This window comes from Neophocaena asiaeorientalis, unplaced genomic scaffold (assembly GCF_003031525.2).
Source record: "Neophocaena asiaeorientalis asiaeorientalis breed wild unplaced genomic scaffold, Neophocaena_asiaeorientalis_V1.1 scaffold689, whole genome shotgun sequence".
NCBI classification, from domain to species: domain Eukaryota; kingdom Metazoa; phylum Chordata; class Mammalia; order Artiodactyla; family Phocoenidae; genus Neophocaena; species Neophocaena asiaeorientalis.
Genome location: NW_020175666.1, coordinates 1337265 through 1409353, shown reverse-complemented (window position 1 = coordinate 1409353; position 72089 = coordinate 1337265). Strand labels below are relative to the sequence as shown.

Sequence of the window (72089 nt, the reverse complement as noted above, 5' to 3'; positions counted from 1 at the left end):
GAAGGGTGGTTGGAATCACCCACCTGGAGTTGGCTCTAGCTCCCAGAGGTTTCTTTCAAATGATTTGAAGAGCCACAGACCTGTGGGGAGTCTTGACCCCCTCCAAGGAAGCAGGGTTAGATCAAGGCCCACATGTCACCATGTGGGATCTCCCTTCTGAACGCAGACTCCAGGGTCAGACAGTTTTACATGCACTGTGGTTTGTCCCTGATGAGAGCAGCACCCTGTTTACAAGCACTTAAATATTTTTTTGTTGCCCCTTACACCCCTGAAAGCTGGAAAGGACAGTAACATTCTCCCCAAGATATGGAAGAGAACACTGAGAGTCAAAGAGGAGGGCAACTTGCCATTGGTCCCACAGCTGGACAGGAAGGAGTCAGACCGGCCTCACATCGGGAGCCCCACAGCTGCCAGAAGGGAGCTTTGAGCCAAATGGAGAGCTGGTCAAAGCTATGGCAGGCACTTACCCCAGGTCATTATCTTTGAACATGACTGGGCTGGGCTGGCTGCCCTAGGTGTTTCCTCCCACAGGGAGGGGTCTGCTAAGGAGCTGCCACCCTGTAGAGGTCATACACCTGGGTGTGGGCACACAGTACTGTCATGAGGCTTGGTTGCTGCCCCGGCTGCAACAGCACCTCCTGCTCTAGCCCTGTGGTCACCGCCACTCCTCCATTCTCTTAATTAATTCATTCAACACACAGTGAGCACTGACACACTAAGAATACAGAGGCAAAATAGGCCCCTACCATGGCCTTTTAGCATGGGGGAAGGAGGCAGTGCCTAAGCAGACGAGGGCAACGAAATCTTGACTCTCTTTTCAAGAGCGGGAGGATTGTGAAGTGGTTGGTATCACAGACTTTGGAGCCAGAATGGGAAAATGAATTAAGGCAGGAGGATATATTTGAAGGTATCGTAATTGAGAATGTTGTAGAAATAAAGAAAATATAAAACTTCTGTTTAAAGGATTCAGTGTTAAACAAGATAGATAAAAAATGGAACTCACACCTAGAAATATTGTAGTAAAAGTTAAGAACATTAACAACAAGGAAAATTCTCAAAATATTTATAAAGAAAAAGTAGATCAATGAAAAAGGAAAAAGAATCAGAATGATATGAAACCTCAATAACAAAAATGCATACAAGAAACCAATGAAGTAATATTTTTAGTGTTGGTGGAAAAGGACTTCAAGCCTAGAATTTTATATCCAGCCAAAATATCATTTAAATGCAAGTAAAATAAAAGTAGTATCAAGTATATAAGGCTTCAGAGGGCTTACTCCAAACCCCTTTTGAAACATTCTTAGAGCCAATTTTTCAGTGCAGGAAGCTAGAAAAAAGCTCCAGAATAAACCTAGAAGGAGGAAGAGGAGAAGGAGGAGGGAGGAGGAGGAGGAGAAGGAGGAGGAGCAGAAGGAGGGGAGGAAAGGAAAACATAACATAATGTCAGAAATCAGAGAGACAGAGTGCAGAAACAAGACATTAAGCTGGTTTCTTGAAAAGGTTGTAAAATATACAAATAGTATATGACAAAGTTAGAAGAAAAAAAAAGATATGTAAACATGCAATTAATATTGAAAGAAGCACCAGCACAAAAAGTTTTAGACTAACAATATTATGAAAAATTGAAATTTGGAGACATTAAAATTGGTACAATTCTGGAAAAATATGAAATTCCAAAGTTGCAACAGTAATAAACAGCAAACTGAATTGTCAAGTATTCAATAAAGAATTACAGTGTAATCAAAGACCTCCCCTCTTCCTGAAAAGCCCTAGGCTCAGATGGTTTTACAGATAAGTTCCACCTAATCATAAGGATGAGATAATACCCTGACATATACAAACTGTTCCAGAAAATAGAAATCAGTTTCGCCTTTGTTATAAGACTGGTCTAACCTTCATTACAAAGTCAGATAAGGATAGTAAAAAAAAAGAAACAAAAAACTATAAGGCTATTTCATGTTTGAATATTGATATGAAATTCTACATAAAATATTACCTAACTGTATCCAACAGTGTATTTAAAAAGTTATGACCAAGTAAGGTTTATTTTTAGAATACACGAAAGTTTAATGTGAGAAAAAACTATTAAAGTAATTTTTACCATTAATGAACAGAAGAAGAAAAATTTCATGATTATCTCAAGAAATGTTTTAAAAAACATTTGAACTTTTATTGTGAAAACCATTTGTATCAAATAAACACTTTTGAATTTTTTTAAAAAGTCTCCAAAAAAACTAGAATAAATGTTTATTTTCTCAACTTGATGAAGGCTATATATTTTTTTGTTTGTTTGTTTGTTTTTTGTTTTTGTTTTTTTTTTTTTTGCTGTACGCGGGCCTCTCACTGTTGTGGCCTCTCCCGTTGCGGAGCACTGGCTCCGGACGCACAGGCTCAGCGGCCATGGCTCACGGGCCCAGCCGCTCCGCGGCATGTGGGATCTTCCCGGACCGGGGCACGAACCCATGGTCCCTGCATCGGCAGGCAGGCTCTCAACCACTGCGCCACCAGGGAAGCCCAGATGAAGGCTATATATTAAGTGTCTACAACATATATATTACATGGAGAAAGTTTAGATTCATCCCCACAATCAAGGGTGCCTGTTATCACTGCTATGGCTCAGCATAGTACTAGAGACTTAGCTAAAGCAATAAAAATCAGAAAAATAAATAAGAGCTATAGGAAGGAAAGAGAGAGAACTCTGACCGACCACACTGACAACTCAACATAATAAAAAAATTATTAGCACTGATAAGAAAGCTCAGCGTTTGCTCAATGAAGATATCACAAATGTCTTTCTTCTATTGATATATCACCTATAAAAAGTATATTAAAATAGAAAATATATGAAAAACATACAGTTTTTTTCAAAATAGCAAAAACAAAACAAGCCATGATGTATTTGAGTATCATTCTTACAAAAGGAGCATAATACCTTTAAAGAGAAAAAAATTAAACAAAAAAAATCAAACCTACAGAATGGGAGAAAATATTTGCAAATCATATATCTGATAAGGGGCTAAAATCCAAAAAATATAAAGAGCTCATATAACTCAATAGCAAACAAACAAATGCTCTGATTTTTTTTTTAAAGAGACATCTTTCTAGAGAAGACATACAAATGGCCAACAGGTAAAAAGGCACTCAGCATCACTAATCATCAGGAAAATTCAAATCGAAAGCACAATGATATATTACCTCACACCTGTTAGAATGACTGTCCTCCAAAAGGCAAGAGATAACAAATGCTGGCAAGGATGTAAAGAAAAGGGAACCCTTCTGCACTGTGGGTGGGAACGTTAACTGGTGCAGCCACTATGGAAAACAGTATGGAAGTTCCTCAAAAAAATTAAAAATAGAACTACCATATGGTCCAGCAACCCCACTTCTAGATATATATCCAAAGGAAATGGAAACAGGATTTCTAAAAGAAATCTGGACTCCCATGTTCTTTGCAGCATTTTATTCAGGATAGCCAAGATTGAAAACAACCTAAGTGTCTGCCAATGGATGAATGGGTAAAGAAGATGTGAGATACAGATATAGATATAGACATAATCTCACATCTTCTCTATCCATTCATATGTTTTATATATATATGAATGTTATTCAGCCATGAGAAAGAGGGACATCCTGCCATTTGTGACAACATGGATGGACCCTGAGGGCATTATGCTAAGTGAAACAAGTCAGACAGAGAAAGACAAATACTGTATGATATCACTTATACGTGAAATCTAAAAAGCTGGACTCATGGAAATAGACTATAATGGTGATTGCCAGGGGCTGGAGGTGGGGGAAATGGGGAAATATTTGTCAAAGGGTACAGAATTCCAGTTATAAGATGAAATAGTTCTGGGAATCTAATATACAGTATGGTGATTATAGTTAATAATACTGTATTTATACTTGAAAGTTGCCGAGAGTAGAACTTAAATGTTCTCACCACAGAAAAAGAGATGGTAATTATGTGATGTTATGCAGGTGTTAGCTAGCACTGCGGTGGTAATCATTTCACAATATACAAGTATATCAAATCAACATCATTGTACACCTTAAACTTACACGATTATATGTCAATTATATCTCAGTAAATCTGGGGAGGAGGGCAGAAACTTCAGTGTTTATAGAAATCATATGGGGAATCTTGTGAAAATGCAGATCTAATTCAGTAGAAGTTGGTGTACCTGAAATTCTGCATCTCTAACAAGCTCCCAGCTTCCAGATGGCAATGCTGCTGGTCTAGGGACTACATTTTGAGTAGTAATGCAATATATCTGTGCTTTCCAATAGGTAGCCATATGAAGCTATTTAAATTTTAATTTAAATTAATTAAAATTAAATTTTAGCTCCCCAGTCACACAAGCCACATTGCAGCTGCTCAAATAGCCACATGTTGCTAGCGGCTACCATACTGGACAGTACAAAAGTATAGAACATTTCCATTATCGTGGAAAGTTCTATTGGACACTGCTGCTTCAGCATCCAACTATTAAAGAGTACGTAAAACTTGTAAAAGATCAAAGCAAGAGTTCAGTGATTTACTGTCAGCCTTATAAGGAGCTTACTCGGACTTTAGGTGACGGTGAGGACTGACTAATGTGTTGATTGTGTACATCACTGTCACCAACCTGGATGAAGGACTCAGAAGCATGTACAGTAAATAAACAAATAATACAAAACGAGGAGGGAAACACTTCCAAGATGATAAAAAGTCTAGAATAATATAAAACAAATCAGAAGCCAATAAGAATAAAACAAATTAAGTAGGCACAAGTAGCAGGTAATATACTTAGGGATGCAGGAGTAGGGGATGAGTAAAGCATATAAATATAAATGGGAAATGACTAGAAGTGTAGAAAAAAAGGAATCAAAATTAGGGTCCATGAGTTGTGAATGACAATAACAAAAAAATGCTTGTTAATAGCATCATAAACACATTATTGGTCAGAAATGTATCTGGCTCAAGCCTACAAATGAATAAATGAATGAATGAATCAATCAGTGAAAGAACCAACCAACCAAATCAGAGGGGGTGCCCATTTAGGGGGTAAGAAGAGGTGTTGAGTGGGAACACAAGTTGGGGATGATAGGAAAAGGAAATAAAATTAAATCAAACAAAACAAGAGAAGGTCTTCGCTTAGCTTGACGATGATAATGTACATAAGTTGAGAATGATGACCTTGTATGTCTATACCGGGAGTTTAAAAAGAGAGAAAGCAGATGGAGAGAGATAGAAGATCTCTCTTGATAGAAACATTAGTACAAGGTGGTATCTTTAAGGCCATAAGACCAGGTTCTGAATTGGTTGGGGTTTTGTCAGTGTTGTTCTTGTTTTTTAACTACTGCTTGACTTTGGACAAATTGTTAAGCTGGCTGAGAGTCTCTTTCTCTTAAAAAATTGGAGTTAAAACTGTATCTGTCCTACCTCCCTCTCAGGACTGTTGGCCTGGTGAACAAAATCACAAATGAGATGGGAAGTTGCGCTCCTGGGAAGAACTGTAAAGTGTTGTTACTGTGACGAGTGCCGGGTTGGGGGTGAGCAGCAACGGGGTCCTTGGTCTCTCGCACTTAGCCTCACCAGCAGCATTTCAGTTCTGAGCTGTCTGGCTGGGAAGGGACTCTGCCCACCATCCCTGGGGCTGAGGGAGCTGGGCCACATCACTGAAACTCAGGCCTCTGAGGTGCTGCCGGGGAGGTTCGGGGCTCTCTTCTGAGGACACAGGACCCCGGAGGACAGGCAGCCCATGTGAAGCATGTCAACTGGAGTGGAGTGTCCTGAGGTCAGAGTGACCCTGACCAGAGAATGGGGGCAGTGGCATCCCCTCCTCTGCCTACCACCTCCACATCCCCAGCTCCACACCCCCTCCCCTGGCCTCCCAGCACAGGTGTCAACCTGGCCTCCTTGTCAACAGCTCACGTGCTAGTGAGAGACACTAGAGCAGCCTTCATTCAAACCCCGCTCCGCTAACCTGCCAGCACATTTTATAATTTGCAGAGTACTTTAGCTGATCATCCTACGAGGCGGTTGTTATTACCTTCTTTCCATGGATGCAGACGCAGGCACAAACAGGGAGAGTGACAGAAGATAGACACTGGGGGATTGAGGACCCAAATCTTGGATTGTTTGTATTCGAATCCGTGCACGTTTCAGTGTCTTGTGCTGCTGTAGGCCTCTTGCCTTCTGGGTGCAGGGGACCCAGAAGAGGAGAATGCTTTTCTTTCCATGCCCCTGGCTCCCAGATGCATGCCACCTGAAACCACAGCGGTCCACACCGGCGCTTTCCTACTCTTTCTTTGGGTTCCCTCTCCGTGAAAAATTCTTACTACACTTACTCCCAGACCTCCGTGGGCTTTAAAGGATGTAAGCACCTATATAGAATGGCAGGCTTCTGCCCTCTGCTGGCAACTCACGAGATTGCCCTGAGCTAACCCATCCATTCAATTCCACCAAATCCATTTCTTCTTTGAGATCACTTTCTTTCTTGAATAAATACTCTGGGATTTTTCCAGCTCTTACTGTGTCTGAACAGAATACAAATCATAATATCATACAATGAGCATCAGACTAAAAGTTAGGAAACCTGGGCTCAAAACTGCTTGTTTTTTGTGGGATATTGGGCAAATCTTTCAGCTTCTTTGAGCCTCAGTTTCCTTATTTGTAAAATGGGTATAATATCTACCCCTTGGAATGACCGTGAGGATTGAGTGATAGGAAATACTTGAGGGTCACAGAGTGGGGTCTGAGGATAGTCCCAGTTAATATTTGTTCATACTCATGGCTTTGCAGGATTTCCAGGACTCCTCCACTTGCAGGAGACCTCCTAAATTCAGTTCAAATATTTCAAAGAATCATAGAGCTGGAAGGCAGCTAAAGGCAGGTCACAAAGTGGTTTTTAGAGGCTCCCTGTAACGCACATTAAAAGTAGCCAACACCCTATTCATTGTTCAAATAGTCCTGCCCCCAAACCTCACCCCATATCCTCACAAAATACGGAAGCTGAGCGTCTTAAGAAGCAGCCCATTTCCCCTTTGGCCAACTTGGCCTGGGAGCAAGTTCTCTCTCCCTTGTGGGAGAGCATCCCACTTGACCCAGAAGTGAGGCCCAGAAGTAAGGTCAAGGGGAATGCTTGGGGCATATGGTACTTTCTGCCAAAATGCATTTGCTCTGCTCTTTGGTGGATTAGTGTAAGCTGGGGGCTGCCTGGTTCTGCCTTTATTAAAACATCTCATTCTTGAATTCTCCCACGTTGGAGTGACATTTGGAAGAACAGAGTCTCTACCTTACAATGCAAGTGTTTTTGAGTGGGTCTTTTGGCCATTCGTAGCTCCATGTGGAAGCCAGCCCCACTCACTGATGCCTGCAGCACAGGGGTCAGAACTACCATTGGTGAGAGGTTATTTGGGGACAGGTAAGCCTGGATGAGGTGAGGGACCTAGAGCAGTGAGGGGACCAGGGAAGGCCATCTGGGGAGAACAGCACCCAAACCGGGAGGCTGGGGACATGTTCGGAAAAGGAGGTGGAGAAGGCAACTTGAATTTCTTGACAGTTTTGGCAGAGGAGCTGCTGAGAATCATCTCATACTCTTTGCCACTTGCGGGCAGGTTTTGCATTCCTGCATTAAGAAATCACCCAGTCTGGGGACTTCCCTGGTGGCGCAGTGGTTAAGAATCCACCTGCCAATGCAGGGGACATGGGTTCGAGCTCTGGTCCGGGAAGATCCCACATACCTCAGAGCAACCAAGCCTGTGCGCCACAGCTACTGAGCCTGCGCTCTAGAGCCCGTGAGCCACAACTACTGAGCCGCATGCCACAACTACTGAAGCCAGTGTGCCTAGAGCCCATGCTCCTCAACAAGAGAAGCCACCGCAATGAGAAGCCCACGCACCACAACGAAGAGTAGCCCCTGCTCGCCGCAACTAGAGAAAGCCCACGCGCAGCAACGAACACCCATGCAGCCAAAAAATTAAAAAAAAAAAAAGAAATCATTCAGTCTGGATGGCTACACACCTCAGCCTCCCAGAGCCCTCCCATTCTCCCCAGAACCCAAATCTGATTGCCAAGCGTCTGCCCTGCAGCTCATTGTTCTCCTACTTAATCCATCTTCTATTCCCTTTGGAGGGAAGGGAGAGGGATAGTGATGATGTGGAGGAGATACCGGCAGGTTTGCCCATTCCTTCCTTGCCTTTTATTTGTACATTACAGACACCGTTTCCCTGATTCACTATTTGTGGGGTCTCCAGAAAAAATTAATTCTGTATGCTTTATCTCCCCTGCTAGTCTGTGGGAGCCTTGAATGTAGGAACCAGGACTTCATGTGTCTGAAGCCTCACATAGTGCCTGGCACACGACAGGTGTACAAAAATGTGTGTTGAATTTAAATGAACAGCAAGTCATCTGAACAGTTTAAAGTTGGAAGCTTGACATCATTTAGTCTAGTAGCTCTCAAACCTGGATGTGCATTAGAATCACCCTGGGAGCTTTAAAAAAAAAAATTAGAGCCCTAGTCCCTTCCTAGACCAGTTAAATCAGAATCTCTGAGAGCAAGATTTTCATAGTTAAATGACCAGAAAAGAGCTCATCACCTGAAGGCATGCTGCAGTGAATCCTTTTATGAAACTGAGGTCACTTTCTAATGCACCCTAATTATCCACTGATTATGTTTCAGTCATATAATACATTTTCTTAAAGTTGAGCCTATGTGCTCTAAATACATAGAACATGAATTTTTAAATAAGTAACTAGCAAATATAGAAGGAAAAAAGGTAATTTTCACTGGGTATTCAGAGACTTGCCCATTTGTGGAGTGGCAAAAGGTTCAGCATGATATCATAATGGCTGAGCTGAATTTCATTTGAAAAAATGACAAATAACCCAAAGGATGGAAAGGAGTGAGAGAAGGAAGACCCCCACCCCCAATAAGAGTCTTTGTGTGACCTATTGGGACAGATTCTGGTCCAAAGATACCTTCTTTGGGGACTTCCCTGGCGGTCCAATGGTTAGGACTCCGCACTTCCATTGCAGGGGACGAAGGTTCGATCCCTGGTCAGGGAACTAAGATTCCATATGCCTCACGGTGTGGCAAAAAAAAAACAACCCAAAAAACAAGGACACCTCTGGAAATGTGTATATATCTGAATATCCTCTGTTTAAACAGAGCAGAAGTGATAAGAATCTAGTGTGGGTTTCAATTATATTAAAGTGTCTGCTGAGAGAAGCTTGGCCAGCACTACCTACACAGCCCCAGCTGCATGGAGATGGCAGGGAGGTTTTATAGATCACAGCACTCCAGGACTGGAGCAGGGTAGAGACAGGCAGAACCTCAATGTCTTTCTCTGAGTATGGTCCGGAACCAGCAGTGTGGACCTCCCTCATCCAGGAGCTCGTTAGAGCTACTGAATCTGAATCTGCACCATAACGAGATCCCTGGATGGTGTACAAATACACGGAAGGTTAAAAACATTGCCTTTAAAGGTGCCCCACTCAGCCCCCTTCTGATGATTGCCACTGGCTTTACGTGGAGAGGGCTAGATCTTTTCTTTCTCACCCCAGTAGCTAGTGTGTAATAAACTCTTACAATATTTTAACAGCCTTTCTGAGCCCTCATGACATTTTCTCTTTATACGGAAAAGAAAAAAAAATTAAAAAGAAATGAAATAGTTGTCATTACTGATTTGAGGCCCAGAGGGAGAGAGGAAGAGATCAAAAGTCAACATCTGTGATTCTGCAAATAGAAAATGAAATGTTTCCCAGGCGGGCTGGGAAGCAGCCATCGAGTGCTTGGCTGGTCCTTCGTGGTCCTGTTGGAGGTGGCTGAGTTCAGCCCAGAGCCTTTAAAGGGCTGAGGTGGGAGCGCTTAGCCAAACTCCCAGGAAAACTTGAGGTGGGTCTGCAAAGGCCTAGGCACCAAGAGCGTAGGCCACTAACAGTCCTCTGCTCACTGGAGACCCTCACAAGGAGCAGGATAAAATATAACCTGGACATTGGACACTTCGTACAGGTAATGCTCCAGTTACCTCCTCCCCACCCCCACCCCCAGCTCTGAACCTTGTCCTTCCTCTATCTGGGGACCAGGTCTATCTGGGGAGCATGAAAGTGATGTAGGGTCCGGAGCCTTCTTTCTGCTCTGAGAGAAAAGCCAGAGTGTTGCAAAGTAATCAAGCTGCCAGCATTCTGGGCTGGGGTCGAACATGATGGGGGCCGGTGGGGTGGTCAGGGAGTGAGGGGATTTGTTACAGAGACTTAAGTCTCCCAGAAATCCCTGTGATCCATCCATACCTGGATGGGCTTCCCCATCAGGGCTCCCAGAATAGGTGGGACAGAAGCAAAAGTAGTGAATGTTACAACTGGCTTAAGTGAGCTCCTCCTGTGGGCCAAGCATGATACCAGGTCCTTTTCAAGCATCATCCCTGTTACTCTGAACAGGAACCCTACAAAGCAAGCAGTCCCCCTTTTTACAGAAGAGGAAAGCTGAAGCTCAGAAGGCATGAGTACCATCCCTATGTTCAAAGAATTAATACACAGCAGAGCTTGGATGAGTACCCAAGCTCAGTGGTCTTCTCCCTACTGTACCTACCTCTGTACCCAGGGATTGAAAAGCACCCAGTTCTGGCTCTAGCCCTTAATTAATTGGCCCCATAACCTTAAGCAAGGCCTTTTGTTTCTCTTGGCCTTGGTGTGCTCATTTGTAACAATGGGGATTAATAGGCCTCCCTTGCACTCGGCAAATCCCCAGTGGGTACTAGTTTTCTTCCTTCTTCCTTTTAAAATGAAGGGATGGCCTTGGCACTAAGATGTAAGTCGTGGAGGTTTAAGACTGTGTGGCTGACCACCCGCAGGGAGGGCTACTATCTCAGATGGAAGGGCTCCTCTGGCGGGGTTCCTGTGTGAACCAGCATCTTTGCTCTCCTTCATTGCCATACCTGGCTCAATGCTCTGATCACTCTTGTCCTCTGTGTAGCCTTGGGACCTCCAACCAGACAGGCTCACCTTGACCCAGATGCAGTTTTCTTTTCCCTACTCTGAATTCTGGCCAAGAGCAAACCTCAGATACACTGGCCTCAGGACCATCGATTCTTGGGCCTCCTGCTGGCACTCCCAGCCTGAAGGGCTCCAGTGAGGGAGGGTGCTGGGGGGCCAGGGCTAGAATGGTTCCTCTGCTCCGCATCCCCTCTCCACCCTGCGTCCCCTCTCCACCCTGCATCCCCTCTCCACCCTGCATCTCCTCTCCACGGTGGGGAGAACACGTCAGTCCAGCGATTCAGTACTGAGGGGCCCCGAGCCAGAGTCCCCTGGCACCCTGAACAGGGTGCTCATTGCTGCCTGGGCTCATGCCTTAATCACTCAAGAATCAGAGCTGGGTATCACTGAACCACTCTTCATTCCTGACTGAGTACTAGGCAAACGGTCAAAATTGGATGCATTCCTGGCTTGAGGGTTGAGAGTAGGAAGAAACACCTTCTTTGTATATTTTTTCTATATGTTTGGGTTATGGTTTCTTTGGGGGGTAAAGCATTAAATGTTGGTGCTCTTTAACCAGTAATTCCATCTTCCTGAGGACATATTCTGGGATAGGAACTAAGGTGTATATAGATATTCATGACATTGCCACTAAAGATATGGAAAATAGCATAAATGTTCAACAATAGGGAAATTGTTGAACAATTATGCTACAGCTTTATGATGGACAATGATATCCATTAAAAGTGATGTTTTCAGGGGACTTCCCTGGCGGTCCAGTGGTTAAGACTTCGCCTTCCAATGCAGGGAGTGCAGGTTCGATCCCTGGTCCGGGAGCTAAAATCCCACATGCCTCGTGGCCAAAAAACCAAAACATAAAGCAGAAGCAATATTGTGACAAATTCAATAAAAGTTTAAAAATGGTCCACATCAAAAAAAAAATCTTAAAAAAAATAAATAAAAGTGATGTTTTCCAAGAACTTTAATCACTGGGCAAATACAAGAATCATGTTAAGAGAAAAAAGAGGGATTCAGAACTGTATACACAAATTAATTATAATTGTGAAACTATATGCAATACAGATGTGTGTGTGTGTATAATATATAATAGAAAATATGTAAAAGACAAAACCCTACATGTTAACAATAGCTGTGGATTATTTAATTATGGGTTTATTTATTTATTTCCTTGTTTAATCCTTTCTATATTTTCAGGTTTTCTTGTCAAATTTTAAAAATATACTTTAGGGGAGGGAAATCTGTTTGTATAAAGGGCACTCCTTAAACCCCATCCAACCAGTACCTGCCACGCAGGCTGATGCTGGGCTCCTGGCTCACCTCGTTGGTGTGTGGCAGCTGTGAGTCCACTGTCCCTCTTGCTCCAGCCCAGTCTTCTCCATCTGCTTCTCCAAATCCTGGGCCAGCTGTGTGTGTGGCTCTGTGGGTCACCAACTAATCCTGTAAGTCACCTGCGTCACTGAAAGGAAGCAAGACAAATGCAAGTTGCAGTTTCTCCCTGAGGGGCCCAGTTCATTTTTGTGGGTTCCAGTTTGTCCTTTTCTCCCCTACTTCACATCTATCTTTCCTTCCCAACTGCTGGCCCGGGGGACTTCAGGCCCAACACTGGATGCAGAAACAATGACTTTATGTAGCCTGCTTAACCAGATCCACAACTGTGTGATGCCCAATTCTCCCCCAAATGTCTTGAGTTGATATCACTCATCGTGGCTCTGCCTCTCTGATCAAACTCCAGTGGATAAAGTGAGGGGTGCAGGGACACCAAGATAAAGCCCAGAGCTGGGCTTTGATCCCAAGACTCTCCAAAGCCCACCTTCTTCCATGACAGTATACAAATGCAGATTCCAGGGCCCACCCCAGACCTACTGAGTCAGACTCTCTCATGTGTGAGGTTGGGAATCTGAATTTTAAATACTCTGTCCAAGTGTTTCCTCTGCACTCTAAAGTTTGAGAAGTCCGAGGGAGCAGAGTTGGTCTTCCTTTCCCCACCCTATGTGTTCAAATCTGTACTATATCTCTGACATCGATGCCCTTTGGAGGAGGTGGCTTTCTCTTGCTTTTTTTCCCATCACCTGTGCTCCTCCCCATGGAATGGGCTGACATCTGAAGGCTGGACTCCCAGGCCAGCTGCCTGCCTTCAAGCTATCGTCCCCCTTAGTCTCTGGCCAAGTGGCTGTCAGTTGGCTGCCAGGGGCAAAGGGCAGCTGACTCTCAGGCTGGGGCGAAAGGTCAAGGGTGCACCCTGCTTGAGTAGACAGTTACCAGCCCATCAGGGAAGCTCACACAGGGCACCCACGTTGGGGCAGCAGTGGCCTCTGCTGGACACACAGCCAGGAAAGGCCACCTCTAGGTTGACCCAGGCTTTGCACTATGATGGCCTCAGCACACTGGGAGCAGCTGGATGGACATGAGATGGATCTGAAAGCCTGAAGCCACACCAGGTCACATGCCTGAAGAGATCCCTTTGCAGGAGAGTCTGAAAGGCCTGCTGTGCCTTTGTTCCAAGGAACTGAGTGTTTTACAGACTTTCACAATCCAGTTCAAAGCACATTTGTCAGGTGTTTGCGATGTGCTGAGCACAGGGGTGGGAACTGAGGCACAGACAAGGGGAAGAGTAGGTCTCATTCTGCATGTTGCTCACACTCCTGCTGGGGGTCGAGACCCACACGTGTGGAATCACGGACTGGAAGGGGCCTCCAAGAGCTCGCCAACCCTCCCTCCCCCATTATAAAGAGGAAACTGAGGTCCAAAGAGGTCAAGAGTACAAGGACTAGAGCCAGAGTTGATGGCAGAGGCTGCACTGGGTGCCACAGGCAGAGAAAGGAAAGCGACACCAACGAGGGCTGGGAATGGCGGGGCGGGGGGGCCCGCCGAGATGGCATCTAAATTGAGTTCTGAAAGAACGGGAGGAAACAGGTGAAGGACAGTGGGGAGGAGGAATCCAGGAGGCAGGAAAAGAATGAAACAAGACCTGGGACCTTGGTGCCCACTGAAGTACTGGAAGAGAGACCCCCGAGGAAGGGTCAGCTGCATAATTTGGGGACCCCATGCAAAATAAAAGTTCAGTGTCCCTGCTGGGTTAGGAAAGTCATTCTCCCCTCCCAGAGCTGAAGGGCTACCACCTCAAGCCACAGAGGCCAGGTGACCTCAAGGGATTGCAATCCTCACACCCAGACGCACTTGTACCTCCATCAGGGGTCGGCAGGAGGTTCTAGCCAGGCCACCTATGCCAGCCCTGAAGGAGGACAGCTGCTGGCAACCCCACCCTGAGATGTGGCGGGGTGGGAGCGGGGCATGTGCCTGACCATGACCTTCCCCATACCTGTAATCAGGTCCATGGGTCTGTCCCTCCAGTGAGACCTGGTCACCCCCTGGGCAGAGAATGGCAGTGGCTGCAGGAGAGGAGTGGGGAGGGGCAGGCAGGGCCTGGAGCCCCAGAGGGCAGGGAAGAGGGTCCCTGGGAGGCAGCAAGGGGAGGGACCATGAATGAGACCAGGCTCCACTGTCCCATCAGTCTTCACTCAAAAACACAAATTCAAAGACAGAATTATTAAGAATTTCAAGACAGCAACTGCAGAGCATTAAACCAAGAGTGGAGGGACCCTTTAGGAGTGCGGGGCCTTGTGTGACTGCACTGGCCACATGTCTATAAATCTGGCCCTGCCCAGGGGACCTCGCCTGCAGCCCTCACGTCCATCCTAGGGAGCTCCGTCCGCAGCACAACTAGTCACTAACAGCAGTCGACACCCAGTGAAGAGAGAACAGAAGAAATGAAACCCAGAGCCAGCGCAGAAGCTCAGAGGAGGCAAAGTTGAGGGAATGCAGTACAGACAGAGAGAGAGGAAGGGAGAGAGAGAAAGACTATGTGACAGCCACCAGGGAAAAAAAGTGTATTTTAAAATTTTTTACTGAGTATCTTCCACTTGGGCTAAATGATGTCCTATTTTTTTTTTTTTAACAAAAAGCCCTATTTTGATTTTCCATCCCAGCAGACTGTCATTTGACATTCAAAACTACATCAGTACCATAAAAACAAACCTGTGGATGCTTGTTAGTAAACAGTTTGGGGGAGCTGTAAAAATATTTTCAGTTGGTGAACACTTTTTGTAATTTTAGTCTAAATAAGACTATCCACAAGATTATAACATTTGTGATGTTCTCCAAGTTTTAAATGTCAAGTTAAAAAATAGAAGTACTTTTTTGTTTTAAGCTGCCTATATTTACAAAGCACTGTTTTCATTGCGTTGTTTACAAATGCCTTGTTATTTGATTCCTACGTCAGCCCTGTGAGCTAAGGGTCAGTGCCTGCTCTACAGACACTTATCTTAGAAAGTGCACCCCAGGCCTGGCTTTAGGTCCGAGCTATGAGACATAACCTCTCTGCCCTCGTTGTCCTCATCTGTGAAATGGGAACAGCTTAATCTCGCATATGCTATCATCAGGTGTCATGCTAAATGAGTGTGTGTTGGAGCCCTGGTGTAACGGCTGGTACAGGGCAGACATTCAAGCGGTAGGTTTTCATTAAGTCCCTTAAATTCTCCCCTAAATCCTATGCAGGGGGTATGATCATCTCTGTTTGTTAGTGCAAGGAGAAGAAGGGACCTGGTGAGCAGAACTTCAGGAACTGCCCCCGGACCGCCTGACTCAAAGCCTGGGTTGTCTCCACTACCCCACACCCTCAGTAACCCCCGCAGGTGCTAATGTCCCCACTTCAAACGTGGGAACTGAGCTTCAGAGAGTTAAGTGATAGGCTCAGGGGCCCACAGCTCATAAAAGGAGAGGGGTCACCTTTAGACACTAAATCAGAGACAAAGAAATGCATGTGAAGCAGAAATAGAGAACAGACTGGAGATTGCCAAGGAGGAGGGGGGTGGGGGAGGGATGGATTGGGAGTTTGGGATTAGCAAGTGCAAACTATTATATACAGAATGGATTAAAAAACAAGGTCCTACTGTATAGCACAGGGAACTATATTCAGTATCCTGTGATAAACCATAATGGGAAAGAATATGAAAAAGAATAAAAGAATGCATACATAAATGTATATGTGTAACTGACTTTGCTGTACAGTAGAAATTAACATAGAATTGTAAATCAACTATACTTCAATAAAATAAATTTTAAAGAAAGAAAATAGCAAGACAAAAAAAAAAGAAAGAAATAAAGAAATGCATGTGAAGTGCTTAGCACAGCTCCAAAATGATAAGGAGGAGGGAAAGGAGGGGGGAGGCAACCCCCTCTCTGCCACAGCTGCCTCCCTCCTCCTGGTTTCACCACCTTCAAGACACAGGCTATTGTGGGGGCAGGGGATGGAACGCACTGTGAAACATTTCCCCTCCCTCAACTCTGGGTCATACTTTGTCATCCAGTCCCACAGCCACAGCCCTGGAATTACTGACCCCTTAGCCCCCAGCATGATGTCCTGCCACCATCCACGCACTTTCATTTCAGGGTGACATTGACACACAGATCTGCTAAAAATAAGATCACGCTCCTATTTCAACGGGAGAACTGCAGTGGTGTATGAGCCTGCTAAGGAGCGCCCCCTCCTGGCCCCTGGTCAAACAAGGAGGGAAAGCTCTTTGTTTGCAAGCTAACAAGTGCTGAAGGCAGCCAGCATGTTTCTTTTCCTATACCCGGCCTCACTGTAATCCCACCCACTGGCCACTGCTACCAGGAAACGGTGGTGACCAGAGGCAGGAGATCTGTGAGAGGCATTTTTCAATCTATCAAGAGATGAGCACTGGTGTCTCTTTTTTTTTTTCTTAAATAGACAATACGTTTTAGAACAGTTTTAGGTTCACTATATATTTTAGAGCAGTTTTAGCAAAATTAAGTGGAAAGTACAGTGGGTTCCTGTATACCCTATGGCTCCCCACATACACAAAATTCCCCCATATCAACATACCCCACCAGTGTGATATATTTGTTACAATCAACGAACCTGCACTGACACCTCATGTTCACCCAGAGTCCACAGTTTACATTAGGGTTCACTCTTGGTGTTGTACACTCTGTGTTTTTTTTTGTTTGTTTTTTGGGGGTCTTTTTGGCTGCACCATGCAGCATGCAGGATCTTAGTTCCCCGACCAGGGATCGAACCCGCACTCCCTGCAGTAGAAGCACAGAGTCTTAATCACTGGACCACCAGGGAAGTCCCAGTGTTGTACACTCTGTGGGTTCGGAAAAACTGTATAGACATGTAACCATCATTATGATATCACACAGAGTATTTTCACTGCCCTAAAATCCTCTGTGCTCTGACTATTCATCCCTCCCCTCTAACCCTTGGCAACCACTGATCTTTTCACTGTCTCCATCATTTTGCCTTTTCCAGAATCTCATACAGTATGTAGGCTTTCCAGATTGACTTCTTTCACTCTGTAATAGGTATTTAAACTTCCTTTATGTCTTTTCCCTCTACTTATAAGGATACCAGTCACTTTGGACTTAGGGACCACCCTAATCCTGTATGACCTCATCAGATGTAACTTGATTACATCTGAAGACCCTATTTCCAAATAAGGTCATGTTTGCAGGTTTCAGAGGTTAAGACTTGAACATATCTTTTGGGGGGACAGAATTCAACCTATAGCACAATGTTTTCCCCATTATATCAGCTGCCTCATCTGAAACACGACTAAAATGTCAAATGCTTCGTTCAGGCATTATTTGTTCTCAGTTCTGCTTGAAGACTTCACACTATGGCAGAAAGAAATGAGTGGTCCTTGAGCTGTGGGTTGGCATCCCAGCTCTGCTGTACATTACAAGTGACTATTCTCATCTACTTGCCTCGGTTTCCACATATGTAATTATAAGGAAGTCAGACTGGATAGGTAGTAAGGTCCCTTTAGATCTTGATTTGACTATAATGACAAAAATCTTATATAGCACCTATGTCCAAATTAGAGTTATTTTAACCCAATGCAATAAATATTTACTCAGCGCCTCTATGTATCCATCTCTAATTATATTGCATTTTCCACAACTAGATATGTTCCCTAGGGCAGTGACCATGACTAGCGCCTAGTGTGGGCTCAGGAAATGCTTGTTAAATAAACAAGAACACAGGAGACAGAGATTAGAGTGTCAGATTATGTTGACACCAAGTGCTGCAAGTGTTTATGCCTTGTTTCCCCAAAGGGAGTGTAAGCTTCTAGTGGACAGAGCCTTCCTCTGTTATTTACCATGCCCAGGGCAGGGCTAGAGGCAGTAGAGATGCACCACATAGTTTAACACCCTCCCCCTTATTCATTTTTACATAAACACATAAATGTGATCACATCAGACTTGTTGGCTCTTTTTTGTTATGGTTCCCTTTTGTTTGGTTCCAACTTTCCTCTCTCCCCCACCCTCTTCAGCACCTACCACAAACCCAAATCCTGCCAGGGGTAACTGATATTAACAATCTTGTATGTTTCTTTCCGTATTTTTCTCCATATATGTAGACTCATATAGAGGCACATATTCATGTACATAAGTACTCATGTCATAAATGGGGAGGTTGTTTGTCATGGTTTTATATGATAGGATCATATTTTAGGTGCTTTAAAAGCTAAAATATTTTGCTTTTCTCATTTAATAATAATACCTGGTGGAACTCTATCCAAGTCCATTGGTATAACTCTAATTTGAAATTTTAAGTGAATGCACATTATTTCATGGTACAGGTGTACTGTAATTCATTCAGCAGATGGCAGATGGGCCATATTTGATTTGTTGATCACTTGTTCTTGAGGAAGAGAGTTGCCGAGAATTCTCTGATCTTACTGACAAATTATGTTATCCTCATTTCCCACCCTCCTCCCTCTGCCCCAGAGGTGTCCACACGGGCCTGCTGGTACTTGGAGTTCTGACTTGTCCCATCGAATCGGAATCCACACGGTTCTCAATATTTCATCTTAATGGGATCCAAGGCTTTTAAAAATGGAATCCAAACTTCCTGGGCTGTTTCCAAAGGAGATGACTTTTTACTTAATGCCATCAACCCTGCTAATCCTGTCTGAAATCTAATCAACACATCAGACACGGGAAGAAAATGCTGTTTCTTAAGTGAAACAGAACAAATTTTCCACAATGAGATGTGTCTCCTCTTGATCAGGAGCCCTGAAATGCGGGAGGGGCAATTTCCAGGAGCCCTAAATGGTCTGAGAGACAGGTGAAGGAGGTGGTCCTTGCAGGGAGGGGCAGCAGAGCCTGACCCAGGAGCTGGCCCTCCAAGCTGAAGCACTCTGCCTGGTGGTGGTGGTGGGGTCCTTCCCAGCATCTCCAGTCTTCAGTTGCATCAAGAGAGCAACAACTGGGGCTTCCCTGGTGGTGCAATGTTTAAGAATCTGCCTGCCAATGCAGGGGACACGGGTTCAAGCCCTGGTCCAGGAAGATCCCACACGCCGTGGAGCAACTAAGCCCGTGCGCCACAACTGCTGAGCCCACGTTCTAGAGCCTGCAAGCCACAACTACTGAGCCCACGTGCCACAACTACTGAAGCCTGCGTGCCTAGAGCCCATGCTCTGCAACAAGAGAAGCCACCGCAATGAGAAGCCCGCGCAATGCAACGAAGAGCAGCCCCCGCTCGCTGCAACTAGAGAAAGCTCGTGCGCAGCAACGAAGACCCAACGCAGCCAAAATTAAATTAAATAAATAAATAAATAAATAAAAGAGAGCAACAACTAAGTTGATTGTTGAAAACTTTTTTAAAGTTGTAAAGCATAGCCATGTACATAAGAGTATATGAAACAAAAATGTTATGAAGACTTTCATGAATAAATGACCATCTGTGTGACCACCTCTAGGTCAAGAAACAATATTACCTGCACTTCAGAATATTACCCCCTCCTGTCCTTTCTGGTAACAATTCTTCACTCCTTCCTAAAGGCAGCAGTGTCCCAACTCTCGTGAGAATCACCTCCTTGCTTTTGTTTTAAAAAAAAAGTGAATTTTGCTCAATATTGTTTTTCCTTTTCTTGAGTTATAACATACATACAGTAAAATATAAAAATCTTAGTGAATTTTTGCTTATGAATATACCTGTGTTATCACTACTTAACTTAATATAAACATATCATCCAATTAGTTGAAGGCCTCAAGTGCAAAGACTGAGGTTTCCAGAAGAAATTATCCCCAAAACTGCAACATAGAAACCCTGCCTGAGTTTCCATTCTGCTGCCCTGCTGAATTCAGACTCAAGATTGCAGCATGAACTCTTACCCACGCTGACAGGCTGCTGGCCTGCCCTATGGACTTTGGACTTGCCAGCCCCACAATCATGTGAGCCAAAAATTCTCTCTCTCTGGCTCTCTCTCTCTCTCTATATATACATATACGTGTGTGTGTGTGTGTGTGTGTGTGTATCTCCTAACTAAAACATTCATTTCATCTTTCAAGCTTTAATTTTCTCATCTATAAAACAGGAAATAATGGAATCAATCTTGTAAAGTTGTTATGAAGATCAGATATAACACATATAAAATTTCTAACACAGATATTTAATGGGTATTTAATAAATGGTTATTTATAAAAACAAAAACAAACACCTAATTTGTGTCAAGTAGATCCAGAAAGTGATATCTGCCCATGTTAAAGAAAAAGTTAGTAGAACCAAAGAGTACAAAATAAGTAATAGTCTCTCTCTCAGCCCAAAGAAAACTACTGTTAATGGTGGCTTGTATTTCTTCCAGAAGTTTTCTATGCAAAAGCATACACAAATAGAATCAAGCTATATCTATAGTTCTGAGCCTTAGTTTTAGTTCAAAGTGTGTAACAAACACCTACAAAACTGTCTCCACACGGTCTAGATTCTGAGCAATGTCCTGATCAAAGAAATAGCCGCAACAACCAAAAGGTAATTAAAAACGAACTCAAGTTCATATTCATATTTTTTGAACCACATGAAGGATTTGTCTTAGAAAACCTGTTTTTTTTTCTCTCTCCTATTCTCTTGGCTCACACCCCTGAACTATCCTGCATTTCATTCTTCAAAATTCCATGAAAAACTTGTCCCTCAGCGTTGAGTCCCGGTTCCTCTTCCCTTCCTCATGGTCCTTCCCTCCTCTCACATAGGAAAAGCTCACAGAAACTTCCCTGGCAAGACAAGACCCCTCAGCTTCAGAAAGAGGAAGAAACTGAGTCTTCTTTAGAGGTGGGAGGGGAAAGGCTGGAGACAGGACAACAACAACATGACAGTGATGTGCCAGGTGCCAGGCACTGTAGGTTACCTGTATTTAATTCTCACGCAAACCCTACGAGATGGGTGCTGCTCTCATTCACATTTTACAGCTGAGGAAACCAAAGCTCATACAAGCTAAGTAGCTAGGTTAAGGCAGTTGTAATTTAAATAGCTAGCGTGTTGCAGAGGCCAGGGTCAAACCCACGACATTAGAGAGATTCCTACTCACATGCTAATAGGTTTTGTCCAGTTCCCCTTCCCCTCTGCTGATTTCTTTTGTGGACCTTCCCAAGGGGATGTCCAATGTCTAATAATACCTCCTATTAACGCCCCCCTCCCCATGTCCTCAAGTCCATTCTATACATCGGCATGTTTATTCCCGTCCTGCCCCTAGGTTTTTCAGAACTTTTTTTTTTTTTTTAGATTCCATATATATATGCTAGCATACGGTATTTGTTTTTCTCTTTCTGACTTACTTCACTCTGTATGACAGACTCTAGGTCCATCCACCTCACTGCAAATAACTCAATTTCATTTCTTTTTATGGCTGAGTAATATTCCATTGTATCTATGTGCCACATCTTCTTTATCCATTCATCTGTCAATGGACACTTAGGTTGCTTCCATGTCCAGGCTATTGTAAATAGAGCTACAGTGAATATTGTGGTACATGATTCTTTTTGAATTACGGTTTTCTCAGGGTATATGCCCAGTAGTGGGATTGGACAGCAAAAGTCTTAATGATACCTTTCAATTCCTAGTCCCCTCAAGCTTCAACACCTTAGTTATGGTAAGGAAAAGGAACTGTGGGGAGCAAGCAGCCTTTCAATCCCTACTCGTCATAATCTATGTAACTACGAGGCCTATGTGGGTTTTTAAATAGGTCCACAAATTCTTTGAAACTCCTCTCTCCAAAAGAGGGAATTTAAACCTCCCCTTAAGTACAGGTTAGACTTAGTGACTCAATTCTAACAACAACAATGACAAATGTGACACAAGTGATACTATGTGATTTCCAAGGTTAGGGCATGAGGAGGATACAGCATCTGCCTGGCTCTCTTGGAACCCTTGTTCTTGGACCCGGACACCATATTCTGAGGAAGCCCAAAATACATGAAGAGGCTACATGTTGGTTTTCTGGCCAACAGCCCAGCTAGGCCTTCAGCCTGTGGTCAGCCTCAACAGTCACCTGTGTGAGTGGATGAGCCTTCCCATCATTCCAGCCCCAGCCTTCACTCCTTCCAGCTAAAGCCCCAGAGTTGGTGGAGCAGAGACAAGCCCTCCTCACAGTGCTTGGCCTGAATATCTGAGCCCTGGTACCCACAAGAGATAATAAATCATTATTGTCTTAAGCTACTAAGTATTGGTCCACATTGTTACACAGCGATAGACAACTAATGCAAAGCCATTTCCAAACTCATGGTGAAATGTCTGAAGGTGAATGATGGGAGTACATTGTTCTCACTCCTTATCTTGCCACGTGGAAAGCAAATTAGAGACTTATACTCAGTACTTGAGAGCCCTGGGCAGGGGAACCTGCTTATCCACACCCGCTGAGACCTGGAACATCAGGGATCTGTCCTCAAAGGGTGGAGCCACACCAGCCTGGACATCAGACCTGAGCACCACTTTTCAGTCCTGCTTCTCGCTGGCTGCTGGAGTGTCTTTTCTTTCTTCCTCAGCTCACGGGCACTCACATTCAGTGGTACCTCAGAGTAACATTGAGGGCCAATACCCTGTGGTTTACTCGTTTTTGGCTGCATATCATTGGCCCAGGAACTCAGGGAGGGTGTACATGAGCCCTTGTGCCTTGCTCTTTGGGTCCCAGACAGAAAGTATACTGCAATCATTTGGGGAGATGTCAATGTTCCCCAAGTCCCAGCTGTAAGGTTATGAATTTGATGTACCCAACCCAGTTGCTATCTACCCTGCCATATGCTTATTTCAGAGAAGTGAAGGTGACCCGTCCGCCCAGAAATGCTCTCTTGCCAACACTGCTCTGGGTGGGGCCTTGGAAACGCTCACTTGGGTGGGTGGTGGCATCTTCCTGCTCTGGTGTCTGTTTATCCTCGTCCTCTTTCTGTAGCACGTTCCAACCCCTTCTTAAACATTTCCTCTTCCCCCCAGCATAGGGCTCCCTGTGCATCTTCCCAGTGGAAAGCAGTTCAACCCTGTGCTTCCCAGATATTTGGTCCCCAAGGCAGTGGCTGGTGGGCAAGCAGGTTGCTGGCCCTGAACTAGCCTGACCAGCCAATTCCGATTCCGCAAGGGAGTCTCAGAGATTTCCTCCATTTAGTGACTCACACAATCATTCTCTACTTGGAACAGCCAGTTCTGAACCATGCTGTCTCCCAGAAATTGTAATTCCAGTCTCATCCTCATCTTTACAACGTCCCTTTTGCTTTCCAGTGGTGTTCCAGGAAACTTGTTCATGCCGGGTTCTTCTCTCTCTCCCCCTTTCAGGAGGCCAGGATACAAATGCAATTTCGGCTCACATCCAGGGATCTGATTTTAATTTAAGATGCAGCTGGCCTGCTCCTTAATTCCAAAATTCTTAACAGCAATCTCCACCCGAAGTTGTAACACTCACAAAGCCACCCACATGGTACAGTTTTAGAGCTGTGTAACCATTAATGAAATACAGTGTATTGTTCTACTTCATTTAATTTAATGGCTGCATCATGTACCATGGATGTACCATAATTTGTTTAACTAATCCCCTATTGAAGAACATTAAGGTAATTATTATTGTTATTAAATGAGCAGCTGAACCTTGGAAACACACTCTTAAATGCTTTCCCTCTGAGGAAAATGAAGAAACTGACTGTTTCTTATCAAGCTAACCAAGCCCTTGGAGATTATTATACCCCAGCCTGAGATTCACTGGCAGCCTTAGAGGTTGTTACCGATAGGAGTGGGCCACTCAGGGTGTTGGAGCCAGAAAAGGTTGACAACCAGCACAGCCTTTGAAGACTAAATATTCAAATCAAGGACAAACCTCTGAAAGATCCACTGATGAAAAAGTAACCAAACTTCCTTGTATTTTCTTCTGATTATAATCCTCAGGACCTTCTTTTACCCAGCCACAGAATATGTCTTCTTGAATATGCTTATGGGTGATGTCTCTTCCTCTTAGATGTTCAGAAAGGCCTGCTTGCTATATAGGAGAGAAGCCAAGAGACTCAGGGTGTCTGCACAGCCACAGCCCCCCTCAGATGACGGGAGGCTCCTCACCAGCAATGTGCCCTGTTTTGTGTCTTGTGAAAGTGCTTCGTAGCCAATGGCAGCCACATTTAGGCAGACAAGAGAGAAGGCCTGTGAGAGCTCTCCATCCATGAGAAACACTACACTGGACTGTGGCAAAGAGACCTAATCAGAGCCCAGGCTTGATGGGGAGACCACAGGTAGATGGTGTAGAAGCAGGAAGTCTGTCAGCAAGGACTGATGCGCCAGACACTCCTCTAAACGCTTTACATGTTCTGACTCGTTCAATGTCATGCTAGCCCTATGAGGTGGGCGCTACGATCGCCACTCTGCCGATGAAGATGAGACTATGCAACTCAGATCGGGAACTGAACCCATGCGCTGGGACTCGAACCCAGCCAAAACCCAGATTGGGACTTGAACCCATGGTCTTTACACGGGCCTCTCACCGCTGTGGCCTCTCCCGTTGCGGAGCACAGGCTCCGGACGCGCAGGCTCAGCGGCCATGGCTCACGGGCCCAGCCGCTCCGCGGCCTGTGGGATCTTCCCGGACTGGGGCACGAACCCATGACCCCTGCATCGGCAGGCGGACTCCCAACCACTGTGCCACCAGGAACCCATGGTCTTTTAATTTAGATCAGACACATAGTCTCAGGACTTAATGAAGCTCGGGTTCTTGATTGCTCGTCACAGAAAGAATTCAGTGAAAGACAAAGTGATAGGTATTAGAGCTGTGTAACCATTAATGAAATACAGTGTATTGTTCTACTTCATTTAATTTAATGGCTGCATCATGTACCATGGATGTACCATAATTTGTTTAACTAATCCCCTATTGAAGAACATTAAGGTAATTATTATTGTTATTAAATGAGCAGCTGAACCTTGGAAACACACTCTTAAATGCTTTCCCTCTGAGGAAAATGAAGAAACTGACTGTTTCTTATCAAGCTAACCAAGCCCTTGGAGATTATTATACCCCAGCCTGAGATTCACTGGCAGCCTTAGAGGTTGTTACCGATAGGAGTGGGCCACTCAGGGTGTTGGAGCCAGAAAAGGTTGACAACCAGCACAGCCTTTGAAGACTAAATATTCAAATCAAGGACAAACCTCTGAAAGATCCACTGATGAAAAAGTAACCAAACTTCCTTGTATTTTCTTCTGATTATAATCCTCAGGACCTTCTTTTACCCAGCCACAGAATATGTCTTCTTGAATATGCTTATGGGTGATGTCTCTTCCTCTTAGATGTTCAGAAAGGCCTGCTTGCTATATAGGAGAGAAGCCAAGAGACTCAGGGTGTCTGCACAGCCACAGCCCCCCTCAGATGACGGGAGGCTCCTCACCAGCAATGTGCCCTGTTTTGTGTCTTGTGAAAGTGCTTCGTAGCCAATGGCAGCCACATTTAGGCAGACAAGAGAGAAGGCCTGTGAGAGCTCTCCATCCATGAGAAACACTACACTGGACTGTGGCAAAGAGACCTAATCAGAGCCCAGGCTTGATGGGGAGACCACAGGTAGATGGTGTAGAAGCAGGAAGTCTGTCAGCAAGGACTGATGCGCCAGACACTCCTCTAAACGCTTTACATGTTCTGACTCGTTCAATGTCATGCTAGCCCTATGAGGTGGGCGCTACGATCGCCACTCTGCCGATGAAGATGAGACTATGCAACTCAGATCGGGAACTGAACCCATGCGCTGGGACTCGAACCCAGCCAAAACCCAGATTGGGACTTGAACCCATGGTCTTTACACGGGCCTCTCACCGCTGTGGCCTCTCCCGTTGCGGAGCACAGGCTCCGGACGCGCAGGCTCAGCGGCCATGGCTCACGGGCCCAGCCGCTCCGCGGCCTGTGGGATCTTCCCGGACTGGGGCACGAACCCATGACCCCTGCATCGGCAGGCGGACTCCCAACCACTGTGCCACCAGGAACCCATGGTCTTTTAATTTAGATCAGACACATAGTCTCAGGACTTAATGAAGCTCGGGTTCTTGATTGCTCGTCACAGAAAGAATTCAGTGAAAGACAAAGTGATAGGTAAGAAGTGGATTTATTTAGAGAGAAACACACTCCACAGACTGTGGGCCATCTCAGAAGGTGAGAGCGCACCAGGATATGGGGTTGTCAGTTTTTATAGGGGTGGGTAATTTCATAGGCTAATGAGTGGGAGGAGTATTCTAGCTATTTTGGGAAGGGACGGGACTTCCAGGAATTGGGCCACTGCCTAATTTTTGATTCTTATGGTCAGACTTGGAAATATCATGGCACCTGTGGGTGTGTCATTTAGCTTGATGATGTGTTACAGTGAGTGTATACTCAGGCTCAAGGTCTAGTAAAAGTCAACCATCTGCCATCTTGGGCCTAATCAGTTTATGTCATGTCCTCGGGCTATGTCATTCTTTTAAAGGTTGTGCCCTGCCCCCTTCCCTCCTGTTTCAAAGAGAATGAAGCTCAGAAATGTTACACAACCAGCTCAACGGAAGTCCCCAGTGACACTGAGATCTGGGCCCCGCAGCCTGACTCATGCTCCTACCATGACACTCACTGATTTTCAGTGATGAAGAGTAGATAAAAAGAGTAGATAAAACAGAGAGAGAGGTTTTTTAAAAGATATTATTTTATAAATTTACTTATTTATTTTTGGCTGCATTGGGTTTTCGTTGCTGCCCATGGGCTTTCTCTACTTGGGGCAAGCGGGGGCTACTCTTCGTTGCAGTGCACAGGATTCTCATTGTGGTGGCTTCTTTTGTTGTGGAGCACGGGCTCTAGGCGTGCAGGCTTCAGTAGTTGTGGCGCACTGGCTTAGCTGCTCTGTGTCATGTGGGATCTTCGCAGACCAGGGCTCGAACCCGTGTCCCCCGCATTGGCAGGCGGATTCTTAACCACTGCGCCACCAGGAAAGTCCGAGAGAGAATTTCTTGACTGTCAGGGGGACTAGAGTGGGGAACTAAGGGGAAAACAAGGTGATCAGGTCACCAGGACAGCCATTGGTCCTGAAGGACAAGGAACCCTTGTTCCTGAGCTCCAAGGGTGGGTGGGGCACGCTTTGCTGTTTCTCAATCTCCTTCTCAGATCACATTAGGCCTCAAGAAACTGGAGCCAGTCTTTGTTCCCTAAGGCTTGAAAGAGCCTATCTAACTTGCTTTATTATGTTAATTGTGCAGGTAACCATTATAAGCTAAATGGTCAGAGAGAAGGAAAAAAAGAAAGATTAAGGTAAATAAACCAGGAGCTCGAGTGCCCAGCTGAGCAGCAGATCAAAAGACAAAGGAATTGCCGGTCTTTGGGACCTTAAAATCAGACAAAGCTCCCTCTGTAATTACAGGAGTCTGTGCATCAACACTACTGCCAATTTACTCTCCACTGTTTCACAGGTTCAATAGTTTTTCATGTCCTTTATTTCATTGTCACATCCACCCTATGAGGCATGCCAGATAGGTACTACTACAGATGAAGAAGCTGAGGCCCAGGGATGGTGGGAATTGCCCAGGGTCATGCAATTTGATTGCTGCAGAGCCAGAACTGGAACCCATGGTTTCCCAGTCGGCGTGGAACCAGGTCACAACAGTTCTTGAGAAGTGAGTGCATGCATCCCTTCCCAGCTCCATGTTCAGCAGCAACGCTTTGGTAGCTCGATGGAGTATTTACACCATGGAAACAGGAAGCACTAGAAATCCGGGCTCCCTGACTCTCCCTGCCACCTACCAACACACCACTGAGTTATCGCACTAATGTTTCAAGTTATTGCTGTAGAAATTGTTATGGCCCTTAAGATTTCAGTTGATGCAAAATAACTGAGGTAGGAAAGGGCTGTACTCCCAAACCCTTCAATCCCCCCTTTGTGGCAGCAGAAATCATAAGAACTAGCATTTATTTTAGGGCTTGCTGAGTGCTTTGTGCTCTGTGCTTTATGCGTTATCTAATTTATTCCTCATTACAACCCTTTTCTATAGATGAAGACATTTGAGAATTTATGTAAATTGTTCAAGGTCACACAGTTAGAAAGTGGTGAAACCGGGATTCAAATCTAGGTTTGTCTGAACTTCTTAATCATGGTGCCACTGTCTTAGTTCCTATTATTTCATAAGTAGAACAGACTTTTCTTCTCAGTTCTACAGCACCCCTCCTTCTCCCATGCTGTAAACATATAATTGAATTATAACTAAAATCAATCAAGACAACTAATTTCTAACACATAATGAATATTTTAAGGACCATCTCAAACCTCAATAAAACTCCATAGCCTATTAGACCATTCTAGCAATTTATAACAATGGCCTATAGAGAATGTCAGAATTGATATTCTGCTCTCATATTATTTCAACCAACAGAGATATTTTACATGATAATTGGCTCTTAGAAACCACAATCCAATTTAATTTATTTATGAATACCTTGTATTTATATTTCATGGATATTGTTTTAATTATTAAATCACTACATCTTGGAAAGAAATGTAATTTTGTTATAGAGCAAGTGTTCTTCATGTTGACATCTGTAATGCCATTTTAAAAGTGTATGAGGATAGGGCTTCCCTGGTGGAGCAGTGGTTGAGAGTCTGCCTGCCGATGCAGGGGACACGGGTTTGTGCCCCGGTCTGGGAAGATCCCACATGCTGTGGAGCGGCTGGGCCCGTGAGCCATGGCCGCTGAGCCTGCGCGTCCAGAGCCTGTGCTCTGCAACGGGAGAGGCCACAAGAGTGAGAGGCCCACGTACCGCAAAAACAAAAACAAAACAAAACAAAACAAAAAAGTGTATGAGGATAAAAAGATTGCCTAGGTTTCAAAAACAAAATTTGGCAGATTTAGCTGGAAAACATTTTGTCGGAAAATAAATACTACACATTCAGAACTATTTAGAGTTCTAAAGTAATTATCTTGATGATTACGGGGAAAAACCCACCTGCTAATGCACTTTAACCTGTAGTGTCCAGAATTAATATCCTAATTCAGAGAGATGGGCTGACTTGAATTAGACAACCAAGTCAGGAGGGCAGCACCACTGAATCAACAGAGCATGGATTTGGGGTTGGCAGCAGGGACCTGGTTTCAAATCCCAGCTCTGCCACTTTCCATCTGTATGAACTTGGGTGAGGTTCTGAACCCACTCTGAACATTGGTTTCCCTAGGATCAACAATACCTACCAAACAACAGAGTTATGGTGAGGATAGAACTGGGTATATAATTTGCAGGGTACAGTGCAAAACAAAAATTCCTTGCTCAGAAGACATTAAGAATCTCAAGATGACAACAACAGCAGAGCAGTAAGCCAAGTGCAGGGGCCCTCCTAAGAGTGGGCCCCTGTGAACTATGTGGGTCATGTACCCATGCAGCTGGCCGAGGGTAGGATTATATTAAATGCCGCATGTAAACTGCATCCCACTTGGGAGGTGCCTGAAGAATGTCAGCTATTTGTGTTTTGGCTCAGTTCGTCACTTTATTTTTATACAGCGTGGAAAAGAAATCTAATAGTCCCTCTTTTTTTTTTTTTTAAGATAGGTGCCAGTCAAGCTTCACAGAATAGGCTGATAGATATCTAGCCCTGAAAGGGCTCAGAGCATAGCAGTTCAGGGTGCAGGGGGCACAGAACTCAGGAGAGCTGTGCTGACCCCCAGCCCACTCCACCGCCCCGTGCCACCTTTCCGTCAATTTTTGGAAGAGGAATAGAGATCGCAGGATTCTGTTTCCTAGCAGAAGTCTTGAAACCATAAAGCCAATCTCATGGGCTTTGTACTACATTGAATTAAACTCCTAACTCTAATTTCACCAAATAGGGTTACTGGGAGACCAGGAAGTAAAGCTTGATAACTGAGTTCCACTGTCCAGAAGGAGTCAGGAGAGAACAGAAAATCAATTTCCTGACTGCGCAGAAGCTCATGAAGCTATTAAGATACGTTGGGACTAGTTTTTTTCTTTGTAAGGAGGCAGACATTTCTGACAGACTGTTCACATAGAGGGGGCCCATATGGTTTTCTAAACATTTTTCTTTGGGGGTCCTCTTCATCGTGGGCTGATGGAGCCTCCGCTGATTGCCTTTGCTCTTACCTACTGCAGGTAAGAGCACCCTGACGAGACTAGGGATTGGAAAGGTGAGTGTCCCTGGGGTGGAGGCATTCATCAACCTCACGTGGATAAGCTTGGGGGCTCCTTTTTGGGTCATTTTCCTAAAAACATGTGTCCAGCTTCTCCTCAAAGCCTACCACTATGATTCTCACAGCTCCCCACTTTCTTCCATAGGACAGAATGAAGCACCCCAACGTCTCCATGGTTTCAGAACACTCTCCATTTTGCATGCTGCTGTGCATTTCTACCTGAATAACAACCTAGAATTGTATTGAGCTTCAGTTTCTATATGCCTCGTCCAGCTGGTCGACGCAGGTCTCTACTTCATTCTGTGTGCCTTGAAAGTGGAGATAAAGACAAGGGTTGTTTTATAAAGTACTTTACATTTGATACCCGGGGAGGGTATCTGTTGCTCATTTACTTTAGGATCTTCCACAGCACTTAGCACAATGCCTTACATGTAGCAGGTGCTCAGTCATTATTTGTTGAATGAATATATTCCTATAGCACCATTTGTTTTTATCTATTTAGTTTTATCATGCCACCAAGACCATAACACCCTTGAAGCATTCATTTATAAAAATATTCACATTGGGGCTTCCCTGGTGGCACAGTAGTTAAGAACCTGCCTGCCAACGCAGGGGACATGGGTTCGAGCCCTGGTCCGGGAAGATCCCACATGCCGCGGAGCAAATAAACCTGTGCACCACAACTACTGAGCCTGCGCTCTAGACCCCGCGAGCCACAACTACTGAAGCCCGCGTGCCTAGAGCCCGTGCTCTGCAACAAGAGAAGCCACCTCAATGAGAAGCCCGCGCACAAAAACGAAGAGTAGCCCCCGCTCACCGCAACTAGAGAAAGCCCGCACGCAGCAATGAAGACCCAATGCAGCAAAAATAAATAAATTGAAAAAATATATATTCACATGAAAAGATGCTCAACATCGCTAATTATTAGAGAAATGCAAATCAAAACTACAATGAGGGACTTCCTTGGTGGCGCAGTGGTTAAGAATCTGCCTGCCAATGCAGGGGACACGGGTTCGAGCCCTGATCCAGGAAGATCCCACATGCCGCGGAGCAACTAAGCCCGTGTGCCACAACTACTGAGCCTGCGCTCTAGAGCCCACAAGCCACAACTACTGAGCCCAAGTGCCACAACTACTGAAGCCTGCATGCCTAGAACCCGTGCTCCGCAACAAGAGAAGCCACTGCAATGAGAAACCCTCGCACTGCAACGAAGAGTAGCCTTCACTCGCCGCAACTAGAGAAAGCCTGTGCACAGCAATGAAGACCCAACACAGCCAAAAATAAATAAATATATATATATTTATTAAAAAAAAAAAACTACAATGATTTATCACCTCATACTGGTCAGAATGGCCATCAACAAAAAGTCTATAAACAGGGCTTCCCTGGTGGCACAGTAGTTGAGATGCCAATGAAGGGGACGCGGGTTCGTGCCCCGGTCCAGGAGGATCCCACATGCCGCGGAGCGGCTGGGCCCGTGAGCCATGGCCGCTGAGCCTGCGCGTCCGGAGCCTGTGCTCTGTGACAGGAGAGGCCGCAGCGGTGAGAGACCCGCATACCGCAAAAAAAAGGGGGAAAAAAGTCTATAAACAATAAACGCTGGAGAGTGTGTGGAGAAAAGGGAACCCTTCTACACTGTTGGTGGGAATGTAAACTGGTACAGCCACTATGGAGAACAGTATGGAGGTTCCTTAAAAAAGTGAAAATAGAACTACCATATGATCCAGCAATCCCACTCCTCGGCATATACCCGGAGAAGACCATAATTCGAAAAGAGACATGCACCCCTATGCTCACTGTAGCACTATTTACAATGGCCAAGACATGGAAGCAACCTAAATGTCCACTGACAGAAGATGTGGTACATATATACAATGGAATATTACTCAGCCATAAAAAAGGAATGAAATAGTACCATTTGCAGCAACATGGATGGGCCTAGAGCTTATCATACTAAGTGAAGTCAGAGGAAGACAAATATCATATGATATTGCTTATATATGGAATCTAAAAAGTGTTACAAATGAACTTATTTACAAAACAGAAACAGACTCACAGACTTAGAAAACAAACTTATGGTTATCAAAGGGGAAAGGTGCGGGGGAGGGATAAATTAGGAGGTTGGGATTAACATATACACACCACTATATATAAAATAGATAACTAATAAGGACCTACTATATAGCACAGGGAATTCTTCTCAATACTCTGCAATAATCTACAGAGGAAAATAATCTGAAAAAGAATAGATATACAATATGTATATGTGTAACTGAATCACTTTGCTGTACAATTGAAACTAACACATTGTAAATCAACTATACTTAAATATAAAATAATTTTTTTAATTTATTGAGTGCCTGCTGTGCAACAGGAAAATTCTGAAAACGAAAGGAACGAACATGATTAACTCTATCAAATATTACAACATATGCTCTTGTACAATAACAATGTGGCATATCTAGAGAGGGAAAGCAACTTACTGGGCGAGAGCGGGTTCAGTCATCTAACCACAGATCTTCGCAGGGACTGGAGTTTCTCTCACTGCTGGGACTGAGATCTGGTGAGGGTGAGGGTCCCAGTGCAACATCCAGGATGGAGAAGATCAGCTTTGGGATGGTTTGTGACAATAACTACGGAACCACACTTCTTGTCAACTGGGGGCTTCCCCAAACAAGTTGGAACCTGGTGTCTTCTTAGTCCATTTGGGCTCCTATAACAAGAATACCACAGAGTGGGTAGCTTAAATAATAAAATTTTATTTCTCACACTTCTGGAAGCTGGAAAGTCCAAGATCAAGGAGCCGGCAGGTCTGGGGTCTGGCGAGAGCCTGCTTCTGGCTCATAGATGGCTGTCTTCTTGCTGTGTCCTCACAAGGTGGAAGGGGCAAAGGAGCTCTCTGGGATCTCTTTTATAAGGCACTAATCCCATTTGTGTGGACTCCACCCTCATGACCTATGCTCATCCCAAAGGCCTTACCTCCTAATACCATCATATTGGGGATTAGGTTTCATATACGAATTTTGGAGGGGTACAAATATGCAACCTATAGCACCTGTCAAGTGCAAGTTTGTTCTCAGAAGCACCAGGGCTTGGTGTGATAAACACAGCCTTCAGATCAAGCAGGATGATCTCCTCCATTACTTGCTAGCTGAGCTTCCTAGGGCAAGCTGTTTCACCTCTCTGAGCTGTAGCTATTTCACCTGCAGAATGAAGGCACCTAAACCTAGTAGACACCTAATAAGGAATAGCTATCACAGTGTCTTGACAATGGGGCTGATACAAGGATAGGCTCAAAATGTGTATCTGGCTAAAGGTTAAAGTACTATCTCTACCTTTTCTAATCAGAGCTGCATAAGGTTAACTGATAGCATAATTCTGGAGCCTAAGAAATGAGTGCCTCTTATAGAACTGAATTGTCAAGGGACGAGCTGAGGCAATAATCAATCCCTCTACAGCAGTGCTTCTCAACACAATCAAACCCAATGCCTCTCTTTTATAACCATTTTAATGCTTTGTATTAGTCAAGGTTCTCCAGAGAAACAGAAACAATAGGATATATGTAGATATACAAGAGATTTGTTATGGGAATTGGATCATGTGATTATGGAGGCTGAGATATGCCATCTGCAAGCTGGAGAGCCAGGGCAGCTGGTGGGATCATTCAGTCCAAGTCTAAAGGTCTGAGAACCAGGAGCTCTGATGTCTGAGGACAGAAGATGGATGTTCCAGCTCAAGGAGAGAAAGGGAATTGCCCTTCCTTCGCCTTTTTTGTTCTATTCAGGCCCGCAAGGGATTGGATGATGCCCACCCACACCGGCGAAGGATCTTCTTTACTGAGTCTACTACTGGTCTACTGAGTCAAATGCTAATCTCTTCCAGAAACACCCTCACAGACACAACCAGAAACCAGCTATCTAGGCATCCCTTAGCCCTGTCAAGTTGACACATAAAATTAACCATCATGTGCCCCTTTACAGTGTTGAAGCTCATAATTATTAACACCTATGTGCATAATTTCAAAGATTTAAAAATAACACCCTACAATAAAAGGGAGAAATAAAAGCAATGTATAATATTACTTATATGTATGTAGCTCAATGTGTAAATGCTTAAGCACACTACATCAGAAGAAAAAAGGTGCCTTCCTGACATTTTCACAAGCCCCCTGGAGCCCACGTGGTTCTGCCTCCTACCCAGTTCTAAGGGCAGGGGGAGTAGGTATCAGGGATCAGTCAACTCCTGGTACATTAATCTTCACCCTCTCACCCCCGGCCCCTACCTTGACCCCATCACCAACAAGGAATGAGGCAAAGCATCCAGGATATGTTCTAGCCCTTTCTACCCTCCCCCACAAAGCTCTGCCTCTCCAGGGCAAGGAAGATGTAAGCAAAAGAACCAGGAAGGCCTTTGATACCCCGAGTCTCAGCCTCAGAGGAGATGAGGGCCATCAGGGCTCTCTGTTCTTTCTGAAGGATGAGGAGAGCAAGGAGGGGTGCTTAGCTGTCCGACCCATCTCACCTCCCAGCAGGAACTAGGGTGCTGCATTCTGACCCCAGCTGTCTCCAGCTTGCGGGCCCTCTCTCAGGCTGGCTGGCTAGCTAGCTGGTCCCTGGTTTCCAACTCTTCTACAGCTGGGGCAGACCCAGCTGACAGGCCTGCACTCCTTGAGGCTGGGCCTGGGTCTGCAAATATGTGATGAGGGGTCCCAAAACCTTGGGCACAAGAAGGACAGTGTCAACTGCCCTCCTGCAGCAGAACTTTCTCATAGGCTGACCATGAGGTGTGCTCACTGGCAGGGTGGGGGGCTCCGGTGCACCAGCACAGCAGAGGGAGCAAGGCCTGTCACTCGGGCTAGGCTCTCTTTGGCCCTTTCTTCTCAGGGGCGAATGAGTCACTTGGACAAGACATACAAACCCTCCCCCAGTGGTGCCTCATGGCCACAGCACCCGTGATCAGGGTCTTTGCTCAAGCCCAAGAATGGGAGCTTCTCTGGCCACTGGGGAGTTGTATTCAAGCCTGCCCAGAACTTGTTTTAAAGCTGTGAAGCGGGAGAAGCAGGGTTCTGAGCCGTTCTCTGGGCTTCCTAGCTACATGGGCAAGGGATCTACTCTGAGCCGATTCTTGGGCCTGGTTGTTCCCCAGGGACTGCCATCAGCTCTGTCCACGGGGAGCAGGGGCCTGAAGTGGCTGGCCTATTTCCTGGGAGGTCTGGCATTTCCTCTGGCCAGACCCAGGTGCGCCCACTGCTTGAGGGAAAAAAAATGCCAGATAAGAAAATGGTCCAATGGCGCTCCCTGCTGGTCATATGCTAGACTGCGTGGCTTTGCAGACAGACATGCCAACCTGTTGTTTCTCACTTGGGAGAGGAGACTGACTTTTTTAAAAGCACTATATTAGGTAACTATTGCTGCAGAAAAAATGAGTGGCTTAAAAAAACAATACTGTTTGTATGGGTCAGGAATTTGGTGTGGCTGGGCAGTTTTGGCTCCAGGTCTCCCATCACGTGGCCATGAGACGTCAGCCAGGCCTGCAGCCATCTCAGGGACTCACTTCAGAGGTGGTGCATTAAAATGGCTGGCAAGTTTGTGCTGGCTGTTCGCAAGGGGCCTCAGGGCCTCTCCATGGGGGCCTCTCCACAGCTGCTTGCCTGATCTCATGGCATTGGAGACTGACATCCCCTGGAGCAAGTGATTCAAGAAGGTGAAGTGGAAGCTCAGATGGTTTTTACCACTTGGCCCTGGAAGTCACACACTGTCACTTGCACGATATTCACACGAAGTAGCTGTGATTCAGTGTGGGAGTAAACTACACGAGGATATGAATTCCAGAAGGTGAGGATCCCTGGTGCCATCTTGGAGGCTGGCTACAGCAAGCACCTACCATGTACTAGGTAGTGTGCGAATAATATATAACATCAAACAGAGCATACAATTTGCAATTATTGCATGTTTACTATGTGTCCAGGTGCTAAGTACTTTCCCTGAGTTATCTCGTTTATCTTCACAACCCTACCAGTTTGGTCCTGTTATCACCCATGGAAGAGGTTAGGAAACTGGGACTTAGGGAGGTTAGATAGTGAGGTCACACGGCTGATAAGTGGTTGAGTCAACATTCAAGACTTTGTTCTGTGTTCACTATGCTGAATGCCTTTCTAGGCATTTAGAGCTAACAACCAAGGAGGTGGGCACAGATGAGGAAACTGAAGCTCAGAGAGGTCAAATAACATAGTCAAGTTTACAGAACCAGTCAACGGCAGAGCCAGGATTTGAACAGAGGTGACACCACAGCCCATGCTCTGTCCACCCCACTGCACTGCTCCAGAACAGAGGAGAAAGATACAGAAAGAATACAAAGAACTTTGAGGTAGCCAGCCCATCCAGTGCCTTTGTATCTATCAGAAGACACACCCTCTGGGAGGCTGTAGTTCTGCAGGCGCTGGGCTTAGCAAGCTCAGTCCTTACTTTCCTCCTGGGCTAGGTGCTCCTGCCCAGGGCAAAATCTGAGTGTGGTATCCCTGGGGTAGGAAGCTAACAGGTAGACAAATGGGAGAGAAGTGGTCATAAGCTTAAGAGGGTAGTGGCAGGGGAAAAGGAAAGGGGATGGGAGGAATAATAAACAAAAAAGGAGAAGGGAGAGAGAAAATTTTATGAGGAGGGGAAGAACAGGGAAAAAAGATAAAAAACAGACCAGGTGCATGGGGCCTGATTACTCCTCCAGGTGAATGCTTGGGACCTTCTCGACGTGTGGCTGGGAAAGCAGAAGACCAAGTGTGTGAAGTCCTTCGACTCCAGTTCACACATTCCTCCCCACCTCCATCACTAGTCTGGGGAATGGGGAGAAGGAAAGACACTGGCCAGAGGACAACCTGGTTTCAGGTAAAATGGGGTGCAGCAGGGTGGGCAGCCTCCTGGGGTACCCAGGGAAACCCAATGCAGAGGATAACCACTAGAGTATCAGAGAGCTGATGGATGGATCGATTAACTAGAAGATAAAACTGGAGAGTATAATTGATGGCTTCATCATTGCTTTTCTTTGCAGTTTGATCTCCAGAGCTAATTGTTTAACTGGCAGGTTCAGCTTTATTAGTGGCCGCGGATGATCTAATGTCTGCTCGCTTTTGCATTTGAGTTTGTCAAGTTTTACTTTCACAGCAGGTTATGGAGTCAGAAGCCACCTGGAGGGGCTGATACTCTGAAGTATAAAGAGTTATGAGACTCAGAAGCAGAAAAACCTGGATTTGAGTCCTAGTTTCACAGCAGCTGGAGATGACAAGCCGCCACCCCCACCCCAGTAGCCACGAGTGCTCCCACAATCAAGCTTCACTTGAGCTGCCTCTCTGGAAAGTTCAGCAGCCTCCCAGAGGCCAGTCTCTAGAAGGAGGATGAAGCAGAAAACTCTTTTTTTCTGTCTCCCCTACTCCAATAAGATCTCACAGTTGCCAACTGGCCTAAAAAACGTATCTGTTTGTTTCACCCTTCCACTTACAATCTTGCAATGATTTCCATCTACCTATGGCATAAAATTCAAATTCCTCAACTTTTGCTTATGCTGTTACTTTTTATTGAAAATCTTCTACCTCTCTCTGCCTGGTACTCTCCTATTCAAACTTCAACTTGATTATCCACCCATTCATCCATCCATCCATCCATCCATCCATCCATCCATCCTGCATCCTGAAACTCTACTTCAGTGCTTCCTAAGCTTGTCTGCACGTTGGAATCACCTGGGGAGAGTTGAAAAAAATGCTGATATCCTATCTCATCTTCAGAGACTGTGATTTAATTGGTCTGGAGTGTGGCCTGGGCTTCAGAATTTTAAAAAGATCCCCAGGTGATTCCAATGTGCAGCTCAGTTTTGGGACCACTGCCCCACCACTCTGTACCATATACTGTAATAGCCCCTGAGGACTTAGAGATAAAAGTTGGTTTAGACTAGAAATTTAGTGTAAAAGGAGAAATAGATTGGTAAATATATAATTACCCAACAATGTACACAAGTGCTATGAAAGAGGTAAGCCAGGTATTCTCGGGAAGGTACAGGAGGAGCACATAACCCACAGTGGTGGGACTGAGGGATGGTGGTCAGGGCTGCCGAGTCTTCCAGGACAAGAAGTGGGTGGGCATCCCAGTCAGATGGAAACCTGAACACAGCACAGCAAGCTGGAGAAAGCATGTCACTTTTGGGGGTGGACAAGAATTTAAGGTGACTGAAGCTTTGCGGGCAGTGAGCTTGTGGAGGCTGATGGGGCCTTACAGGGAGCAGGAACTGGAGAGCTAATGAAGGCAGTGTCAGTGTCAGGGATGTGACCTAGTCAGACTCAGTGGCAGGGCAGGTAGGGCACTTGGTGAACTTCTCCAGGGAAGTCTCCCTCACATCTTCTCCACCTGCACACTCCAGCCCACGACAGAGCCCTAACCTTCCTTATGCCTCTGGCCCGTAGCTCTGTGCCTGGCAGAGAATAACTGCCCACACCTCATGTCACATGGTGAGGTAGAGAAAGCATAGACTTCGGTGTCAGACCAACTTGATTCAAGACCCAGCTCCAGCGGTATGATACTGGGTGACTCAGCCATGTTCTCTGATCTTGGTTTTCTCCACTATAAAATGGAGAAAATGCCAAGCTCATGAGATGACACTGAGGATCAGAAGAAATTCATCAGTGTTTTTCACAGTATGGTCCTTGGACCATCAGCCTCAGCATCGCTGAGAACTTGTTAGAAATGCAAATTCTTGGGCCCCATCCCAGACCTGCTGACTCAGAAACCCTGTGCAAGATGCCAGCACTCTGTGTTTTCACACACCCTGCAGTTAGTTCTAATACATGCTGAAGTTTGAGAAACACTGATGTAACTGCCTCATCCCTGTGCTTGCTTTTCTGGAAACCTACATTACTCCTAAAAAGTAGAACAATCGAACCGGCCACAGAGCTCCGGCCTCTGCTCTGGCCCCCCCTTTCCTTCTTATTGGTCACTGCAGATGTGAGGCTCAGGAGGTCAGGCTTTGAAGTCAGTATGCCTGAGAGGGAGTTCCATGCCAGCTGTGTGTATGTGTGTGCCTATGCAGATTTTTGACCTCTAGTAAAGCTGTGTGACCTTGACCTCTAAGTATGTGTTTCCTCATCTGGAAACGGAATTGATAATACCTATGGGCCAGTCACAGGTCTAAGTACTTTCCACATATTGATGCATTTTATCCTCACCACAGCCCTATGGAGTTAGTACAATTATTATCCCCATTTTAGAGACAAGGAAGCCAAGGCACAGAAAGGTTAAGAAACTTGCTCGAGGGCACACAGTTCTTAAGCGTTACGGCTGAGATTCAGGCACAGGCCCTCTGGCCACAGAGTCCATGCTCTTAGGCAGTCTGCCTCCAAAGTCTCCTCTGAAATATGAATAACGCATCCGACCTCTAGCATACTCTGTGGTGCTCTCTGTTGTGTTGAAGTGCCTGACCTAAAAGTCTTCTCTCTGCTACTTACAGAGAACGTGCCTTAGTCACTTCACCTCTCCTGGTCTTAGTTTCCAAATGTTTAAAATGAGAGGTTGGACTAGGTGAGGGATGTAAGCAGGAGCCCCTAAGGTGTAAAGAATAAGCTGTTTTGTTTATTTGACTTAAACCAAGCATCTGTCTTTAATTGGTATATGCTCCCCCTCTTCACTCTATAACCACCCCTTTCAGTAGTCTTACACCAGGCCCATTTTCCTTATTTTAATGAACTGTCTGACATCCAAAGGCATCTGAGTTTGAGATCACTAATCCGACAATGCCTAAATCTACAAGTTTACAATTCTTTCACCTTCACCTTTCTTCTCCCCCAATCCAACTTAAAGAACACTTTACCTGGGCCGTTTCTTGTGCAAAGGCTCTGAGCCTTGGCCCCTGCCTTTCACTGTTACGGAAGTCCTCTACTTGGCATGTCTGTTGGAGGTGAGCTGGTGTTCCTTCTTTTCTCCATGTGCCCTGAAAATGCTGATTTACATTTGCTTCTGGAAGGGAGACAGAGGAAGCTCATTTTAGAATGGAAGGTTAATCCAATTTCAGAGTCCATTGCATATGGAAAGATGATTTCTGTTATTTCCATTTAAACTGGTAGGTTTCCTCTTTTCAAACTTAGAACTTAATTGCTAGAAGAACAAAGGCCTTTTATTCTGCTTTATGAGCTTGTGTACCCCTGTGTTGAATGTCTTCATTTCCTGTAGCAGGAATACAGTCAGTATTGATACAGTGGCTTTGAGGATTTGTACTGGGCTTTGCAAACATCCTTCGTAAGGCTGCTGGGAAGTAGGTGCCAGGTGTTGCTGACTAATGACTAGCATATTGCCTGACACACGTAATAGGCACTCAAATATTGCTGAATATGGATAAATGAATGAGCAAATACTTTCTAGCAACTGGAGCCTAAGCTGAGTAAATAACTCATTGAACCTCACTCAATTTATAGAAATGTTTTATTTTTAGAATACTGTATGGCTTATAGTTTTCACACATGTTCTCTAGAAATTAGTTTCCATATTTTTTAAAAGTTCAGGAAATGAGGCTTCAAGAGGTTAACTTCAAAGTCACACTGTGATGTTCCTGTGACCTCAGGCTGTCATTGTCAAAAGACAATATCAAAAAATAGTTGTTGAAAAAAAATTTTGAAGTTGTGCAAGCTAAAGCTTTAGATACTAAAACAAACATGGCGGAAAAAAATCACTTACCATAAAAATCTGGAAATAGTACTATTACTTGTATAGTAATTCAGAGTTTCTAGGGCGTTTTCTCACGGATGATTTCATCTGACCCCCTGCAATTCTACTCCAGTGGGGTGAAATCTCCTCTCGCTTCAGGTTAGCTGACCATTAACAACAGTAACAGACTGCCCCAGATATTAACTCTTTTCCAAGGCAGGCCAGACTGGCACTTAAGAACTGAATATCCTGCATACTCCTGCCACCTACTGGTGCTTTTCTGGTAGCATGGGTTTCAGCTAATTTTATATTAACAAACAATTTTTCTTCAGTGGGACCACTCGACTCTTTTACTCCTTATTACTCAAGTCCTTAAAAAGACCCCGCTGCCCCCCATCTTTGAAACTCAATTTCTAAGGAGGCTACTCTGAAACAGGACCTAAGACTTTCTTAGGAAAGGGGTGGAAATACTTCTGACTCCTTTTGGCATACTGGCAGGTTTCAGAAATGTCTTATGAGCACCTTCCAGTTGGCTTAGAGGCTGGAGGAAGAAGGGAGGTGGCTTAGCTAGGGACAGAGAATACTCACGGATTTCACGCTTTCGTAGTATTGCCTCCACTTTGCCCAGTATTCTCTGGGATGGCTACAGTTAGAGAGCGGGTCAGCTGAGAAGGTAGTGTGCCAGATGCTGACAGCTTACTCCATGGCACCCCAACAGTTAGTGGAAGAGGAATGAAATTCTGGGGGACAACTGAAGCCAACGTCCTGACTCAGGGGCACACCAGTGAAGTTTCTCAAACTGCACCAATCCCTGAAAACCTCTGGTCAATACCTTTTTTCAAAGCTGGGCTTTGCTCTGGATACAAGTTTTTAAAATTATTACACAAAATCTGTCTATGTACTTTACTAGAAATCCAGGGCTGAGAGATGACTTGTTCATCTTTAGGGCAAATTACCAGAGTAGGATTAAAATAAGATGATCTGGTATATAAATGGTTTCTCATAATTTTAGGGTTCTTTAAAAACTGAACTAACACTATTATAGCAGTAGTGTGAAATAGGCTGAGGCAAACACGGGAGAAAGAAAATTGGATGTGAAAAGTAGTGGAATTTTAGTGGAAATTCTTGCAGGATTCCTTTCAAAAAGTAAATTTGTCTGACTGGGGAGAAAACTTGTATGCTTTTTTCTTTATCACTGAGGTTGTATTTAATGAACTTTTAACCTTCCCTTCCTTCTGCTCCATGTTAGAACAAAAATAGACGCTCTGACAATTTCTGAAAGCAAAGTAAAATGTCTACTGTAGCAGATGATGAAAGTTTTCTTATGGTCAAAGGTCAAGACAGTAACATTCGATAAACAGCAGATTTCATGCCCTAATTCCCTTAAAGATTTAGCAGTACATATCAAGAACAGGAAGGATTTATAAAACTTTTAAAGCATTCTGGTCATTCTTTAATTTAGAGCAAAATTAAGTTGTGAAGTGTTGTTCAGGATTATTGAAAAAAAAACAGTAGTTATTTCAAACATTTGCATGATACTTAACAGGTTTTTAGGCCATATATTTCACTACATTCTAACCAGAATCATTTAAGATAGGGCTTGTTTTCATAATTCATACTTGAGAAAACTAAGGTTCAGAGGTTAAGTCACGTACTTCCCAGTCACACAGCTGATAAATCACAGCATTGAAGACAGGTCTTTATAAAGTCTAGTGATCTTTCTAGAAACTCTTCCCGAAACTTCTCCTCTCTTTAAACATCAGTTTATCTGACTATTGTACTTAACTGTTTAAAAGAGCCACTGTTTTTAAAAAGCAGGTGGAAATTAATCTGCTTTTTCTTAGTCATACTTCTAAGCCTGTGGACCTCCTGTGATAAACACCTGCGTTTACCAGGTGGTAACACACCAAAACTATACATAATTTTGTTTGAACAACCCTTTGAATAGTGATTCTCACATCTTAGCGATAGGTTATCTTTGCAGTTTTGTAAAAAATCTGATTTCTTTGCTCCACCTCAGGGACCAATCCAGTATAGTGGGAGGGAATGGAGACATAATTCACTGTTAAAAAGCCTCCCAAAATGGTCAAATTGCAGATGATTTTAAAGAACATAAATATGGGCCTTCCCTGGTGGCGCAGTGGTTAAGAATCCACCTGCCAATGCTGGGGACACGGGTTCGAGCCCTGGTCCAGGAAGATCCCACACGCCGCAGAGCAACTAAGCCCGTGCGCCACAACTACTGAGCCTGCGAGCCACAACTACTGAACCCGTGTGCCAGAACTACTGAAGCCTGCATGCCTAGAGCCCGTGCTCCACAACAGAAGCCACCGCAATGAGAAGCCCGTGCACCACGATGAAGAGCAGCCCCCGCTCGTCGCCAACTAGAGAAAGCCTGCGTGCAGCAACGAAGACGCAATGCAGCCAAAAATAAATTAATTAAAATAAATAATAAATAAGTAAAGCAATGCCCAGGATCACAAAACCCTTAATGGTGCTTTGAAATGTATATATTTTTGCCTTAATGTAGAAAAGTTTCAATTTGGGAAGTACCAATATTTTAAAATAAAGAAGCCATACAATTCATATCCAATTTAGGATGAGTATCCATGCTAATTTCTCCTCTTAGTTGTGCTTTATTTCTATAACAGATATCTTATCATTGCAATGCGCTACCTTAAAAGGAGTTTTTCAGTTTAATCTTGCTCTATTCCCAATTCACACCTTTCCTAGATTAAGTTTTGGTTTTATATGGCTCCTGGTGGGAAACTAGTGTTAAAAAGAGACATGCAATTAATTAGTGGATCTGTTTGAACTGTGACGTATTTTTAACTGTTGTAAAAATGAAACCCATAAACCTGTCTCTGAATATTGTACAGTTGGTAGTTTCCAAATCTTGCCTGATCAAAAATTACCTGTGGGGCTTCCCTGGTGGTGCAGAGGTTGAGGGTCCGCCTGCCGATGCAGGGGACACGGGTTCAAGCCCCAGTCCAGGAAGATCCCACATGCCGCGGAGTGGCTAGGCCCGTGAGCCATGGTTGCTGAGCCTGCGCATCCGGAGCCTGTACTCCGCAACGGGAGAGGCCACAACAGTGAGAGGCCCGCGTACCGCAAAAAAAAAAAAAAAATTACCTGTGGACTGATTTAGGCCTGGGCTAGGGCCCAGATTCTACATTTAAACACCCCATATATGACTTTTATGAATAGATATTGAAAACTGAAAATAGAAAACAGTTATGGTATTGCTATTTTTCTCCTCCAATCCCAAAGTAGCCACTCACAATTGTAACTTAAATCATTACATAATTACTAACAGATATTTAACTCAGAATATTCACTTTAGGACAGTCTCTGTACACATTTCAGTAAGCCACTCATTATACAGTATATTCACCTGTATTTGGTTAACTTTTCCTTCCCACAGCAAAATCATTCCCACTAGTGGTTTCCCATCTCAAGTGCACAGTGTGTTTGCTTTTCTGTAAACAATCCGATCTGACTGGATCCTCCATATTGCTATTTGTTTTTTTTTTTGCAAATGGAAGTTTTTAAAAGGAGGGGTGTAGAGGAACTTGCTGCTATGGTACTTGGTGCAGCCACCTAAAAGTTAACCTAGTGCTATGACATTTTATTTGTTCATATATACTGAATTATAGGTGTCAGTGTCTGAGGCAAAAGTCATCTCAGAGAAGTTAATATTTGTAAATTCAGTATCTCCATGTGGAAATTAGGTAGAGTTACCTAAACCAGAATGTCACTTTATCACTGCCAACTGAAAAAGCTATAGCTACTCAAAGGTAAGACGTATGTGTTCATAGATAAAAACTAAGATGATTACTAGACAAGGATAGTGGAAAATAAGTAGCAGTTTTGCACCAATGCAAGACAAAATATACTTTATTGTGACAGCAAATGCACATAGTGCTATAGGTAAGGCATGCTACTAGGAATCTGCATATAATCAAAGGCTGGTATGGAAATGAATGGGAATCAGTGTTGTGTCTTAATGCATGAAGATTTAGTCCATGGTGAAAGAAAGAGAAGAATTTGTGTCCACATATCTCAAATGCAATATTATACACCTACCAAATCAGAGGCCTATGCCTCTAACCAAGAGCCCAAAGGCAAATAAGAGAAACTTAATCCTAACTGTACTCAGAAATCACATGTAGTATCAATAACAGAAAGATTTTGCTAATTTGAGGCAAATTTCATCTCTAGACAAAGACCTAGAAATTGAGCAAACATCCATTCATTCATTTAAGTATTTAGCCAATTTTAACACCATTTATTCCACCAGAAATACTCGAATATCTAAAAATAGTTTGGATAGAGAAACATTTACATTTTAATACTTCATAATGTTGTAAATTTTGGGCTAAAATAACCCCGAGTCAAATTTGATCCCTTTCTATTTGAAGGGGCCAAGTAGAATTTCAATTTCAACAGCTAAACTTCTGAGGGAAGATCTGAGAAAATAATGCTAGAAGATCTAGTCCTTTGATGTAACTATCAGGCTCCACAGACTTGTCAAAATCAATGCAAAACTGAGGAGGATAGGTTGAAACACTTTGCAAAGCAGTAGTTTTAGATAGGCTGCTTCACTTCCCTCCTTTTAAAACAGATGCAGATGAAATGCTTTCTGCATGAATGCACACTGACATTCTGTTCAACTGTTTTCTAAATGCAATACTGTGGATTTAAACAGTATGCTTTAATTTAAACAAAGTAGAATCTTATACACAATTTAGCTTAAGAGATGAAAAGAAACACTACTATGAAAATTACTTATCAAATACTCTGCTCTTTTAAAAGGTGATTTTAAAAGCAACACAGGACCAAAAACATCCAACTATTACTTTATTTATATTACTATGCTTAAGTTACATGGAAAAGACAACCAAGCAGTTCTGCCCCATATCAGGAAAAGTTTCCAATCAACACCAATTATGTGGTGACAAGTAACTAGGAATGGTGACATCTTTGGGTCAAGACTGACAAGGAAGAATGGGCTCTGATGCTACGGTTCATCTCCAACAAGAATATGGCACAATGGCCAGCACAAGCCATACTAACACTGAACCTTTAGCGCTGGTCACAAATTCGGATCTCTTCTCTGAAGCTAGCAAATCAAGTGAAATAACTGGGTTTAAAAAAAAGTTTTAAAATGAAGCCCAAATAAATTTAAGAACCATGCTCTTGACACATTTTCCTTTCAAAATTTACATAAAACACTTTTTCACTCTAATGGTCCAGATATTTTCCCTCACATAGCCCACCATGTAGCTGCAGATAGACTATTCTGCCTCAAGATGTAAACATAGGGGAAAAAAAAATTAACGGCATCCGCATAATATTCTCTCTACACACTGCTGTTGGATGGAAAATAGAAAATTAAAAAAAAAAAAAAAAAAAGAAAGAAGGAAAGAAAGGTTCCATCATAGATTCTCACAACCTCTTGTTCCACAGTTCATGAATCCGACTCTGATGCTAAGGTGACAGTGTATGTAAGTAGATTTTTGTTTTCAGTGAAGAAGACCTGGGAAAAAGATGGATTTATCTCTTTTTCTTCAAGAGTTATCAGATGGTACATGCTCCTCAAAGCCCTCACTTTCTCGAACTAGCGCACGTTCTAGGATCACACGGCCTTCCTTATAACGCTGGCTGTCTTCAGTGGCAAACTCATAGATCCATCCCAGTTTGCTATTGCAGTTTTTGCAGCTCACATCTCGAACCATGTGGCGGCCAGTGAGCATGACCCGGTCTTGAACTTCACTGTACTGCAGGTTAACTACCTAAGAAACATGTGAAAACAAAATTGCAAAGCCATGTAAGTTATGTGCCAAAAATGGTACACAATATTTTTGTTGGTGCAAGAACAGCAACTTCAGAAAAACGAATAGCAGTTGTTACTTTAGTCAAACCTGCAATACACTTCCCAAGAGCTATTTTTACAAACTGCTGGGACAGGTAAGCATCTGTACTCAACTGGACATCTAATGTAATCATGCATTATTGTATTAGTCTAAGTCACACTATTATACACGTTAGTTACGCTTCTGTGTTATAGTGAAGAGTCCTTAACTTGGAGTCATAAAACGTAGGTCTGGGTCCAACTGTTATAATTCACCACTCAACGATGAGTACAACTATGGTTACCAATGCAAAAGAACCTAGTACGCAACAGGTACCCCATAAAAAGAAATTTGGCAGATTTGTTTCTGAAATTACATTTTATCTATAAAGAGACTGGGGCAGATTGCAATACATAGTTTTCAAGTGGGTTCAGAGAATCTGTGAAGAATTTCCAATGATTCTTAACACCCAATAATCTTCTACACTTTACTTTTCTGTAAAGAACCAGATAGTAAATATTTTTGGCTTTGAGGGCTATATGGTCTTTGTTATAGCTATTTAGCTCTGCTGTTGTAGCACAAAAGCAACCATAGATAATACATAGAAGAATAAATATGGTTGTGCTTCATTAAACTTTACTTACAAAAACAGGCAGCTGGCCTGCCGTGGTGTGCCAACCCCTGCTCTATACCGAAATAAAGAGCAAGGGGTATATACGCTATCAATTCTTTGAGAGAAAAAACTTGTTTCTAAGTGGAACAGGGGAGTGTCCACTGGAGAGGTTTAAGTTGAACTTCTAAGAACAGGACCTTGGACTAGTTCTGTTCCTTAGCGTAAAGTATTTGGAAATTCAAGTTTGCTGGTACACATTAGATTCCAGGAGGCAGAATCACATCAACCAATTTCAAAGCCAGCCAGAAATTAGAGAAGGAGGCAGACTATACACTAATGTGTAAGTCAGGAAGTGCTCTTCCTGTTAGCAAACCTCTTAGCCAAATCATAATCAGAAGGATGACTGGTAGGCATAAGTTAAAGCAAGGGAAGTTGGTTAGATGATCCTTATTCACTTGCAATGTAAAATTATGACAGCTTAATGCAGCTACCTCCCTATAAGGATAAATCCGTGATATGGGGGTGTCTTGGCCCCTTCAGTAGTCTGTGAAGTAACTACCAAATTCTTACACTGAATGTCTTCTGAAGCAACGGAGACCATCCTTCTTATTATAATACAATCTTTAAACTCTCAACAATCAGTTCTATAGAGCACAGCTCTCATTCTGACTCTTCCTGGCATCTCCATGCTCTGAGGGGTATTCTGGTACTGCTATCAAATATATCCACTGAACCCACTTAGGAAATGAAACTGGTTTTCCCCACCAACCTTGTTAAAAAGAAATGCTCTGCCAGTGGCGCCTGTGAATCGAGTGGAGATGAGTTCTGAGCGGTTGGTCAGGATCGTATCGCAGTTTGCACAGGAAAACAGACGGGTACCACCAATATGATCAAGGAAAATCCTGCCCATTTTTATAGCTGAAGTTCTAAAAACCTAGGAACAAATGGAAAAGGACAAGAAACACATTATGATTTTTTGAAAAAATTTGTTAGTACCTACTTGGTGGTGTCATAGAGAACCATTTATATACACATATGTGATCTCTTTATAGTACTTAATACGTGAAATAGCTGACTCTGAACAAAAGGATCCAAAGTTCACACACTGAGGAAACAAATAGGCATACCCAAACTAAGAACATTTTAGAAGCAGTAAGTCAAGGAAGTAAACATGCTTAGGAAGGCCAAAGAATGGTATCACATCTCTCTTGATCGGTATGAAAAAAACAGGAAGACAGTGGAATATCAAACTGAATGATGAGAAGCACAAGCAGAGAGGTGAGAAAAGAGGTTTAGCACAGGGTTAAGTATACATTCTGAGTATGTGCAATTTGAGAAAAGACTTGTGGGACGAGAGTGGGATGATCAGATAAGAGTAGAAAAAGGGGCGATCAGAAAACAAGAAGAGGGTAGTCTGGTTCGAGAGCATGGGGGGCCTGGCTCTCTGGTCAGCAGGTGCGTCAACAACCACGAAGGGGTGATGGCACTAACAGTAGTTAAGTTTGAGTCTGTGGAGCACTGTACTAGGATGCTTTACTTATTTCAAAATCATCACGACAACTCTGTGAAGTTATCGCCCCCATTTCAAAGATTACCCAAGGTTACTAACTGGTCAAAGGTTACACAGCTTTCAAGTACAGAAAATCATGATGGGAATACGGCTCACCCAAGTCAAAGCCAAAATTTTTCCATTACTCTAACACAAGAAGAGGACACACAAGATGGTCTAGGCTGGCATAAGGCTAGGAAAACAAGAACAGAGAAGAAGGGAAAGATGAGCCGTCGTTATACAGCTTACTATTTTTAAGAAATCCTTCCAATTCAACAAATCACAGAAGTTCTGAAACATTGCAAAAAATCTCTGAATCCAACTTCTGAAACAAGGATAATCGCACTCCAATATTTTAAAACTTAGGAGAGTTAATATATGCAACTCCTTAAATTCACTGCAATTAATCCCCTAAAACAGTATTTTTAAGATCTAGACATAGTCAAGAATACACTATAGCTTTTCATTTTAAAAAGCATTTATTCCTGCGTGTAGTGATCAGCTCCTATGTTTTAAATATTTAACATTATATGTCTTTAAAATGGCACGCAGAGCTAACACAGCTACCACTATGGAAAAGAAAAATCTAGAAGCCATGTGTAATCCACTGTCATCTTGAACTTGGGGAAATTCCATTACAAATTAAAAATTCCATTCCTTCTAACATCTGTCAACTTCCTCAGCCATTAGGCAGTTCTAATGTCATCAGAAATGTCATTATCACAAAGATAATTATGACTCCCATTACACATTATGATATGGAAGTTTAATAAAGAATGAAAAACAAATAGTGACTATAATTACAATGTATAGCTTGTAAAAGGAAAGCCAGTGCACTAACAAAAGTGTCAATGAGTAAACCCTGGGTAAAAACACAAGACTTATGAAATGACATTTAGCTTTCTGATTGTATTTCTGCAAAACGACAACAAAAGGTAAGACTTGCTGCCTATTGTTTCAGTCTCTAGGATAGCATTACTTTTCCCAGATGCCTAAGAACACATTATTTGTTATGCAAAGGTCAAAGGCTGCAAATCTGAGGCCTGCTGGCTGAATTCATTTGGTGGCAGAGGGATACAGCAGTGAACAAAACAACCCTTCCCTCACAGAACATTAGTGGACATGTTTAATCTGGCGCCCAGTTTTTTACTTTTAATAAAAAACCACTGAGAATCACTTAAAATTTGAGAGATTTCATTAAGAGCCTGTATTGGGCCTTTAAAAAAAACAAAAAACAATGGGGAGAGCTGGCAACACAGGGCATATATTCTCATAGGGCAACAACTGGCTAGAGCTGAGTGGCGGCTGCGACTCCCCCAGCTAGGCCATTTCATTTGCTTTGTGCCCATTCTGGGCCACAAAATTACTTCACCTGTTAAGACATTTGAGTTTATGACTCTTGATATAAATTAAGCATTCAACGACCCTGTGAGTAGTTGATTTTGGTCATCTTTCTTAATACTGGTCATTTAGAGAAAGGAATCAACAGCAGGGTTTCATAGTCTCACCTCTGAAGACATAGTCCTCAGAATCTATATTTCTCTGAAAACTAGTATTTGTGCAGTAAGTAATTTAGCCTCCAGCTTGGGCTTCTGGGAACTGTTACTTTCAAGCCAATTTTCCTTCAAACTTTTAAATACAATATTCATCTTGTAAGTTATTTCAACCATAATGCAAGAATAACTAGATATTTTTGAATTGACTGTGACAGATACAATACTATTGAGGAAAATGTTCAGAACTTCAAAATGAACTCTTCCGATACCTTCTACCTACATCTCTATCTTTGGTTCAGTATTACAACATAGCTGTGGCCATCTGCTTGCTACTGGATACAGGCAAACTATTTCTAAATGGGGTAAATAGATTTAACATGCCTTCTCTTCCCTGCTTAAAATTCAGACTATTTTTAACTTTTACCCAGCTATTTTTTACTGGATTCAGTTACATGATTCATTACCAAGACTAAAAATATCTGTACAGAATCACTATTCCCAGTTGCAGTTGCCATTTGGAGAGTTCTATATATGTATATAAAACTGTAAAATGTAGTTCTAATTTGCCAAAAGAGAGAAGCCTGAATGCCATGGAATCCAGCAGAAGCAAGCAAAACACCACTTGCTGTTGAAGGTCTCTGGGACATAGAAAAACCTCCGCAGGCCATTGGGTCCCAGGTGTTAGGCTTTAGCTTCACTGGGCTAGGAATGCAACCTAGTGCTCACTTCCCCTGTGCACATTCGGGGACGACTGACGTCAAGCAGACTGCCACTTCATTACAGAAGGGGGAAGGTCATTAAAAAGCTAAAACATAACACCTGAATCAGGTTTCTCTGGACCTGGACAATATATTGAACTCTGCCTTAGACTTAATAATATGGGACACTGCGTTTGGTACTTTACATATCACATTTAATCTTGACAATTTCTAAAGTAGATATTACCCTAATTTTGTAGAGGAAGAAATAAAGACTGTGACTTTATGAAACCACCCAAACTGGGATGTGAACTAAATTCTGCTCCAGTTCTTTTCACCCCACTTACTCTTTAATGACCAGAAGAGACAGCCAGATTCAGTCCTTCTCCCTCAGATTTATCATGCACCCCTCCTGTCTCCATGCTGAACCTGCTATATTCCCTAACTTTGTTGATGGCAACTCCAATCACAACTAGAAACCCTGGCAACTTCTTTTAAGAAACTGCAAAATTGACAATACCTCCGCAATCACTTTTCGAGGTCTTTCCTCCCCCTCCCTCATCAATGACTTAGTTCAAATTCTCATCACTTCTAGATAAACCTCTTGTGGTCAGGGAGTGTGCATTAGTAAATGCAATATACATTCACAGGTGCCACTACATTTATGCTAAATCAGATAGTGCTACAAAAGGTACTTCAGCCTTACTTACAAAAGACATGGAGTTCAGCCACCCCTTTCTAAGAGCTTATACAGACCACTCCTCTACAAACTTTGAAACTTTTTATCTGACAGGATAGAATATAGCTGATTCTTTAAAAACAATTTTCTTAAAGGAATAATTTACATAACATAAAATGTGGCCACTGTAAGTGTACAAATGAATGACTTTTAGTAAATTTACAAAGTTGTGCTACCATCACCACAAACCCTTTAGCTTTAGAATATTTCCATCACCTCCCCCAAATCCCCACAAACCCTTCTTCAGTCAATCTCCAGCCACAGGCAACCAATGATCTACCTTCTGTTTTTACATCTAAATTATTTCCCAGGTATGCTAATCACCTTGCTTGGATTTAGAAGAGTACCAAATATCTTCAGTCACATATCTCTAAAATATCTTAAGAATGAATTGCTTTCACAGATGACTAATGTTCTCTGTATTGATTCTGGGGGCACTTACTGTGTCCCTAAGTAATAAAATGTGTGTTATGGTATCAGTGTTGAAGTTCAAGTTTATAACCAAAATTAGCACTAAACTCATCATTAATTAAAGCTTTAAGACGCTCTCTTCCTTTTTAGCATTTCAAGCAAAAAAGAATCTAATAATCTTAATTTTTATAAGTGCCATTCCCCAAATAATTTAATAAATAAGGTCTCTTGGGTACTAGATTTTCTTTGCTGTAGGTTATTAAAACCCTTAAAAGGTGGAAGTAAGAAAATTATCAAATTTGAGTGTTTAACTGGAAGCCTAACATCAGTTCATTTGAAATTACTGGAAACAGTAAGGTGTCAGGTTGAAAATATAAGTGAAATTCACACATGGTATGTTGATACTTTAGTAATTGATTTCAATTTCCTCCCTCTTCAATAAATAGCATTTAGCTACCTAGAATTTTCAATTTCTCTTTTAATAGGAGACTCCAGTGAAGCAATACATTAAGACCTTTACCTTTTTACAGATTTTTTTTTAATTTATAGGATTTATAGAATCTAAGAGAAAAAATGGTTTTTCTCTTTCAGAAATCCATGAAAGACAGTCTCCAGGAATGTATTATTTTAAAAATTAAGACATTATGGACTATATAATTTCCAGGTCAATAAAACAATTTTCTAAAAAAAGGTTTTTTGAGATTTAGTCTTTTAGAGCAGTTTTAGGTCCACAGCAGCAAAATAAGGCAGAGATTTTCCACATGCTCCCTGCCCCAACAAATGCATACCCTCTCTCATTATCAACATCCTTCACCAGAGTGGTACATTTGTGACAACTAATGAACCTATAATGACACATCATAACCACCCAAAGTCCATAGTTTTTTAGGGATCACTCTTAGTGTTGTACATCTTATGGGTTTAAACAAATGTATAATGATATATATCCATCATTAAGTTATCACTGCTTTAAAAATTCTCTGGGCTCTATTCATCCCTCCCTCTACCACCAACCCCTGATCTTCTTACTCTCTCCATAGTTCTTCCTTTTCCAGAATGTCATACAGTTGGAATCATACAGTATAGTCTTTTCAGATTGGCTTCTTTTTCTTACTAATACGTATTTAAGGTTCCTCCAAGTCTTTCCATGGCTTGATGGCTCATTTCTTTTCAGTGTTGAATACTATTCAACGGTCTGGATGTACCAGCGTATTTATCCATTCACCTACTGAAGGACACTATGGTTACTTCAAAGTTTTGACAATTATGACTAAAGCTGCTATATATATCCCCATGCAGGTTTTTGTGTGGACATAAGTTTTCCATTGGGTAAACGCCGAAGAGTGTCACTGCTGGATTATATGGTATGTTTAGCTTTTTAAGAAACCACCACACTATCTCCCAAAGTGGCTGTACCATTTTGCATTCCCACTAGGAATGAATGAGTTCTACAACCTCACCAGCATTTTGTGTTGTCAGTATTCTGGGTTTTGGCCATTCTAATAGGTGTGTAGTGGCATCCCACTGTTTTAACTTACATTTCCCTGATGACATATGATGTGGAGCATCTTTTCATGTGCTATTTGCCATCTGTGTATGTTCTTTGGTGAAGCATCTGTTAAGGTCCTTGGCCCAGTTTTTTTTTTTGCTGTACCCGGGCCTCTCACTGTTGTGGCCTCTCCCGTTGCAGAGCACAGGCTCCGGACACGCAGGCTCAGCGACCATGGCTCATGGGACCAGCCGCTCCGCGGCATGTGGGATCTTCCTGGACTGGGGCACAAACCGGTGTCCCCTGCATCGGCAGGTGGACTCTCAACCACTGCGCCACCAGGGAAGCCCTTGGCCCAGTTTTTAATTGGGTTGTTTTGTTATTGTTGAGTTTTAACAGTCCTTTGTATATTTTGGGTAACAGTCCTTTATCAGATATGTCTTTTGCAAATATTTCTTTCAGTCTGTGGCTTGTCTTTTCATTCTCTTAATACTGCCTTCCACAGAGCCGACTTTTTCATATTAATGAAGTCCAGCTTATCAATTATCTATTTTCATGGGTCATGCCTTTGGTGTTGTATTTAAAAAGTCATTGCCATTCTCAAGGTCATCTAGGTTTTCTCCTATATTATCTTCTAAGAGTTCTATAGTTGTACATTTTACATTTAGGTCTGTGATCCACTTCTGAGTTAATTTTTGTGAGTGGGGGTGTAAAGTCTGTGTCTAGATTCACTTTTTTGCATGTGAATGTCCAGTTGTTCCAGCACATTTAAGATTATCTTTGCTCCACTGTACTGCCTTTGGTCCTCTGTTAAAGATCAGTTGACCACATTTATGTGGACCTATTTCTGGGCTCTCTATTCTATTCCACTGATCTATTTGTCTACTCTTTCACCAATACCATACTGTCTTGATTACTGTAGATATATATTAAGTCTTGAAGTTGGGTAGTGTCAGTCTTCTGACTTTATTCTCCTCCTTCAATACTGTGTTGGCTATTCTGGGTCTTTTGCCTCTTTATAGAAACTTTAGAAAAAATTTGTTAATATTCACAAAGTAACTTGTTGGAATTTTGACTGAGACTGCATTGAAGCTACAGAACAAGCTGAGAAGAACTGACATCTTGACAACATTGAGTCTTCCTATCCATGAACAAGGAATCTCTCTCCATTCATTTGGTTCTTGTTGATTTCATTCATCAGAGTTTTGTATTTTTCCTCATATACATCGTATACACATTGTTAGATTTGTACCTAAGTATTTCTTTGGGGCGGGGGGCGGGCGTGCTAATGTAAATGGTACTGTGTTAATTTCAAATTCCACTTGTTCACCACTGGTACTGATTTATACACACCACACACACATACACACTAACAAATATCCTGTTCATTAGTCTGGTTCATTGCTGAATATATTCTTTAAAAGCAGGGGTCAGCAAACGAAGACCTACGGACAAAATTCAGCTCACCACCTATTTTCGTATGACCCAAAAACTAAGAATGCTTTTTACACTTTAAAATGGTTGGGAAAAAAACACTGAAAGAATATTTTGTGACATGAAAATTACATGAAATTCAAATCTCAGTGACCATAAATTAAGTTTTATTGGGACAGAGCCATACCCATTTGTTTATATTTAGCTGCTCTCTCACTACAATGGCAGAATTTGAGTATTTGCTACTTAAACCTTATCTGCAAAGTTCACAATATTCACTATCTGGCCCTTGACAGAGTGTGTGCTGACCCTTGCTGAAAAAATTGTTTGGAGAGCAGAAGAGCTTTTCATTTAAAAAGCAGACAGTCTTTCTCAGAAAAAAAGGAAACCTGATTGGCATTCAGGTTTAAGGATCAACAGGAGTATCCAACAAAATCAATTTAATCCCACTCCCCTTTTCTTCATGGATTTTCTAACTAAAGTCCTTAACTTTCTGTAGTAAATTCAGCATGTTGAAGATCAACAATACAAAGATTATAGGTAGTATACCCAGCTGCTGCCTCCTTCTCTCTCCACCCCTAGGATTTAAATAATGTAGCTCAAATACTTGAACTCGGGGTTCAAATCTCAGCTCTGCCGCTTAAAAGTTGCATAAACTTTGGGTAAGGTATCCTCACCTCAGTTTTTTCATCTATAAAACGGTGACAGCAGTACCCATCTCTGAGTTGTGAAAATTAAATGGCGATAATACATTTTGAGAACAGTGCCTGGCACACAATAAATGCTAAATAAAGATAAATCTAGTAAAATTAGATTACCTTCTTCAACGTTCTCCACCTGAACTTCCCCCTCCAACTACAGATGAAGAAAGCAAGGCTCAGAAAGGATATGAAACAAACAATAATAATCAACTGGCTTCATTTCCTGTTAATCACTGCAAAGCTAAGTGACCAGGTGACAGAAATTACATGCAGGAGGAGAGTTAGAAACCTTGTGAAGCATCTCAAATTCTCAGTATCATAATTCTAGGTCTTAAAATAGGCACTTGCCCTCCCTGTAACTAATAATCCAGTTTGGACTCAACCCTGGCAAGTAGAATTCACAGGAGGAGGAATCACACTTCCCAGCCCTAAAAATACCAGGGAGGCATCTCTAAGAACCCTCTGGTGGGAAAACACCCAATCCACAGATAGACTTTTCCTTTGTAAAAGAATTATTTCCTCAGGGCATTTCCACAGACCACAAAACACACACTCCACCCAACTCTATCTATCATTGGACAGGTAAGAGGGGTTTTTCCACTGCACTAGGAGGTGGTGGGCAAATGCAAGACACCAAAACTCTCTCCTGCAGGGAACTGAGTGTGCAGGAGCCTAGTGCAGAAAGGGTTAAAGGAATCTGCCCTTCCAGGAAAGGCTGTGTTTTGCAATGGTTTGGATAAAATGGAAACATGCGGGAGCAAGCTTGTATATCTGGTTTTCAGTCTCTTCCCTCTCCAAAAAGGGAAGGAACAAAACTCAAAGGACTTTTAACAGTGCTGGGCTGATTACTATAATTAACATCTAACTCTACTGTTATCTCATCAACTATTTCATACCAATTTGTGATGAAGTTCTATTGAAAACCTACAAGAGAAAATAATAAATTGAGTTTGATCCACAAAACCAATTTTCCAATTTTTTTTTTTTTTTTTTTTAACAAAATGTTCACCAAGCCAAGGTTTCGGTGACACAAGAAAGCTATGCTTTCCTCTTGTTCTCTTGCAATACCTGACCAGTTTACTTTGCTGTTTCAAATGATGTCCTGGTTGTGGAATCAGGTCTTCATTTTTTTTTTTTTTTTTTGCAGTAAGCGGGCCTCTCATTGTTGCAGCCTCTCCCGTTGCGGGAGCACAGGCTCTGGACGCGCAGGCTCAGCAGCCATGGCTCATGGGCCCAGCCGCTCTGCAGCACGTGGGATCTTCCCGGACCGGGGCACGAACCTGTGTCCCCTGCATCGGCAGGTGGACTCTCAACCACTGCGCGCCACCAGGGAAGCCCTCAGATCTTCATTTGACAGTAACTTTTATATTTTTGTTCTTGCCTGCAAATAATGCCTTTGTTGTTGTTAAACGTTTTCCAAGTTCACTATGTTTCTATAATTCTTATTGTTCAGTCATCTCTAGAAAATAAGACTAGTCGTGTAACTCAGTGAGTCAGCTAAACAATCTGAGTTGGTAATCTCCCCAAAACAGCTTTTGGCAAGACAAATTCAGGATCTCTCATTTGCTGTGATGCAATACCATGAGTCAAAAAAGCCTCTAATTGGATGGACTGGAGTACAATTTAACTCTCTGGTTTCCTGACTCAGGCGTCAAGTAGCAAGTTTCATGTCACAGCTAAGGTTCAGTTCCTACACCACCAAGACATTACTACACAGGATTATCAGAGAAACTGATATTGGTTTATATAGCCATTTAGGCACTATGAAACCTAAAGTGATAATCTGGGTAGGATTATACTTAGTAGGACTATCTTCACATCTTGATATTTAGGATTAGCCTCATGTCTCATGGACTGTTTTTTTGGAGGGTAGTAGCTAATTTAATCTCATTTTTAGACTTAATTTTGGCCTTATTTCCCTTCCTTTTTAATTTTCTAAATGCTTTTTTCTTTCCTACCACTTAAATAGAGCAAAAGAAAAGGCAACTAAGCCTAGGGAAAGGTCCTCAATGATCCAGCCAGATTATTTTAGAAGCAGCAACATGTATTTTACATGTTAAAACCCAATTTAGTGTCCCGGTATAGAGTTAAATAACTTACTTAAGCACATTTCATCAACACCCTCTCCTATAGATAAGATGGCTGCCAGAAATAAACTTAAAAAAGAAAAAAAAAAAAGCCAAACAGTAAGCCTGTATTGGGCACTGAGCTGGGTGAGAATGTGATAAAGGCAGACATTGGTTCTTTCCAAGGAGCATGACATTTTACCTGGTATTCCAGTACAAAGCCAGAAAGATAATGGCATATGTGGAAAATACGTTGTGTGCCAAATTCCACAAGCTCTACCTTCTCACTATCTATAAAGGCTCTGGGCCTCTTTTTTTCCTCCTAGGCCTCTGTTTGCCCAATAGCATCCCAAAGCCTCTTCATTTTCTAGGTGTAATTAATATCAATCCACTCTAGGCTGCTTCACTCTTCTCACTGCCCCATTTTTGAACTTCTATAACGTCATTTCATAACTTACTAATATTTAACTGCGTACTGTTACCCAATTTCATTTGCCTATGCCTTTTTACTAAAAACTGTGCGTTTCTAGAGAAAAGATCGTAAATTCTTTGCAATTTCCTTCTTACCTAACATAGTGCGAGTATGCAATAAACTTTTAGGGAAAGATTCCACCAAGACACTTCACATCTGGCACAAATATGTACCCTGGACACACTTCATGCATTTTGGTTCGTCTTTTGTTGGAACACAGCTGCAACACTGCATATGCAACTGTGCAAGATTAGCTAATACCCTATTACCCCCAGTTACTTCAGCAGCAAGTCTAATTTCCCCAAAACACAAGGTTAGCCTGAGGTTACTTCAGGTTTTCCATCTGTCAAGGAGATCTGAAATAAAAATCCTCAGATTACCAACAGGGCTCTGTAAACAGAAAAAATTTAAAAATAAATGAGCTGTACACCTTCCCAGACTCTCCGCGCAAGGGGAGATTAATCGGTGTCGGGATTAAACAGATCTTTGTAGTATTCCAATTTTCCAACTCCCGCTGTCCGAAATACTCATTGTCCTACCTACGAGTGCAGAATAAAGGGGTGGCCAGGGCGCGCACACGCCCCACCGACAAGGAAAGCAAGGATGCCGTTCGCCGTGGGGCAGCAGGCGGCCGCGCGACACCCCGCGCCGGCGAGCACCGCCTCAGCCACCCACGCCCCGCAGCCCAGGCTGGCCCCAGCTGATTGCGGGCACGTGACGCCGTGGGCCAATCGGGAGGGGCCGGGGCCCGAGCGCGGCGCGGCCGGGCCTCCTCCGGCACAACAAACACGGGCCGGAAACAGCTGAGCGGGCGGCCCCGCGGGCCCGGCCGCCCGACGGCCGCCCAGCAGTTGCGCCACGCCCTCCGTCAAGCGTACCCCTCCCTCGGCCCGGGGATCTCCTGGGGTGCAGGAGGGTAGGGTGGCGGGCATCCAGCCTTTGGGGGGCAGCAAACAAAAGCCAACGCCGACCCTCGCCCATAGGCAGTGCCAACCGAAAGGGGATGTGGCCCCTTTGAAGGACAGGCCACGCCGTGGCGTTATTAACGCCGCACATCTCGGAGTCGAGTTCGGACTTCACCTCGGGGCCGTGGGCGCAGGCCCCGGCGGAGACCGCGGCGGCGCGGAGTTCGGGGCGCGCCTCCGACACTGCGGCGGGGACGCGGCCCGTGGGGGCGGGGCAGCCCAGGCGACGGGGTCGCCGGCCAAACTGCCCGCAGAGGGGCGCCGGAAGCCCCGGCCGCGACGTGCAGGGACTTAGAGGCTTGCGCCGGGGCGGGAGGGCGCGGGCGCCGAGATGGAGGTCGCGTCTGTTGCGGTTGCGCCGGTTGCCCCGGTTGCGCGGCGGGGGCGGGCTGACGGCGGCCGCCGCGCCTGGGCCTCACAAAGAGGAAACAGGCCAGCTCGTCAGCCCGCAGCCCCGGCACCGGAGCCCGCCCACAGGGGCGGGGGTCGGCCGCGCTGGGACCCCGGAGGGAGCGCGGGGAGGAAAAGGCACTTCCTGCCTGGGCCTCCCGCCCCGGGCCGATCCCGAGTGTTTCGAAGCCGCTGGCTCGGAGGGGCACCTCAGCCCCCCTCGAGCCCCGAATCCAGCCCCCGACCGCCGCACTCACCCCGAGCGGCTGTAAGATCCACGGCCGCCAGCGGCTCTTCGGTCCTCAGCTGAAATGAAGCCCCCTCAGACAGCGGAGTCTCCAGGTTTAGTCAGGCCCTGGCCTTGGCCCCGCCTCTCCCTGGTTGGGCCTCAGTGTCAATCACCCGGCGTAGCCCCGCCCCTCGAACATCCGCGGCCCGCCCCTCCCAGAAGCCGCAGACCCCGGGCAATCTCCCTGCAGCTCGCCCCGCCCCTGACCCAACGCCCGGGACTCGGACAGCCAATCAAAGAGGCTAACTCTGCCCCCTCTCAAGACGCAGCCAATGTGGAGAGACCTGAGATCCACCCCCTTCCCAGCTGAGAGCACACAACACAGCGTCCACGTGAGTCAGCTTCTTAAAGGAGACTGCCCGGCCTTTCTAATTGCTGCAGCTGAGAGACATTGCGCGTTATCAGCGTCACCAGGTGGTGGCTAGGGCCTAGTTTCCTGAGGCCCAGTGATGAAAACAACAGGCAGTTTTTCTAGGCAAAGCAGGTGCCTGGATAGTTTAAATGCACCGTGTAAATAATTTCTTTGAGATTGTTTACTCTTGCCCCTCCTTACAGTAGGCCACCTTTTATTTACAAACCCCAAACCCTTTGAGTCTGGGCATATAGGAACAACTGGAGAAAGGATTTTTCAGGTGTGGCCGAACTTTATTTACAACTGCCTGAGTTCTTTCTTGGTAGTGGAAGTGTTTATCAAAAAGATGAGAAAATTCAGAGTCTTCTACATGATTTTTTTGCCTCAGAGAGTCTGAGATTTGTTTGTTGAAAAGGGTAGCTATTCCCTTAATCCTCATCAACGCTTAAAATGGAAGATTTTGTGTTTCATTAAATTAGAATTTCCCAGGTAATTACATTAATGGTCTTTGGATTAATGGATAAAGTAGAAATGTTTGACGATAAAGTAGAAATGTTTGACGATGCCTCTTTCTCAGGTAAAAAATAAAGACTAACATTTGAGACTAACCTGCAAGGTGCTTAAAGCTGTCTTTAGTGGGATAGAGGTTTCGGAGCAAATCGTAGCATTTGACTCCTCACCAACCCCAAACTCACCAGTATTTTCATTCAGGGCAGATAAAAACCTGGATTATCTTTTGATAAGTGAGTTTTCCAAGAGATGAGGACATTTAAAACTTTTTAAAAGTTTTTTTTCTCATTATTCATTTGTTTTTACTTAGTTTTAATTACAAAATCAACACATGTTCATTGTAGGAAGGTCATACAGTCTCATTTCATAACAGAGACTGTCCTCTGCTTAACAGCTTCATGTGTTTTTTCCTATTCTTCCTGAAAGGAATGTGCATCTCTTATTCCTCAATTTGCTTTTTTCACTCAATATGTTATGGCCATCCTTCCATGTCAAATATATCTTTTATCTACAAATTTACCTTTGTCTCCACAGTTTTTTATAATAGAACTTCATTTTTTATTAAACATTACTTTTTCTACTAACAGACATGAGGTTGCCTTCAATGTTTTGCTATTAAAAATATATTTTTTAGAAACTTGTATTCGTTGATAAAATATTGGTCAAATATTTCTGAATATAATCGTTTGAAAAGGGTATACAATGCCTAAACCCCAAGGAATGAGTTTTTCTCAAAGTGAACACTTTAAGTACCAGCAAAAAACAATGGAAAAGAGATTTATTCATTTATAATTTATTCATTATATTCATACATATAAAGCACTTACTGTTCCAAGTGCTTTAAAATTATTAACTCACTTTTCATAATAACCCAATGAGGTAAGTACTGCTATAATTCCCATTTTACAGCTAAATAAACAGAGGCATATTGATTAACTAACTTGTCCAAGATCACCCAATAGAGGTATTGAATACAACATTTGTAAACTTGTAAAAGAATGATTAAAACCATATTTTAGAAAGATAAATCTAGGTGTTGGTGTTGTGCAGAGCTAGGATCCACATATGAGGAAAGGTGGGCAGATAGGAATGGAATGGAAGGGGTAGGTTTAACATTAACAAGAATGGCTATACAGAACTGACTGATTGTATGTAGGTGGACTAAGAAGAGAGAATTTTCAAAGATAAACCAGAGGTTTTATCCTAGGTGACTGGTAGGGTGATGACTTCCTATTGCTAGGTATAGGGTGGTTGAGAAAGTTGATTTGGGGTGAAAGCTGATGGGTCTGGGATGATGGTGGCATGCCCATTAGAAATAAAGAATTTACTGTTGAAGATAATATAACAAATATGGAAGAGAAATAAAAAGAAAGTTTGAGAGATTTGATATTTTATCTTGTTTGATTTGTGTTATACCTATTAATTTAATTTGGAATAAATTTGCACTTTATAATATTGAGACTTTCCCACCAAGAATATGGTATGTTTCTCCATTTATTCAAGTGTTCTTTTATGTCTTCTAGTGAAATGTCATGATATATCTGTCTTCCTTTAGGTTGTTTCTATCTTCTTAGAGTTATATTTAGGGATTGTATATTTTCTGGGGATATTATGGACTGAATTATGCCCCCCTGATTCGTATGTTGCAGTCCTAAGTCCCAGTATCTCAGAATGTGGCTGTATATTGAGATAAGGATTTTAAAGAAGTGATTAAATTGAAATGAGGTTCTTAGGGTTGGGCCCTAGAACAATCTGACTGGCATCTTTGTAAAAAGAGGAGACTGGGATATACAAGGGATGTGTGTGCACAGAGAGAAGATGGCCACCTGCAAACCAAGGAGAGAGGCCTCGCTAGAAACCAAACCTGCTGACTCCTTGATCTTGGAATTCCAGCCTCCAGAACTGTGAGAAATCAATTTCTGTTACTTAAGCCACACAGTCTGTGGTATTTCATTGTGGCAGCCCTAGCAAACTAATACAGGGGGTTACTGTGAATAGAAACTTCTCCTATCATATAACTCTAACTGGTTGTTTGTTATTTTGTAGGAAAGATAACTTTCCTGAATTTTCTGGATAGAAAATTCCTCTGCCTGCAAATGATCATAATTTTGCCTACGTCTTTCTAGTCATTTTGCCTCTTATTTCTGTTTAAATATCCTTGTACATATATCTTTGAGTACATGTGTGAATATTTCTGTCAAACAAATTCCTAGAAGTTATCGATAGTTTGCAAAGTTTCTTTTTTTAAAATGGGTATGCAATTTTATCAAATACCTTTTTAGTGTCTTTTGAGATAAACATTTCCCCCCTTATTCCTTTATGTGATGTATTACAATAACCCATCTCCAACATCAAACCATATTTACATTTCTTGAATAAAAGTTCCTTCATCACTTGACATATGCTAACTCTGACATTCTTCAAGTCCATAAAATAAGAAACAGGAATATACCAACATACACCAACATACCATGGTGTTTTATACTGGTTGCTGATTATACTTTCTGGCCTAAACTGTCTGATATCCCCCCAGATGGGTGATTCGATATAACTACAAACCCCGGGTCAGGCTTTCAGAATGCCCTTCTGTTGCTGTTTCCTTGGACCCCTCCTCTGTGTGCCTTCTCTTGCTTTAAAGGACTCACACTGGCACTGCTGCTTTAGAGGTAAGACCACCTTTCAAGTGTGTGCTTCATGCGCAATCAGCTATGAGCCTCCCCACACTTCCCATGGCCTATGAAACCTCCTTGCTTCCCAAGCTTGAAACATGTGGGCCTCCACCCACCTGTCTCACTCTGCAGATACTCATGTCTCATAATTTAAAGTCAGATGAAGACTGTTGGAAATGAGCTACTTCAAAGTTTCTCTACTTGATGTTTTTTCCTACATCACCTATTTTCTTGGCACTTTCTCCTGTGTTGGATGAAAAACAATCTTTCTTCTTTTCCAGGGTCTGATGGACACCTATACCTGAATAAAACTCTGAATCTTGAAGCTCAGTTTGTTCTAAACAGAACCCACATTTCCTCTCTCAACAGCAGAGACAAACAACAATTTCCTTAGGCCTAGGATTGTCACTCCCTTCTCGTGTCTGTTAATGGACCACAATCCCCCAATCCCTCATGACTTCGTCAATTGCTGCAAGTATTCTTTGGACTCTACATACAAGTGACCTGTCCTCACACCTAACACTATAGTTTAGACCCATGTAACTTCTTACAATAACCCCTTTATCTTTTCCCTTGCTTTATATTGACATGACATGGATTTGCCGCCCACCCCGCCCCCGCCATCCTGCTTCCTGCAAAGTTGCGTGGACCACAAGGACCAGGATTCCATCCTAGGGAAAGGAACCTGGATCCTGAATGCTGTGTAGCGTAGAGCTGACATACTAGCCTAGGACTGTATGGTTTTCACTTTAACCTAAACTTATGAGAACTCTGGGTAATTTAAACAAAATAGCTCCTTTGGGAAGAAACAGATATATGTAAATACAATTTCAGATTAGTAGTTAACATAAAAAATATAACTTATTCTGAGTTACAGTCCTGCCACTTTACTAAAAGCTGTCTCAAATGTCACTGATCATAAAATTCTTCTTTTTTGTATTTGAAATCATCAGCCAAACATCCATTCTTCAGAATTTTTATTCTTTTGGCTTTGGCAGTAAAGTAGTCACCTGTGGTAGACAGAATAATGACACCTTTTGTCCCACGGAGTTATCTGTGTTCTAATGTGTGGAACCTGTGTACGTTACCTTACATAGCAAAAGGGACGTTGCAGATGGGATTAAGTTAAGATCTTAAAATGGGGAGATTATTCTGGATTTTTCAGGTGGGCCCAATATAATGACAAGGGTCTTTATAAAAGGGAGATAGGATGGCCAACAATCATATGAAAAGATGCTCAATATCACTAATCATTAGATAAATGTAAATCAAAACCACAATGAGATATCACTTCATACCCATCAGGATTGCTACTCCTAAAAAAACAAAAACCAAACAAAACAGAAAACAAAAAGTGTTGGCAAGAATGTGGAGAAATTGGAAGCCTGGTGCTCTGTTTCGGGGAATATAAAATGGTACAGCTTCTATGGAAAACAGTATGGAGTTTCCTCAAAAAGCAAAAAATAGAACAATTCCACTTCTGGGTATATACCCCAAAGAACTGAAAGTATGGTCTTGAAGAGATGTTTGTATACCCACGTTCATAGCAGCATTATTCACAATAGCCAAAAGGCGGAAGTAACGTGAGTGTCCAACAATTTAATGTTTAAACAAAATGTGTCTCCCCATACAGTGGAAATAATTCAGTTTTAAAAAGAAAAGAAATTCTGACACATGCTATGACATGGATGAACCTTCAAGACATTAAGCTAAGTGAAATAAACCAAACACAGAAGGACAAACATTGTATGATTCCATTTATATGAAGTATCTAGTGTAGTCGATTCATAGAAACAGAATGTAGCATTGTGGTTGCCAGAGGTTAGGGGGAAGAGGATATGAGAAGTTGTTGTTTAAGGAGTGTACAGTTTCAGTTTTGCAGGTTGAAAAAGTTCTGGAAATTGGTTGCACAACAATATGAATGTATTTAATAATACTGAACTTTACCTTTAAAAATGGTTAAGACGATAAATGTTATGTGCATTTTACCACCATTAAAAAAATAAACTAGGTTTTCTAACAACAAAGAAAGAAAGGAAGAAGGGAAGGAAGGAAGGAAGGAAGGGAAAGAAAAGAAAGAAAACAAAGGAAAGAAAGAAAAGGGAGGTAGGAGAGTCAGAGTCAGAGAAGTAGATGTAAAGATGGAAGCAGAGATGGGAGTGATGTTGGGCCACGAGCCAGGAATGCAGGCAGCCTCTAGAAACAAGCAAAGGCAAGGAAACAGATTCTCCCCTAGAGCCTCCCAAAGGACCACCACTCTACTGATACCTTGATTTTAGCCGCATAAGACCCATTTTGGACTTGTGTCTTTCAAAATATAAGATGATACATTTGTGTTGTTTTAAGCCACTAGGTTTGTGATAATTTGTTACATTAGCAATAGGAAACTAATACTTCACCTGTTTCCTAAAGTCGTATTTTATACTGAGTTTCCTTATGAATTACTTGGTGCTATTTATAATTAGTTTTAATTTTGTTACTGCACATAACTATATTTCTTCTAATGTATATTATTTCCATAAGTCTGACCTAACAAATGTTGAAGTGGTCAGGGAGCAGAACCTCAGTCAATAAACCTCCAACCCTTACTTGCATCAGGTTGTGTCAACCAAAAGGATACTGTAATATCCTCCTCTAAATTTATTTTAAAACCAACAACAAAAGCATTAGTAAAATTTCCACAAACTTTCCCAACAATAAAAATGTTTACATCTCAAAATCTGAGTTTTGAGGTAAGGATAGATAAATGTCCCAAGTCGGTGGTGGCAGGGGAAGGGGCTGGGGAACTGGAGAACAGAACAGGATAAATGGTGGTGAGGAACACAGGCTTTAGAGTTATTTAGCTTGAGTTCAAATACCAGCACTGCCACTTTCTACCTGTCTGACCATAGGCAAGAGCTTCAATTTAGTTACTGAAAATAGTGATAATTTTAGAGTTACTGTGAGCATTAAATAATGCATCTGTTGTCAAATGCTTAGCCAATGTCCCTGGTACCTATTAAGTACTCAGTAAAAGTTGCTGTTGTGTTAGTTCTTGTTATTATTTCCATGACTCTTGATTATGAAGCTGAGTCCAGAGTGAGAAGGTTTTGCTGTTTTCCCTGTACTGTCCACATTATAAGGTCACCTTGCATATTGCCCGGCAACTACCTGATACCTCTCTCCCATGGTTCAACCCTGATTCAAAGAGTACTTGAAATACTGCCAATAGCCTGACATGGAGGTAAGAAATGAGCCATTCAGGGACTTCCTTGGTGGCACAGTAGTTAAGAATCCAGCTGCCAATGCAGGGGACACAGGTTCGTGCCCTGGTTTGGGAAGATCCCACGTGCCACGAAGCAGCTAAGCCTGTGCGCCACAACTACTGAGCCTGTGCTCTAGAGGCCGGGAGCCACAACTACTGAGCCTGCGTGCCACCACTACTAAAGCCCACGCACCTAGAACCCGTGCTCCGCAACAAGAGAAGCCACTGCAATGAGAAGCCCGTGCACTGCAACGAAGAGTAGCCCCCACTTGCCACAGCTAGAGAAAGCCCGTGCGCAGCAACGATGACCCAACGCAGCCAAAAAATAAAAAGAAAAGAAAGAAATGAGCCATTCAACTTTTTGCAAAACCTGTCTGCACACAAAAAGTCAATTGCACAAGTCTCCTGGCTCTAAGCTAGAATTCCATCATTGAGATAACACACACTCTTACTGACCACTATTACAAGTGGTAGTCATTTAGGAGGACACACTTTGACCATAAACATTTAAAACACCACCAAGCACCAAGCAGATCTATATGAATTGATATATCATGATATCCAAAATACATCCTTAAGTGAAAGATGTAAGCTATAGGATTGATTAAATGCATAGTCTGATCCAATTTTTTACAAAAATACCATTATATGTATTTATATACATACAGACAAAATTCTGAAATATTCACTTTCTACACTGTCCTAGTTTTCATAAACATATTTAAAATGTGTATGTTTAACTTTCGCAACCAGAAAACTGATAAAGATAAATTTTATTGCCACAAGCACTTTTAAGTTTAGTGTGCCCTCGACTTTTATTGAGGAATGATACAAAAAAATGATCATGTGAAGAATTTGCATCTTCTGTAAAACTGCCTGTGTCAGTCCACACCAGCAATCCAGCAACCCAGCCTGAAGTAACCAAGCAAGAAGGAAATGTACTGGCACACATCACCGAAGAACAGGAAGCGTGGTCTGATCTGGCCCGAGAGAACTTAGTTAGATGTGGCCAAGAATGGCTGATTCTGTCTCCACTTCTGTTTCGCCTTGCACTTCCCTGCCATGGCCTCATGCAGCTCCATGCTTACATTATCACGGCTTCCTGACAAGAGAGGAAAGTCTTTTCCCTGCAATCTCCAGTTAGGAAAGTTCTAGAGAAGGATTCTGATTGGCCTGGCTGGATCAGGGACCAGTCACCATGGCCAGATGTGTGAGGTCTTGTGATTGGCATCCCCTATACCTCCCCAGTTCCATGGGGTTGGAGTTGGGGAAATGGCTGCTATAGTACATAACAAAGTCCCATAGACTAGATGGCTTATAAACAACAGATATTTGTTCCTCACAGTCCTGGAGGCTGCAAGTCCCATACCAGGGTGCCAGCATGGTCGACGTTCTGGTGACAGCCCTGTTCCAGGTTGCGGACTGCCAACATCTTGTATCCTCACACGGCGGAGAGAGAGTGAACTAGCTCTCTGGCCTCTTCTTTTTTTTTTTTTTTTTTTTTGCAGTACGCAGTCCTCTCTCTGTTGTGGCCTCTCCTGTTTCGGAGCACAGGCTCTGGACACACAGGCTCAGCGGCCATGGCTCACGGGCCTAGCTGCTCCGCGGCATGTGGGATCTTCCCGGACCGGGGCACGAACCCGTGTCCCCTGCATCGGCAGGCGGACTCTCAACCACTGCACCACCAGGGAAGCCCTGGCCTCTTCTTTTAAGGACAGTAATCCCATTCATAAGGGCCCACACTCATGACCTAATTACCACCCAAAGGCCTCATATCCAAATACCATCACATTAGGGGTTAGGGCTTCAACATATGAATTTTGATAGGAGAACACAAGCATTCAGCCCATAACAATGGCATTTCTCAAAAGAAGGGTGGTCCTGTTCCAGGCAGATGGAGCTATATATTTTTATTGCTGAAGACATTGCCAGGATGCGTTCTAGCATCTGTTGTAAAAGTTCCTTGGTGATCAATTTGCCCTTAAACTAAGGCTCAGAGACAGGAAGTGTCAGCATGCTTGGGGAAGATGGGAGACTGAGGGACTCTGTTTAACAGAATAACGTCTGTAATGAGCAATAGCCAGGGACAAGGTTAGAAACCGAGGCTGACAATAGATGGTAAAGAGACCATAAGGACTAGTCTAAGAAATTTGGCTGGACCAATACATTTCTTTTAAAGTATAATTACAGGTAAGTTTGTTTTTAATCCTAAAGTCTTTAAGGTCTTGAGAGCCTCAATTTTAAAAGTTTCAAAACCTAGGTTTTTAGGAACAGAGCCTCACTATTGGAAAGGGAATGTTTATATGCAAATTTAAAAATGAGTCTGTTAAGACATATATTGGTGACAGGACTGATGAATTTAGGTGTTCTATCAAGAAGTATGTATTAGTTAGGGTTCTCCAGAGAAACAGAACCAATAGAGTATATATGTATAGATAGATAGATTTATTATAAGGTACTGGCTCACACAATTATGGAGGCTGAGAAGTACCACATTTGCCATCTGCAAGCTAGAGATCCAGGAAAGCCAGTGGTGTAGTTCAAAGTCCTGAAAGCCAGATTGCTGATGGTATAGATTCCAGTCTGAGTCTGAGGCCCTGAGAACCAGCAGTGCCAAGGGCAGAAGATTATTGATGTCCCAGCTCAAAGGTTGAATCCTTCCTCTGCCTTTTAGTTCTATTCAGGCCCTCAGTGAATTGGATGAGGCCCACCCACATTGGGAAGGACCATCTGCTTTACTCAGTCTATGGATTCAAATGCTAATCTCTTCCAGAAACACCTTCTCAGACACATCCAGAAATAATGTTTAACCAGATATCTGGGCATCCCATGATCTAGTCAAGTTGACACGTAATGAACTATCACAATACCTTTACATACTTACTGTAATTCTGAATTTTAACCAGTGCCAGCTGAATAAGCTTTGAATCTGAAAAGATTTCATCCTATGGAGTTCATAGAAATCCCTTTGTTTTGACAAAGGTTGTAATTATATCAGTAATCTTGGAGGCGGCTTATGGCTAGCAAACTTTTGACTTCGGCAGATGTGTTCCCTGGCTCCAACATGGACTTTGGAGAATGGGCAAACTGATCACTTCTTGGAAAAAGAAAAGGAAAGAAAAGAGAGGCACACAGAGAGATAAAGGATTCAAAGATACAAATATAATGACCACACAGTAGATAGAAACATAAATCAGTGCTTGTTTATCAGATTATAAATAGCCTTGTCTTTCCCCAATGCCATGGCCATTGTGTTCCTGGGAAACTGTAACAGGGAAGAAGTAAATGGGACTCCACGTTGGATCTGTTTCTTTGACTTTAACCTTTGCTTTTCGTTGCTTTTGTTATTCTAATCGTACATAATGGCCTGCCTCAGGGAACCCTGCGCATCTGATGTTCAGCTCACTGGGAGACAATCTGACCCCGTACACCTGCGAATGGCTGCAAGAAAGAAGAAACTAACACATCCCCTCACAGAGACTGCTCATTCCAGATGTTTTGCAAGAATGATGGCCCTTTTACTTCCTCACCGCCTCTCCCTCTCTGATTCTATAAAGGAAACTGGCATCCAGAGCCCGATAAGATGGTTTTTCAGAGACGCTAGTCTCCACCTTCTTGGTCTGCCGGCTTTCTGAATAAAGTACTCTTCCTTGCCTCAACACCTCGTCTCCGATTCATTGGCCTGTCGTGTGGCGAGCAGTACGAGCTTGGACTTGGTAACAAAACCTGTCATTTAACCTGTACCAGGCAAATAGGGTTAACTGTACCCACTGTGACAGCTCTGTTTCACTAGCACAGTTTAGCTCAGTGGGAATTCTGCAGAAAGACTTCAAGCAGGGCTGAGCTTTGTCTTTCGTGGATGTGCCATCTGAATTTCAAGAACACACCATGAATAATAACCAGCGCCTTTTGGTGATGGTACGTGACAGTAAAGTACACTGCCACGTACCATCACCAGATGGTGAGTTTTTAATTTTCTCTGAGCAGCACTATGTCATTGTGGTTTCTTCCCTTAGTAATCATTGGGAAGTATTACAGTTTTCCTTTTTTTTTAAATCCAGTTTTTGAATGACATATGTAGAATGCAGAGTAGGTCATATGTAGTATTCTGTGTGACACATGAACAAGTTGAAAAGGGTGAAAACTTTAATAACGAGTGAGAAAGCTCAGGTAAGGGGAAGGAGACGGTAAGAGAGATTTTTATAATTTATGAAGATGTGAGGACATTTTTCTAAACCAAAAGAAGTATCAGGAAGTATTTAGTTAGCTCTGTTCTTCATGCAGTAATACTTTATATGGTCCCAAATAAGTCACAGTAATAATAACAATGATAGTATATTTAAATAGTTTTTACTATATGCTACTCAGTATTCTAAATATTTTACCCATATTTTAATTTATCTAATACAATAACTCTATGCGATGGCTAATACTGTATCCACATCTTATAGAAATATGACAATACTGAGGCATAGAAAGGTTAACCTATCTGCCCAAGGCATATAGTAAACAGTGGGGCTTCCATGAGCACTCAGGCAGTAGGGCTCCAGAGCCCATGCTCTTAACTGCTATGCCACACAACCTGATTGATAATTTTTCCATTTGTACACAACTTTGTATTCTAGAAGATACTTATACACTCATTATCTCTTATGTATAAACCCTGAATGTCACAGAATGCTAAGCACATGGCAAAGCCTGGATTCAAATACAGACCTTGTGAAATGAAGTCTACACTCATTCTCCCAACCCGCAGTTCTCTCTTTAAAGTCAGGAAAGACTCTAAACCAACGATTCCACTTTTGGAACTTAGTCTGTGAAAACACTTATCCAAGGGTGCAAGAATATATGTAAAAGAGAGTTCTTTCAAGCACTATTTGTAATACCAAAAAACGGAGAAAAAAAACCCCTGGAAATGACATAAATGTCTATCAGTAGGGAAATGGTTCAATAAATTATGGTATAAACATGGTATGCTATTTTGGACTTAAATTTGAGCTGCTTATTTGGAATACAAGTAGAGATATCAATTCAGTG

At 43.0% G+C, this 72089-nt stretch overlaps 1 protein-coding gene and 1 long non-coding RNA gene across 2 annotated transcripts; both read right to left on the bottom strand.

Moving 5' to 3' along the window:
• Positions 1-12303: 12303 nt before the first annotated feature.
• Positions 12304-40559, bottom strand: LOC112390555 (uncharacterized). The gene is made up of 3 exons (XR_003001296.1): positions 40281-40559; positions 32921-33150; positions 12304-12434 (listed from the first exon to the last, which is right to left on the bottom strand). It is a non-coding gene; the product is annotated as an uncharacterized LOC112390555 (long non-coding RNA).
• Positions 40560-44989: 4430 nt separating this feature from the next.
• On the bottom strand, positions 44990-60397 carry YPEL5 (yippee like 5). The gene is made up of 3 exons (XM_024731520.1): positions 60246-60397; positions 48348-48512; positions 44990-46905 (listed from the first exon to the last, which is right to left on the bottom strand). The coding sequence occupies exons 2-3, from the start codon at positions 48486-48488 to the stop codon at positions 46681-46683; spliced, it is 366 nt and encodes a 121-aa protein (XP_024587288.1). The 5' UTR covers positions 48489-48512; positions 60246-60397; the 3' UTR covers positions 44990-46680.
• Between the last annotated feature and the right edge of the window lie 11692 nt (positions 60398-72089).

What these genes read in the sequence shown, in the direction of transcription:
- YPEL5 (XM_024731520.1), bottom strand. Translation starts at nt 48,488, where the DNA reads ATGGGCAGGATTTTCCTTGATCATATTGGTGGTACCCGTCTGTTTTCC. An exon ending in GAGCATTTCTTTTTAACAAG is followed by an intron (nt 46,906 to 48,347) that starts GTTGGTGGGGAA and finishes CATGTTTCTTAG; the next exon opens with GTAGTTAACCTGCAGTACAG.